Source organism: Artibeus jamaicensis, unplaced genomic scaffold (assembly GCF_021234435.1).
Source record: "Artibeus jamaicensis isolate MK-2021 breed Jamaican fruit bat unplaced genomic scaffold, CSHL_Jam_final contig_490, whole genome shotgun sequence".
Lineage (NCBI taxonomy): Eukaryota > Metazoa > Chordata > Mammalia > Chiroptera > Phyllostomidae > Artibeus > Artibeus jamaicensis.
The window spans coordinates 14,409,672-14,481,760 of NW_026521861.1; the positions used below are offsets into that span (position 1 = coordinate 14,409,672).

Genomic DNA, 72,089 nt, shown 5'->3' on the forward strand with positions numbered 1-72,089 from the left:
AATGCCAATTCATATCACAATACAATGCTTTTATAGAGAAAGTTCTGTCGTTGGCCAAAGAACAGTCTCTCCCAGAAAAAGCATTTGGGTGTATTATTAAAATACTGAAGAATCCATTTTTTAAAAATTCCAATTTTATTCCTTGCAGAAATAGTATTAAAACCACCCAGAGAGACTTTAGTTGCAGGTGTTATTTATAAGCCTGCAGCAACATTCCATCGAGAAAATAAAATTTGGCCTTCGTGGTAAAATGAAATTTTCTCTTGACACTAGAACATTCCTGGTGCAGCAAACCAAAGTCCCCAGGGCCCAGGGAGGCCCGTACACCCTTCCAGCAACTCAGTGTTTACTGGTACCATCCACTACACCTGAGTGTAGGTCATGAGCCTCGCTCAAGTCCTCCACCAAGTCCACCAACTCTGGTTGATAAGTACTTTACAAAATAAATCCTACCACCTTTACTTTTACTTCTCTGGGTAGTAATTTTACAAACACAGGACTTCTGGTAGGTAACATACTTGCTCCCAAGAGCACACTTCTAAGTCTCCCGCTCACCCGTTCCCCAAAGGAGGACAGACTGAATCGGCAGGGGCAACTGTCAGGAAAAACATGCCCATCGAAGCGCGGCAGTACCTCTTAACGTCTCCTGTTCCTGCTCCAAGTTCTCTGAGAAAACACCAGTCGGACACGGCCTAACGGACCCACAGAATGCTGGCTTTTAGATTCACACAGAATTGAGAAAAATTTTTTTCACTTACCACATCTATTTTTCTTTGCCTTTCAAGAACTAGAGTAAGCCTCAGAGTCTGAATAGGACCTAAACAGCACTGTGGGTGCAGAAAAACAGAAGGCACAGCTCTGCCACAGCTGAAGGGGGCCTGGAAAATAGCAGTGCTACTTCCCTATTGGGCTCAAAAAATAAATACACAAAAAATTTAAAGATAAAAAAATAAAAGATGCAGACTGCAGACTTAAAGTACTTCTCTTACCCATTTAAAATGAGATGGATCCAGAGCCCCGCACCACTGATCGTACTCGGATGCAACAACCCACCTGCTCCCAGAGCATCACGGGAGCCAGCTCTTCTTGTCCAATGGTTCACAAGCCTAAACGCGGCGCTTCGGGGCTGGAGTGCTGGCCGCCCCAGAACTGGCTCGATGCCGACGCTCCAGCAGCTGGTGAATCCCGTGCAGTGCGAGAGGGAATGGACACGTTCCGTGAGAATTGGTCCCCAGCATTGACACGGATACGCCATGGGGGGGGGGCAGGGGATTCCAATCCATGTGCGACAAGCTTCTGTTGCCCACTCACTCAGCATCCCGCTGCGGAGTCACACCTGACGTCTCATGGGGGGGTTAGTCCGTGACACCACAAACCTCTTCAGGACACACACGTGAGTCTGACAACACGGCCACAGAGTTGCAAAGTGCACAGAGCTCAAGGCACAGAGTAGAAAACAGTTGTGAACGAACGGGGGAAAAGGAACCGCAGAAGCAGAGTTAGCATTTTCCTTTCACGGGACTTTCTAACGCTACACAAAGACCAACTCTTTGAAACGGGTTTGTTTGGTTGTGGGTGAAAAATACTGTATAGTAATGACCTGCCTGATTTTAAAGCAAAAGGAATCTGGATGTGTGAAACCAGTACACCGAGTGCCAAGTCCCCAAGTGGATAAAACAGTGCTTAAAAACAATCTTCTGCTCTTACATTTTTGGAGAAAGCTGCCGATTTGGGCCGCCGGTTTCACTTATAAAAACATCCCTTTTCAAGATGCCTGTCTCTCCCAGAATCTACAGATGGATTAGCCCATTTCAGAATCAGCCCCAAGTCTAGCAGCAACTGACAGTTTTCTTGTTAGTTTTTTTTTTTTTTTTTAAATTACAAATCCAAGTGAGAAGTCCAACATCCTCTTCCAAGAACAGCTCTGTGACGGAGCCCCGGAGGGCAGGGCCCTGCTGTGCCCCGAGCACAGTCTCCACAGCCCCAGTGTGTCCTTGTTTCCGGAAGGGAAGTACATTCAGCACATTCACTATCTGTACCCTCTGGAACTCGCACACGCTGAGGAGCTGTCTGAAAAAAAATCACCAGAACAGGAAAAGGTATGAATAGCAGACAACATCTGATAACGGTAGAAATCTGCCTATTTAGCACAAGCTCCTCACCCCCGTCCCAATCTCCCACCCCAAAATGCTTTATTTTTTAAAGTGGTTCCGGGTGGAGTAAAAGGGGGCCAGATCATCAGGAACTCAGATGGGTCACTGGCCCATTCTAGCCAATGACAGAGTCTGGCAGCCTCTTGACAACGGTCTGAGAACCAGCACCACCCACTGGACTTTGGGCGGCCAGTTCGCAGAAGAGTCTGTCCGTGATCACACAGGGCGCCTAATGAGGCCACCATGGAGGTGGTGGACATCACTATGGACATCACTTTCCTCACTGCATGGTCACAGCCAGTGGCCATCTTACATCACAAACCCATCCGAGGCAGTACGGAGCATCGTCACTTACTGTAAGCCAACTCGTCCCCCGCTCTCTTCCGGGACTGGTCACCTCTGGGGATTAAAGAAAGAAGAGGCGTCAAAAGAACTGACTGGCTTCTTCACAGACCAAAGCAGGAGAAACCATTGACATCACTGATAACGGAAGTACAACTCTACCCCAATTCTAACCCAACAACCTATTTCAAAATAGACATTAAACCTAAACAGTAACTGAGTCATTTGTAACCTGAATATTCTTAGCTAACGGGCACCATCTTACAACTACAGAAAGCTGTTCGACGAAGGAAGGATTGTCTACAAGGGTCGTTCACACCGGTTCTCGAGACAGTTCAGACTAAAATGTCTTTGAAGATTGACCCGGGTTCTGCTATCAACACCCCCAGTGACCTTATGCAAAGGGCTTAAAGCTTTTGGAAAAATCTCAGAATCTCAAGAACGAATACAAATACCCTTCTTGCAGGCAGAAGAACATGAACCTTTACACAGATTCACCAGTTCATCTGCAAGTACCAAAGAAGGTGTTGAAAATATAAGAAAACAGATATAAGAAAACAGTTTCTGATTCGGTCCTTCGTTACCCATAAATCCTATTTTTGTCTTTTTAGTTTCTCAGACTATAATTAAGACAAAGGACTAAAATGCCAAAGAAATGAGTAACAACGACCAATTCACTAGCTTTTGACTCTGCCCAACACTGTCCTTGGCTACCTTTCTTCTCCTTGTATACCCTCCTTAGCCTAGAACAGTAACACCAGTCCTGGGACTGGAAATACCACCCACAGGCCAGTGGGTCCCAGATCGGAACCTCCAGCTCTGACATTTGCTCTGCACTTGGGACGCAGATCTAACTGCCCATCTCCACTGCCACTTGGGTGTTTCTACATATCACCGATGGACTGTGGCCAGAACGAACGCTGACTCCCCGCCACCCCCACACCTTCCCCAGCCTTCCTCACTGCAGGCACCACTATCCGCCCAATCACTCAGCCAGAGTCCCAGCTCATCCTTGATTCCTCTCTCCCCCTCACTCTGGAGCATTTTATTCCCAAACATAATCCGAAACAGACCACCCCTCACCCACTCCACAGAGACAGCCCCACTCCAAGTAACTATCATCTCTCCGCTCCACAACTGGGAGAGTCTCACTACTGGTCCAGACAAGAGCTGGAGTGATCTTAAGTAAAAGCATAAGTAAGATTATTTCATGCTTCTCATTAAAGCCCTTCAGTGGGTTTCCAACACTGATAAAATGCAATTCAAATGCACTCCCACAGCCTGGCGAGGTCTCTACCTCTCCACCCTCATCTACTTCTGTTCACTGTACTTTAGCTACTCGGGCTTTCTGCCTGTCCCCAGACGCGTTAGCACTTATTATTTCCTCTGCCTGCAATCCTCTTCCCCTTAATTAAACAAGTGAGCTATCTCCTTATCATCTGCTCCCTAGCTGGAACGCCTCCTCCTCGGGCTTGACATTACCAAGTCAGCCTGGACAGTGCCTCATCCGTGCCCCGGTCACTCATGCCCTCCCTCCCCCACTCCGTTTCATCTTCCTCACGGCACTTACTTGGAATAGTGTGTTTACGTATTTACTACTCATCTCCCTACATTCCAGTGCAAGCTCCCTGAGAACAGGAACCCACCTGCCTTGTTCACCCAGTCCCTGGAACAGTGTCTAGCACACAGCAAAAAATAAGTACTTGCTGAATTAACAAATTAGTGAGTAATTCATAAATGGCCTCAACAGATGATTAAGTGCTAGTTCAAGTAATGATTTTCTGCTTTTGAATCTTTCAGATTACCCAAATTTTGTTCCCACTTTTGTTCTCTGGTTCTGTCCAAGACTGGGAAAGAAACCCCTTGCTGGGCTGGGCCAGGAGTCAGAATGACCAGCAGCAAGACAGTACAGCTAGGGGCTCTGAAGGGTTCTCCTCTCGGCTAAGCACCCAGAGCAAGACAGGCTCATGGTCAGCACAAACTGGCCTCAGGCAGCCTAAGAACTCTCGGCAGAGGTCCTAACACCACTTTTAAACATCTCTGCTGTGACCAACGTACCCGCCACACCCGGCAAGCCCGCTGCGTGTCTCATGTCACTACTACTTCCAGTGGCACCATCGCAGCAGTGTGCACCAAGCATTCTGCAACGAGCGAGTCAGTGCTGATCAAAAAGAAAGTGCAGGATTTCCTATCTGGAACTTCAACTTCTGCAGACAACCTTCATTCCCAAGCCCCCATGCTAAATAAAAATGGAACATGCAAAAAATAAGAGAGAAAAATACAGATGTGAGAACGACAGGAGAAAGGATGGAGAACATGAGTGTGATATACATGAGAGGCTGCCAAAGATACCACCTAACGAAGCAAGCAGGGAACAGTACAAGCTGCACTCCTGGCTTATGTTCCGTGGACCCTGCTACTTCACGGAAAAGCGCTGGTCTACAGTAACCCTCCCGATTGGAAGACCAGCAATACCCTGCAAAGTCCTTTTTGGTTCCAGAAATCCAGGTCCCAACTACTCAGAAAGAACATTTTCTTTGCCCTTAAAGGCAGTTGGCACCTGCTTTGAAGAGGACCACAGGCTGCCTTCAATGGGATGCTCCATCTCAGAGCACACACGTTACAAGTTCCCAAACGAGCACACGGTCCACGTACATACACCATCTTTGACAACAGACACCAACCTGCCTTCCCTGACAACAGTCGATTCAATCACACAGGTAACAGATAAAAACAGTATGTTGATCTTAGCTTATATGTTAATTCTAGCTCTGAAATAAGTCCACACTGAATTTCCACACACCTAAAGATCTTTTGCAAAAACTTCAGCTCAAGTAAGAATCTGTCCAATAAATGCAAAGGAGGATCTATTTGACAATATTCATGCATTACTTCAAAATATTTCAGAGACTAACTCTGTGCCATCCACATCGCAGCTGCGCGCAGCCTGTGCAGGACTCCACACGTCACGTAAGTGGAACACAAACGAAAATAGCTCGCAAAGCTGAACGGGAACCGCATGGCGGATTAGGTATAAACATAAAGTGACCAGTCCTCTCCAGAACAGCCAGAAACAGAACTCCGTTAGACAGCCTGTGCTAGGTTTTCACCTTTTTTTTGGATTAATGGACACCATTTCTTCTAAAACAGTTTTAGCCAAATAACATCCAGAGAGTCATCGAAGCTGGGAGGGCAGAGCATGAAACAAGCTGGAAGCGCTGGCAGGGTCTGCCCACGGCTACGTAAATGGTGCCGCACACCCTTTCTGCCCCGGCTGGGCTGTCTCAGCAGTGAGGGACAAGTGACGCTGAGCATGCCAGCTTGGGCAGGACCTACCCTCTGCTAGGCACCCATCAGAATAATTTGTGAGGCAGACCTTAATCCTCACAGCAAGTGTGAAGAAACTACTAACTTCATTCTAGAAATGGCCCAATTCAGTTTAGAAAACATTTTAATCTTATCCTCTCCTGGACTACAACATTTAAATTTCAGGCAGATGGTATATGAAAGAATTCCACTAAGGAAAACAAAAAATCCAGTTTACACCCAAGCCTCAAGGCACTTCCTGGAATATAACCAACTTGGCCTTGGCAAAAGAGTGCCACGTTAGTCCTTCATGTTCAAGGGCAATGTGACATGAAACCATTCACAGAGTCAGGGACTCACCCCAACCAGATTTTACAGAGGAGCTACCACACATCAAGCAACCCTGCACCCTGCTGTCTTATTCCAGTCCCAAAATTAGGGTTAGGAGATGTCCCAGGGTGTGCCGGAACAGCTGCCCATGCTGCTCTGAAAGATGAATTCAAGGTGTTCAGAGACACCTACCTCCCTGACCTGCTTCACAGAAATAAAACTTTTCAGGTAGCTGTTTGTTTTCTGAAGACACCAATAGTTCATCTCTAAAATTAAAAGCAAACTTCAAATAAAAGTACAGAAGACTTCAAAATTATGGTGATTTCCCCCCTCATGTTTATTAGGGGAAAAAAAAGGTATACTCAGATAATTCTGCATTTATTTTTAAATATATAAGGAAAAATTGTAACTATAACTCAAAACACATAAGCCAGAAAAAGACAAAACCTCATATAGTTACACAAAGATAAAAAGAACTTCTACATGACTTAAAATTAAAAAGAAAAACCAACACCATAAGGAAAGTCAAAAGACAAACAAAATAAATTAACTGTCTTATCACAGGCAAAGAATCAGTACCTTTACTACAAACAGGACAGACACCTTGAAACTAAGAAAAAAGCAGACTAGTGATCAAATAGAAAAATGAGTAAAGAACATGAACAGGCAGTTTACAGAAAGAGAAACACAAACATGCAAATATGCTCAGCCTCACTCGCAATGAGAAATGCAAATTCAACCAACTGAGTAATTATGTTTCACCTGCTAGATTGGCGAAAATCTAAAAGGTTAACCACATACCCTATACATGCAAGGCCACGAAGGGCAAGCACTTTCGAACTCTGGGTGCACACACAAAATGGCGCAATCCCCTACAGAGAGCAATTCAGTAATATCAATCAAAATTACAACTGCGTTTACTCTTGCCCCAGCAATCCTACTTCCGGGATTCTGCTCTCCAGATACACCTGCAAAAGGTACAGGGTTACGCAGGCACCAGGGTATTCATTATGGCATTGTCAGTAATCGCAAAAGACTGCAAGTAATTCAAGTTGCCACCTAGTGGGGACTGGTTAAATAAGTCATAGTGCATCTACCCCACAGAATGTGTAAGAAATGAATAAAAATAAGAACATATATTGTATTTGCTTTTATCTGTTTTGTAAGAAAAACACTGGAAGGAATCATAAACTGAAATACTGATTACCTAATGGGTGGGAGTAGATGGGGAGACAGGACAGAATAAAACTTCTCAGCGTAGGCTTTTGATTCTCAGTGTGTATCATTTTGATTTTTGAATCACACAAATATATCAACTCTTCAAAAAGGAGTCAGTAAAACTACTCTGGCATTAAATGGCCATGTTCTGTGTGTGAAAATAATACTGCCACTAGAAATATTACAGGTAATGTCAGAAAGTGTGTGACCGCTGGGCCTCGGAGAGAAAACTAGCCGTTCGCACGCCTCCATTTCCCACGGGCCTCTCCTTCCCTCCCCCGCTGCAAGAAAGCTGGATGTAGAGGCCTGGGCACCTGCACAGCCTCCCCGAGCCTTTCCATGGGTGGGGTGAGTGGCCAGTGGGTTACCCAGTGAGCTCACTACCATGAACACAGATGCCACCAGGACAAACTGGGAAAAAGTGCCAACCCACAGGCTAACAAACTATCTGCTTTATTTCCTGACCTGTGCTGGAACTGCAGACTTGGTAATAGTTAACTCGGTCAAGGCCAATATTCTGAGATTTCATTTGGCCTCAGAACCTGTGAAAGTGAACGTCCATCCACAGTCCTAGTGAGCGAGGTAAGTGAGTCAAGGATCAACCGACTACTGGTGGTCACAGCTGGTGGTCACAGCTATGCCAAAGTGAGGGACCCAGGTAGCTTCCTTTCCATAACTTTCTTCCTTCAATGCCACAGAACCAAACAAGAGAAGACACATAAAAATGTAACTAAAGAGTAAGAATTATGAGAGTACAAGGCACTACGGTGACCTTCAGCGATGCGGTGACATAATGGGGTACTTCCCCACAGGGATCACAAAGTTTTTATATAATTTATTTCAGTTGAAAAGATGTGCTCTGCAAGATTTTCTGGGTCGGGGCCATGATACTGAACCGTAAATTTCAGAGAAATTAGCCAAGTGTATATATCACAACCAAGGGAGGCAAACTTTCTGGCCACATTAAAGAGATACCCTACTTTTTAAGAAGAAACAACAAGACTTTAGGGCAAAGTGAAAATATGGAAAACAGAATCTAGCCCTGGCCAGGTGGCTCAGTTGGTTAGAGTATCGTCCCACAACCAAAAAATAGTGAGTTTGATCCCCAGTCAGGGCACATGCCTAGGTTGTGGGTTCAATCCCCAGTGGGGGCATATATGGAGGCAAACGATCAACGTTTCTCACATCGATGTTTCTCTCTCTCTCCTCTGTAAAATCATTGAGCATATCCTCAGGTGAAGATTAAAATAATAATTAAAAAACAGAACCTACAACCTCTTTATACTAGCTTAGTCATAAAAGTACCTTATAACTGATCATAAAATTTCTACAATGCTTTTCCAAATGTTTGTAACTAATCTGAGAGGATCTAAGTTGGAAGAGCTCTCAGGGGCTGCCCGGCCTAACTGCCCCCAGTAAGAAATCCCCTCTCCAAAATCCACGTAAGTGAAGAGCAGCTCCCATAAAATCAAAACCCTGCCTAAACGTTCTGCAGACAGGGGCCACCTCCCTCTCCAAGGAGCAGCACCTTGACCTTGCACAGTTATGTCCCGTCTGAGAACCTTGGCACCCCTCTCCTGCCAGGCCAATCTGGCCTAAGGAAATGGACATATTTTGTCAGGAAAGAGAAAACTTGCCTCATGAACCCGTTCTGTATCAGTTCCCTCTGAAGTTTCTGATCCTGAGCAGCGTACTCAGAGAGCTCAGACTCCACCGCCGGGGGGAGGATGTTCGGGATAAATTTGGAAAACAGAGCCGGAGCCATCTGAACCCACTCTGTGAGGGAAGAAAAGCTTCATTAGGAAAATCACAGACCAATTAAATTGAATGGGAAAGTTTTATTTTGTTTGTTCAGTATGTATTAAACCAAACTTAAGTTTAATCTCATCGTGATAAATAACATACAACAGGTTCAATTTCCTTTCGAGAAAGAATTTGCAATGTAAAGAAAGCAGATGGTTTCCCGTTTGACTGATACAGCAAAATGTAGTGAAAATTTCTGTAAGAGAATTTTATTTTCATTTTTTTTACTGAAGTCACTGGGGGGTAACACTGGCTAATAAAATTACACAGGTTCCAGGTGCACAATTCTGTAACGCACCATCTGTACCGTACTGTGTGTTCACCCCCCAGGTCATGTCTCCGTCCATCTCTATTCACTGCCCCCCACACCCTCTCCTGCCTCTTACAGGGGTCTCATCAAAAATTCTAAATAGGAGGGCAAACGTGAATGAGATAACCGAAGAATTCTGAACGGGAGGCAACTGGGAGGTAAGAAGTGTGGTGGAAACACCAGCCCTATGAAGCATCAGTTAAAACAATATACTGGATGAAGAATAGAACAGGGTAGGGAGTAATAAGAAGACGTATAAAAAAGTTCTACAAAAATGGAGGGGAAATCAAACATTTAACAAGCAGGCTGGAGATAACTCTAAGTACTTTTGAAATAAAAACCTATTTGACCCATGCTAAATGACAGCAAGTGAAATATATATATATATATATATATATATATATATATATAACAGTGAAAGAATTAAAGTTATTTAATTATTAAAAAATATAAATGATCAAGAGAATAATCTAAAGAAAAACATTCAAAACTAAAATAGGCAAAGAGAAGTCTAAGAAAGATGTTTACATTAAACATGAGTTAGTATTTTTAATACAAAACATTTTTACAAATCGCTAAGACCAGATAAGCGAAAGACAGGGTTGAATGGTTTACAAGAAAAAATTCACAGAATAGGAGCTTTGTGAATAGTCACAAAAACCCGAGCTGAAATGAACACAACCCCTTCCCCTACTGCCTGGATGCTGGCTACACATGACGGGCACCTGGCACAGGGTGTGGTGAGGCAGGGCTCTCTCCGGGCCGGTGGCCCCGACCGACCACGGTGGCCCTTTGGGGTTCTTTTAATCTGGCCCTTTCAAATGTTCCCTCTTGAAAAACGTCTTAGCTATAAATGGCAAAAACCATAAAACGTCAAGGCTCTATTTATGCCAGTAGGCTCGATTTAAAAATTGTAACAACTGTAAGTATAATTCTAAAGTTGAAAAAATTATGCTAATGCTGTGCAGTGCTGGGTCATTAGTAACTTAAAAAAAATTTATTTTCAACAGAACAGCTACCTTAGTGATGGCAAATAAATAAATAAATAAATAAATAAGGCCTCCAAATGGCACAAGGGCCGATCCGCTCACCCCTTCTACACAAACAAGCTCACGGCAAAACGTCCTCGACCGTGACCCCACATCTAAGCTCAGCTCCGGAGCAGTGCTCTGGGGAACCGCGAACCAATCAGCACAAGCCGACAGGAGTCGAGCAGACCTGCCACCGTGGGGACTCCAGAAAACGAAGTGTATGTGTTCAACACAGGGCAGGACAGAATGGCTGCAACTACTTTTAAGCTCTGCTTCTAAAGATCAAATGAAAACACACCTAAAATGGTAACAGAATTCAGAATCTCCAAGGACTAGTTAAAAAACTTCCTTGGCTGGTTCAGATGCATTCATCGTTATACAAGGATCAGCATGTGAGAACCACCACAACGAAAGAAACTTTTACACTTAAAACTCAATTTTCAAAATAGTTTAACCTTCATCTGTCAGGTGAATAAAGCTGCTTTAATAAACCAGAAGCACAATAAGCAAGACATGTAAATGTCAAGATGTGCTTCATCATATCTCAGGAAATGCCTAGGGTCACAAAAAGTTAGTCTGGGATCAAGTGCAGTTTTGGAAGGACAAGTCTCAAATACAGTATCTCGCCTCACGGGCAGTGGGAATCCTATCAGAGGAGCTCGAACTTGGATAAAACAGCATTTAGAGAACAAGCGCTTCTACCCGGAGTGGTTATTTTTATTCTGCTATTTATTACTTACAACAAAAGCCAGAGCTTTTATGATAAAGCTGCCTACGTGGGAGATGGAATGTAGAAATCTGTCAAACTGCACTGGGATGCTTCCAGAATGAAATTAAATAAACCACTCACAACCCAGCACTAAAGGAAAAGCCCATGAGCTGTTTCATCGCATTTAGTAAAATGAAATTAAAAATTCCATGAAACTAGAAAAAGGAAAACATCAGCTTACTGGACACATGTAATAAAATATTTTTGCTCCCTTATATAAGTAATTATGTCATACAGGTAATTTGCTTAAAATTATGAAGACTAAAACAAGACCTGATTAAATTTAAGTAATATTAAATCTGAATACTGCACAAGTCACTAACTGTTTAAAGTGGCCTGAAAAAGAAGTTCTACCTCTAGTACCATTTGGACTTGGTTTCCATTTTTAGCAAGCTAAATTCTGACATGTCTTTTACTACATTAAGTGAACAAGCAACCAGTTAAAATAACCACCGGACCCAAGTATATAGTAATCACAGTTACTGTTAGCATGCTTATTATATTTTCAGATACTGTGTTAAACAATGTAGATCAGGTTTTATTCATTTAATCCTCAAATGACAAGACAATTCACAAAAATGTGATTAAAAGTAATCCCCCTTTAGTGAGGAAGATACATTCCAAGCCCCCCAGTGGATTCCTTTCGAGCTACATAACAGGCCTAATGAGCTGGAACAGTGAATGCAATGCCTACGCCCATTTGTAGTGTGGAGAAGTGAGGGAGAAACTCCGTAACAAAAAAGACAAAGACCAATGCTAGACACGGGAATCAATGTCACCAAAAGTGTCTCCCACAAATTATTTCCTATATTTTCTAAACGAGTTGGTTTTCACTAGAATACGGAGAATTCCAACTGAGACCGGAGCTTACATTTCACAATGAGGAGTACCTACTCCATTTTTTTGCCGTAACAAATCCAAATACCAACCGGCCTCAGAAGAGACACAGAGAAATGCTGTCCTCTGGGATGAGGCTGGGACTGCCAGAGACAGACAAAATGCAGCCGCCAAAGAAACGCCGTGCAGGTTTACCTGGTCTGAGAGTGTACAGGCCTTTCACGATATTTGCCATGGTGGACGGTGTGACCTGAAACGGTGTCGACTGGGCTTCTAAAAGTAAAGCTGTAAAAATAAGAGAAAATGGGACATAAAAATTATGTAGCACTCACCATCAAAGGTTTCTATTCCAATTACTATTTCTCCCAAAGGCAAAAGAGTAAACAAGTGCAAGAAAAGAACAGCCCAAGAAGACAAACCGAAGAATTTATACACAGATTTTTTTAAATCCAACGCAACAGAGCTCAAGCTAACAAGTAAACACGTACAGTTCTGCTGAAATACTAATGGAAATGATTCAATTCATCGAGGTTCAGGAAGTAAGTAACGCTTTCTAAAAGCGAAGGCATTCTCGGCTCTCAGCGAGCCGAAAGTGCTTCCCATTATGTTCGTGACTCGGGAGACTGGTGCTTGGGGATGAAATGTTCTCTAATTCTCTCAATCGCCGCTCTTTCCCTCACACTGCCTTCGTCGCTCAGAATCTTTCTGAAAGACACGTTGCTCGTAATTTCTCCTGTAACTGCAGAGTCAGACTGACTTTCTGAGTCAATCTGACTTTCCCCAAGCCTGCAACTGTGTGTGCTTTTTTCCTTACTAAAGGGAACAGCATGAGAGTGGCTACCGCGCTCACTGTCACGGCTCTGGGAACCACAGGACCCTGACTGAACGTGGCAAGAGGGGCAGCTTCCTTCCAGGGTATCTACTGCCAGACAAAAATGTTATTAAAACGGTTTTTAAAGATTTTATTTATTTATTTCTAGAGAGGGGGGAAGAGAGGGAGAAAGCGGGGGGAGGGAAACAATCAGTTGCCTCTCGTCCTCCCCCAAGCAGGGACCTGGCCCTTATGACCCCTGGCACATGTCCCCTGACTGGGAGTCGAACCAGCCATCTCTTGCTTTGAGGAGTGCCCAACCTGGGTCAGGGTTTATTAGAATATTTTTAAATGGACAGAAACAATTTCTCTAAATAACATCATCAACAAATACGAATAAATTCCATCATTTAGGGGCTACAACAGATACTAGTGATTCAAAAGAGTTTATTTTTAATTTATCTCTCAAAGACCTACAATTTACTAACCAAAATACTTTATAAAACTCGGCATAATTTTACTGTAGGCCAGGCTTGTAATATCGGACAAGTTGTCCTCTTCTGTCCATGCCTTTTTAAACATGAAAACGTGGCCAACACGTCTAGCCATCTTATTTGGCCATCGACTTTACAGTTTCAAACATACCGTGAGAGTTACACTTGAATTTACAGGAGGAAGGCCAAAGGTGCACCGTTCAAGTTTATCCTTCAGATTTTATCAGTAGATAGCTGCAATTCTGAAGGGCATACTCTATCTGTTAATCCACCTTCCTACTTTTTGACCAATTGTTTTGACCTTCAATAAAGTCTTGTTCCAACTGATGATTACCAGATGAAGAGGACAATTGGGGGAGAATGGGTAAAAAGGGGAAGGGATTTTGTATAAATCGGGATGTAAAGTACAGCACAGGGAAGACAGTGGGTAACATTAGCAATTACAAATGGTGTCAACCAAGTACTAGACTTACCAGGGAAACACCTGGTAAGTTATGTTGATGTCTAAACACTATGCTGTATACATGAAACTAATGTAATATTGTCATCTATAATTAAAATTTTTAAAAATATTTCTTTAAATAAGTATTATTCCCAGTAACTCTTCATGTTCAATGAACATTCATTATATGGTCAAATACTAGGTTGACCAAAAAGTTGGTATGGTTTTCCTCCATAGAATAAAAGACACACTTTTCATTTTCAGCAGTAACTTTATTGATTTGGCTATTTTGAGCATGTCAGCTATCTCCCACATGGTAAAACAATGATTGTTCTCAATGTCTCGACTTGATCACCATCAACTTTCACTGGTCCACCAGACTGCGGAGCATCGTCCAACGTGAGCGAGATCTCCAGCATGAGACTTCACAATCACTTTTGACAAGTTCAGTCAGTCGTAGCACCTTCTCTATACACTGTACAAATCTGTTTCTGCATCTCAGTTGCAAAAAACCTTTCTTGAAGTAATAAAGAATATGCCAAAAATGTTGCTTATTTTCTTTCATCTTTGATTTTGAAATGGCTACACAAAAATTCTCCAATTTTGATGAGTTTTTTTAATGCACGCTGATATGACAGCTGTCACAATACAATCTAACAAAACTGTTTTGAATGACGTTAAGGACAACTAAGCACCACTAGAGACATCTAATGGAAAAAACAAACAAACTTTTTGGCCAACCCAATAACTGTATTTGCAAACAACCCTTCCACAACTGTGTCAAAATAACCTGTGTCAAATTTGATAGCTATGAAAAAATTATGAATTCAGATTAAATTATACATAAAATGTATATGAATTTATTTAGGATGAATTAATGGAAAATAAATGCATTCAGTAACAAACAACTATTAGTGTTGAATAGGTGCAACATTTCCCTAAAATCCCCTCCATCTAAACTTTTTCTAGGAAAACACTGTTTCAAAGACTTTCTAACTGATTTCTCCTTCTAAGGAAAAAGAAAAGGAAATTTGGAGACGTGGTAGCTTGAGAAAGGAAAAAAGTATTTATCGAGTATGTAACAGGTGCCAGATGCTTACATGTGTTTAATTCTCATAATCTTTCATTTAAAATTCACTTTCTCACAGCTTCTCACCTACCTTTTTTTAACAGATAAGGAAACTGAGGCTAAAAACAAAACAGAATAAAAAACACAGAATAACTCATCGAAAATCACCAAGCTGGCAGGTTACAGAAGAGGACTTGCATCCCTCTCTGAACCCTGTATGGTTTCTGGTTACCGTGCCGCCACCGAAACGCTGGCCGTGCGGGCAAACTGGTGCTAACAGAGTGTGAGCCTTAATGACAATTTTCTTCCAAGAAGCATTCAATTTTTTAAAAAGCAAAGATCCTCCAATAATCCCACCAATTGTTGACTGTCAGTAAATAGTTTTAAACTAGAGCAAGATCTTATAAAACTTCTAGTGCTAACCTCTTTTTCACAGACTTTGACACTGAAGTCCAGAGAAGTTAAATGCCCTCCTGAAAAGTCACCTGGCTTTTTAATAGAGTGACTGGGACCAGAACCTGGGCCCTGTGCTCTCTCCATTATCCCTCAGAACTACAAGCTCACCCAGGGAGTTCTCGCTTTTATTTGAGAAGCAATTCTTAAATCAAACTAAAAATACTTAACTTCAGATTTTCTCAAACTATAAGGGTCTGAACCTAAGGAGAATACTCGAAATGTCGTTATTTAAAACCTGTGCAAACTGATGTGTAATCTTCTACTGCAACTCAAAACGTGTTTTCTCAACAAACTTTTACCATTAACTGACTCATTTGGTTGAATTTGCACAGAATTAATATAATACTAGAGATGTAAGTGATCAATGTATATCCTAGTATGTCTGTTGTTTTCAAAGTTTAATATAAAGTAAAAACTATTTTCAAAGAAAATTTTAATGCCAGCCAAAAGTGAAAGCCATTCTATTTTATAAGCATATATGCATGAAAATGGTGACCATGTAAAGGAGATAGAAAACTAGCTTTACGTGCAGTGAGAAGTCACTTTCTTCATTCATGAAATGACTACTAATACGGGCATTTGAGTATCTATTATTAGCAGATACTCGTGTAGCAGGTGTTCCTTTTGCCCTGCTGCACTGGCGTTAACATACGGCCCCCAAATTCTTCTGGCACGCCTCCCATCGAGAGGTGTGTCCACGTCCACTCCCCTAGAATCTGGGCTCTACAACCACCTGCCCATCAGAACACGGCGAAAGGGACACTGGCAAGTTCCGGGTCCAGGACTCACAAGCTGGCAGTTTCCCCTCCCTCTATCTTGGAACACTCACTCTTAGAGCAAACAAACGAGGGGAAGCCAAAGCCAGTGCAATCTGCCGGTCATGTAAGTGAGCCACCTGTAAAGTCCCCGACCCCGATGGAGTCCCTTCAGCCAGTGCTGAGCAGGGCAGACGTAAACCGCCCCGCCACGCCCTGCCGACTGCAGATGTGTGAGCAAAATGAAACAGAGTTACTGCTTTACGCCTCTATGTTCTGGGGTGGTCTGTTACACAGCGATGATAAATACGATGCTGGCATCCCCAAATGTGTCTGAAGCCACGTTAAGGAAATTACTGATCAGACAGATTTTAGAAAGTATAGAAATTGAATGTAGTTATGTGTTTTGGTAGAGAAAGGGGTGAGTACACAAAAATGTGTAACTGGAGACAAGAAACCAACCCTTAACAGCTGTGTTCTTCTGCTTTAAAGTAATTCTACCCTCTCTGAGCCTCGGTCTTCCCATCATTGAATAGAGGTTATGAGCAGACCCACCTGAGAGTTAGGAGAGGTACATACGTTAGTGTTCAGCAAGTATCTGAAACAGGCCCCACACGGCAGAGCAGTGTGTCTGGGCTGAAACTCTTTCTGGCCGCCAAGCAGGTAACATTACAGAGCCTCCTGCTGTTAACGGAGTCCGAACCAGCAAGGCCAGTGGTCACTTTTTGTGTCCCTTACTCCAGGCAAAATGCCTGGTAATTGCTTAATAAATACCTGACAAGTTCTGTTTTATCCCATTTACAAAAGCTTAAGGGCATTTTCAGTTTACTTGGGAAAAAAAGGCATATCCACCTTTAGGGGTAATTTTTATTGAAAATCATATTATATAACAAACAAAAAGAAGAAGTGATCTGTTTATGTTTTCTCCGACCAGGTCTGGACTACCACATCCTCTTTGACTGTTCTCTTTGCATACGCCCGATAAAACTGATTTCCAAATTACTGACAAATATAAAAAGATTTTTACATTGTAAATTAGCTTTTCTACCAAATGGTAGCACTTTCTAAAGAATTTTAACAGGAATGATTCCACAATGCTGTGTTTTATTTCACAATGAACACAAAGACAATGTCAACATCAGAGATAATACTTAAGTGGCTATAATTAATAGTTGGGATATCTCGTGAAGTAATGTTTAAAGATATCTGTAAACGTCTGGCCAGCCTTTTTCAAAAAAAAGAAAAAAGGAGGCCATACTCCCAAGATTCTAGATCTCTATTATGATTCTGGAAATTCTTGGGAACATAATGAAACATTTATTATCTTCATCTACAATATTGTTTGAAAATGCTTCCTTCCAAAGCAAACTGGCCTCACATTTAATATTCCTTCTCTTCGTTTACACTAAGAAATGAAAAGAGTATGTGGTCAAGCTTACAACAATCCTCTTCTAAATTCTGGTAAAAGTCGATTGTGGTAGAAGCTATGACTATTAGAAAAACAAAACGACACTGCATATCCAGAATGGGCTGAATTCTAAAACACGAGCTGATGACATACTGCAGTGTGAGCTTTTACAGAATGCGGACCCCTTAGGTGGTCAGGGGCCCCCAGACTCCATTCAGAGAGGTGGATTCTTTTGGGAAAGGCACAAGATGCCACCTGCTGTTAGGGGGCGGGGGCTTGGGAACAGAAGGAAAGGAAAAACTAACTGAACGTGACCATCTGATCTGCTTGCTCAATAACCTACATGAGCACGTTAAACATCTTACAAGTCCCAATTCACGGAAGAGGAAACACAGGACCAGAGGCTAAGTAACTGCCCGCAATACACTTGGCATGTGCCAGAGCCGGAGAGAAAGGTTTCTGCACTGAAGAGTTAAGAATCAGAGAGGGTTCCGTGCTACCACTTCAAAGATAAGTGTGTTCTCCTTCTAGAGTCACCACGAACACAGTTAGGGGTGAACCCCTTACTGGTATTTCCCCCACTGTCAGGAGGGGTAAAAAAGGCAGCAGGTTTCGGGCCAGAGATAAAGGCACCCTCCAGTGACGGGGCTAAGCAGCTCCCAGCCCACTGGGTGGCTTTAGGGTCTTATTTTCAATTCCTCACGCCTCTTTCTATTGAGCCGGGCTTCGACGCTCTGCTGTGTGCTTCAGAGGATGAGGTTTGTGTGCCAGTGCTCTCTGGCCAAGAGAACACGTGTATCACTGCCGGTGCGATCTCACCCCCACAAGCTCAGTTACTTACGCATTAGGCTGTAAATGTGCTTTTCTGCAACATGTTCCGTAAACAGCTTTATAAGGTCATCTTTTAAGTCTCTGTTAAGCTTGGTTTCAATGTAAAACTTATTCTGAAAAAGAAAATAAATTACTCCCAGTGCATTAATTAGGAGAAATGATTAGTAAACTGAAACACTAAAAAAGTTAATTATTTGAGAAAACAACTCATAAAGATATGAATTAAAACATTAAAAAAAAACAAAACAACAAAAAAAGTCATGTCTTATTCATATGTCTTTCTGGCATGGGGTTAAAAGCACATAAAGATAAAATGCTATGACCCACACGCCTCCAACACAACACAGAAAGACACCTGACATGTCCTAGACAGGGATGTACAGGCACATGGAACCACACTATGTGACAGGCACTTACTATGCCATTTAAAAATACTGTATTATCTTAAAAGCAACACTGGGAACCACTAATGAAAGGCCCCCATGTAGCAATGATCCAGGCTGAAAGCAGGTAGCAAACACGCACTGGCTGACTCCCAACTAACATTCCACTGCACTGCTTAGTCTGAGTCGTTGGCGGATGGTATTCCTTAGAGACGACCATTTCCGAACCATCTCTGGTTCAAAGGCAGACACGTGACCCCAGGTGACCCAGTAAGACCGAGAGAAACCTAGGCTTAAGTATAAAGTCCCTTACAGCCATCTTACCACCCTGAGGAGAGCAAGATGACACAGATGCTGTGTACAGCCAAGGGAAAAAAAGAACCTGCGTCCTCGGTGACACCATTAAGCCACAGATTCAGCCAACCCTGCAGACTGTCTTGTGTCTGGATTTTATTACAAGAGCTAATTCTTTCCCTTATTTACTTAAATCACTTTGAGTCAGCTTTTCTGTTTCTGGTAGCCAGAAGCATCCTGATTAGAATAGGTGGCAAGTCAAAAAAAATTGAATTTTCACTGGCTGATGTGGCTCAGTGGACTGAACACCAGCCTGCAAACCAAAGGGTCACCGGTTTGATTCCCAGTTAGGGTACAGGCCTGGGTTGTGGGCCAGGTCCCCAGTAGGGGGCGCGTGAGAGGCAACCACACATTAATGCTTCTCTCCCTCTCTATCTCCTTCCCTTTCCCCTCTCTAAAAATAAGTAAATTAAAAAATCTTAAAAAAAAAAAGACTGACTTTGTTCACGTTTAAATAATACGTCAATGTATAGGAATGGAAAACGCAAGGAATACTGTTAACAAGTTGCTGATTTTTAGTTCCTAACACACGTCTTTTTCTTCTTTAAAAAATTATACATATAACATGTGCAGGGTTAAAAGTTAAAACCATGCAGAAGGGTATACAGTGAAAAGAACTGTCCTCAGCAGACCCCCTGCCCCACCCCCCGAAGGCCTACTCTACACTGGGAAAACTTCCGTACATTCTTTCTAAAATGCAGCTTGCATATGTATGAATGCGCTTTATTCCCTAATACAGGAGAAAACACAAAAATAAAATTTGAAAAGGAAAACACCTGCTAACGGAGCAACAGTCCACAGCGCTCCCTGTGCTGCTTTTCCACCTACTGTCTCCTGGGGGGGACTGTTCTCTGAAATAACAGATGTGTCACTATTTTTACTGCACCTTTTCAACTGTAGGTATCTTCCCTAAGGTATTTAAATAACAGTCCCCTGCTGATCACAGACATTTCTCACAGTGGTTTTTTTTTCCTAGCAGTTGTTTGGTTTTTCAGTAAAGTACATCTCTGGAGAATAAATAAATCATTTTGAAGACCAGTATAAAACATACAGCCACCTCCATGCTATAGTTTATAGGGTCAGCCTACACACCCCATTCCCCAATCAATACACAAAGAGGAGTTGGGGTAACGATTTCACTGCCCTGGGACAAGTGCCGCCTAACAGGGCCACGTACAACTTTACGCCACGCACAACTTTACGTATTTAAGGGGGAGGGGCCAATCAACAAAGTCAACAGACTACAAATTCCACTCTAGGCACACTTCTCCAAATGAAAGCGATCAGCAGAATGGAAGCAAATTTTATTGTTCTTTTTTATGAAATGACTTTATTGGCATTTATCATACTTCATGTTTTTAGATATGTCTTAATTCTCTTTTCTGAGGACAAAACATCTTTCTTATACATCTTTATTTTCCATATGGCAGAAATAAAATAAATGCTAATTGGGTGATTGCTGATATTAATGCCTGTCTATACAGCAATGTTATTTATGTAATTTTAAAACGGAAAAGGATAAACAATTCTTCCGTGTCAACACTGTCAAATACTCCCCAAATAGGTTACTTTCCATTTCTACTATAATAGATAGTATTAAAAGGCAACAGAACATGCTCTCTGGGCTTCGATCAATAAACCGAGCTCTAACTTACCATATATATGAAAAGAGGCACAATGCTCTGCAACGCTCCCATATATTGTCCAAGAGCTATATTAAATCTTTCAATATAGAGATCTGGAGGGCTGGCCTGTGAGCAAGAACATACACGTGATCATTCTGGGAAACCCGGTTTAAAGACCTGTCGTCACAATCTGAAGTGCAAATGGCTCCACTTACAGGCTCAAAATTCACACAGAGAACTGCTCACTTCTAACTCAGCTTCCACTATTCCATACTTACAGGTTTGGTGTACACCAGGTGCCTGCAAACTGAGTGTTCTTTCCACTTTACGCATGAAACAATTGGGGCTCAGAACATTTAGTCACCTGACTTCGGTTTCACAGCTAATAAATCTTGGTCACTCCAAATCCTCCCGTCTATTCACTCCTCTCTCAGAACCCTAAAACCTTTAGAAAAAGCTCAAATTTCCGATGCAGGGCACACTGTGTGCCTCTCCACATCGCTGTCCCTCTCTTTCTCACATGCAGCCCAGTTGGGTCAACATGGGGAATGGCCAGCAGTTACCGACAAGCACCAGGGTGCTGTCTCAGGCTTCCCTGGCCGTACTCTCCACCGGAATGTCTTCACCACCACCCCAACCAGATTCACCTGGCTGACTTCTGTTTACCCTTCAGTATCTGTCACGTCCTCATAAACATCTGGGCTACATGGCCCTTCAGGGTCACACTTGCTCACTTCTCCCACTGGGTGGTCTCTGTCACTAAGCTCAGGTCCCTGCAGGGCAAGCCCTCAGCCTCCCCTTCCCATCTCCAGTGCTGAGGCATGTCTTCTGAGGACAGTCTTTCTTCAACGCAGACTTGGTGAAATCTAAATCTAACACAGCTTTGTTTAAATCTACATTATTTTACTATTTAACAAGGCTGTACGACATCATGCAATTCATTTAGGCCCCAGAATTTCCATTTCCACACATATAAACCAGGAAAAATACCAATGTGCTATTTCTAAGATGTGCTTAGATTCAAAGAAAATGGTAAGTGCTTTGAAAAATGTCAAATATGATACATGCATTATGCAACTAGTAAGTAAACTTTCTGAACTAACTACCCATTTGCCTAACACTTCATAAAAACCCATTAACGTTATTAAAAGCATTCCTTATCAACTAAAGAAATTGGGGGAAATGGTTCCACATTATGACCAAACTTTACAACTAATGAACAGAAACACATGTGCTATCTTTCTCTAAAGTGCTTCAAAGACTCTAGAAATGATATTTCGGTATTCAAAGAAATAAATTTTAGAAGTATCATATGAAAAAAATTTGAAGAGGTTTTGCATTAAAATAATTTTCCCTTTTCATAAAAGGACACTGTCTATCCCAAAGTTAAAAGTATGAACATTGATTAAAAGGCATACTTAGTAGCAGGCAGAATAAATAAAACTGAATTCCTTAGTTATTCTTTTCAAGAATTCATAAAACTTCAAACGTTATGGGTAATAAAAAGTACTTTTTCTACTAAATCAAGTGTCAGAACATTCAGTTTTTTATTTTCACACTTCATGCAGCACTTACTCAAAACCTTTTAAATGACAGGGCTATAAATTATAACAATCTTCTAAAATAAATCTAATCTCTTTACTAGGACCCTAAAAGAAACTATTTTTAAAAACTAATCAAATTGTTCATCCCTAAAACTTAAATTCAGTAAACTTTGGGCCCCACTCGGGAAATTGCTACCTATTTGATTTCCATCATTTCAACATGAATATATTTGGCTTGGACATTAAGGGAAATTTTTTACCCCTAAAACAAATAAGCTTCATTTTATTTTCACACAAGAAAAGGTTAAGTTGCCAGAAAATTAACTGTTACTCCAAACTTGCTCCAACTTTTCATAATAGACCTTGATTCCCTGAAATTTATTATATGGCTGGGAGGGGAATTTTTAAATTTTTAAAAAAAAAACGACTAATGCATTCACCTGGTTTAAAATCAAATTAGTTCAAAATCATTTAGAGTTTACCTTTCATTCCTTCCTCACTAAACCAATACTTAAGTCATTTATAACCTTCAAAAAAATGTTATGCATATACAAAAAATAAGTATCCCATTTATACCCTTTCTCTGTCACATAAACACTTGTGATCATTTCACATGAACGATCACATGACTGTCAATTTACAGTCACACACTGGCCTGCAACTGACCTAAAAATGTATCTTGGAAAGTGTTTTATTTTGGTGGTTCTCAGACATTTTGACCTCAGGAATCCTTTACACTCTTAAAATAATCAAAGATTCCAAAAGGTTTTTTAAAATATTTTATTTATTTAGAGAGAGGAAGGAAAGGAGAGAGAGAGAGGGAAAGAAACATTAATGTGTGGTTGGCTCTCATGCGCCCCCTGACTGGGGACCTGACCTGCAACCCAGGCATGTGCCCTGACTGAGAATCAAACCAGAGACCCTTTGGTTCGCAGCCCGAGCTCAATCCACTGAGCTACACCAGCCAGGGCAAGAAGGCATACTTTAATAGCCTTTTCAGATAATTGTGAACATTCTTTGAAACTTAACAAGTAGTAGTTTCTTACAGATTAGTTGCAATATAAAATCAGAAACTATCAATGAACTCTTTGCTCTCTAGCAATTAAAACCTACTGGTATACGACTTTGAATGGATCCTTCACACATACATTTTAAAACATCACAAATGGGTCATCTGGAAATACAAACTTACTGAATTATGCAGATCTTCCAAATGTTGACACATTTCACTATATAACATCAAACAAATTTCATTTGCTAATATCACCTATCTAATCACAAGTCTTTTTAGTTGGCACTGAGAATCAATAAAGGTCGTGGTGGTAGACTCAGGTTTTCCATAATTTTAATTTTCACTTCAAACCTCAAATGTTATCATTGGCAACAAACACTGTCAGCTGTTTTCCTTGATCTGACACTCTCGATTCATTTTTCAGAAAATGTCTGTCAAAATACCAAAGTCTAAATAACCATAGCTTATCAGTTAGTCATTCTTTTGAATAAAAAGTGTTCTATGGTGGGGGGGCAGCTAGTTTAGCTCCAAACTTGTATAACCACGCCAGGGCTTTTCTCAGACACACCCCTTGGGCTCGGGTACGCACAGGGTGTTTTAAAGTCTACTCAGAGTCTCCACTGAACACATCAGTACTTCCCGCCGCTTCGACTGGGGCACTCTTCAGTGAAGCAGGCTTCTTGCTGCTTCTGTTTCCTGCTGCAAGTGTGTGGAGTGGAGATTCCGGCAGCTTCACTCACTGTCCCCGCTGTACCATCACAGCAAATTATCAACAGAGTGAAAAGGGCAAATGACATTCTAGCAGTATTAGAAAAACAGTTCTGATCCTGGAGCCCCCCTGAAGGAATTTCAGCAACCCTCAGAGGTCCTCAAAACGTAACTGAAGAATTCTGCTCTTGCCCTGCCTGGTGTGGCTCACTTGGCTGGGCGCTGGCGCGCAAAGCGAGAGGTCGCTGGTTCGGTTCCAACCAGGGCACAGACCAGTGTTGCGGGTTGGGTCAGGGCACAAAGGAGAGCAATAGCATCGATATTTCTCTCTGCCACCAATACTTCTCCCTCCTTCTCCCTCCCTTCCCCTCTCTCTAAGAAGAAATAAACAAAACAAAATAAAATAGAAATACTGGGTTGGCCAAAAAGTCCATTTAGTTTTTTCCATAAAATAAAAGAACATTTTTCGTTTTCACCAATAACTTTATCGATGCGGGTATTCTGAATATGCCGGCTGTGTTGCAGAGGCCACGCGTGCTGCCGAACGTCCCCCGATGCACAGGACAGCCCCACCGGGAAGAACTGTTTGGCCAAAATGTCAACAATGCCAAGAAACTCTGGAAACCACTTCTGACGTGTTCGATCACTCACAGCAGCTTCTCCGTACACTGCACAGATCTCTCTTTGCACTTCGATTGCATTTTTACCTTTCTTGAAATAATAAAGCACAATATGCAAAAAATGTTGTGTATCTTCCATCTTCAATATTAAAATGGCTGCACAAAAATTCACCCATTTTGGTACGTTTTTTAAACAAATGTGTGCTGATATGACAGCTGTCACAATAGAATCTAACAAAACTGTTTTGAATGACGACTAAGGACTAGCAGAAAAACCTAAACGAACTTCTTGGCCAACCCAATACATGCTTGTAAGTTCTGTACAACACTGGAATGTTTCATCAGGATGCATTCTGATTACTTGTTGTTAATCTTTTGTTACCACAAACAATGCTGCAATGGATAACTTCCCACAGATGTCATCTTGTAGACAGTTTTAAAGTAAAATTTTAAAGTTAAAATGGTAGGACTAAATAATCTTATATATCACTAGATAAAAACAAAATAATGTTGGCACCTAGTCTGGAAGACCCAATCTGCGAAACGTCACTCAGTAAATAAACTGTGAGAAATGCCTCAAGGCAAGAGAGGAGGTGCGATCTGCTGTTTGCATGAAGGCTTTAGGGGAGGGGAGGAGAACAAAGCTTGTTATCCTCAACTTCTGAACTAGGTAAGTTTGGTCAGTTACTCTAATTACATGCATATTAATTTTAGAACAGCATGATTTGTTTAAATCATTTTACTACCCGTTAGACAAATATACCATAAGCTGGGCCAGTTCTGCCCAACAGAACTTTCTATGATGATGGAAATGGCCAATACGGTAGCCACTAGCCACGTATGTTCCTGAGCACTTGAAACGTATTTAATAAAACTAGGACCTGAATTTTTATTTCATTTTAATTTTAATAATGACATATGGCTAGAGACTATCAAACTGGACACTGCAGATGTAAAATACAAACAAGTTCCACAATTTCACATTTATATCCCTCTTCCTCTACCTACGCCTGCCCCATTTCCAGCCCACCAAAATGAAATATTAAAAATTAAGAATATGTGTTTTATGTCTACAAAAACATTCTGGTTTTCTTTAAATAATGACTTTCCCATGTGAAAATGAAATAGGAAAGAAAAAAGAGTGAGAAGAACTAATAAACATTACAAGGACATTCTCACATCTATCTTTACAGAAGGAACGCATGTTCACTGAAATTTTTAAAAATTAAAAATGCAGTTACAGAAAAATAAGCACTACCAACATTGGTAAGTAACTGGCATTAACATTTTCTTCTGTTCTTGTGTCTGTGTATTTAATAAATACGGAACTCCTCTACTTTGTATCTGTTTTTATCACTCTGCTATATAGCATCACAGGTCAAATGTATGTCTGTGACATAATAGTAACACCACTGTCCATTCCATCAGTCCCTCTTCATTACATACGGAAACTGGGCTCTCCTCTTTATATTCCCCAGGTTTGCCTGGATACTCCCAATCCAGATCAGCACTTCAGCGGTACAGTCTGTTCAGTGGCTTCAGCACCGACGCCATCTTACATTTAAACGTGAGATAACACCACTTCTTGCGGAAGCGGAAGATCAGCTTCAGGCTCTGTGGTTCTTCCCCAGCCCGGTGAACCTGAGACAATGCTGCTCCCTGAATCACCTGAAGAACTTGTGACACCGACTCCTTGGCCACACTCCAAAGTCCTGACTCAGAAGCTCTCCAGAAGGGTCTGTTTTTAATGAGAACTGCAGGAGATTCTTCAAACAGCTGCCCCAGCAGCTGTTAAGCGTTTAGAACAGTCTACCATTTAGAAACGTCCACCACAGACCACTTCAAAGGCAAGAGGGCTCAATGGGAAGAAGCTAGAGGATTCGAGAAAAAGTTGAGCAGCAATTACCATGCGACACGAGGCATGTGCTGCCTGACAAGTGACAATTCAGCTGCCAACTCTACTGAAATCGGTAGAAATATGATGCACCAACACTTTAACATTAGTATTGACTATCGGTGAACTTTCCCTTTAAATTTAGTAATTTCTTGACTGTTACTAACTTCAGTAATTGTAAAGTTATTAAAATGGAACAGTGAAGTTCCCCCTCCACTAAGAATGCAGAAATTCATGAAAGAACATCAGTCCCGCACCTATAACTTTAAAAAGTGGCTGGTTAACCTACATAATCTATTTTTTGAGCCTATCAGAGACCTGAGGTCTTGTTATTTTACATACACAATGTCCAACTAGATGAAGTGAATTCCAGAGAGTGACAAGCTCCCCCAAGGAAACAAAGGACACACGAACGGCTTCTCCTTTGGGGAGGGCACCCACAAAAGCTGGTAAGAAAACCATGTTGTAATGAATCCTTAAAGGCCGAGTATGAAGGAACAGCACAGAATTCCTGACACCTCGCCCAAGGGCAGTGCCCGCCGGTCCCTGCTCTTTTCCAGACTCCCACTGGGTCTTTGAGAGAAGAGTGACAGCAGCGAAAGGGGTGTGACAAGGTCTGAAGATGAGGCGGGAGCCCCTGAAGACCAGCGTGCTCTGTGCACTCCAGGAGGGAGAGGGTGGCGATCAGCTGCCAATGGAAGCCATGAACAAAAGCGGCCTAAACACGGGACCCTACTCAGGTACAAAGCAAAAGTCATCTGCTGAAGGTAAGAAGTAAGAGACCCACCCACACCCTGGTGACCCTTCTGTGAAGTGATACAAAACCTGCAAAACCTCTACCGCTGCTGTGAACCCTCCAGCCCACTTGTCCCCAGCAAAGGTCAGTTACTACCTGAGCGGGTAGAAAATCTGCTCACGCCCAGGTTCTGTCGCAAACCAAGAGTACACCGCTGCTGAGGGCAGTGCGGGAAGCCTGCTCACTCCCAGGCTGTTTAAGTTGGACACGAGACTGCCACAGGGTACAGGGGACAAGAGGGCAGGTGGGGGGGACAGCAGGAAACCCTCCTGGGCTCTGGATGAGGGACAACAAACACATCCTGCAGGCCAAACCTGGCCCACCACAGGTTTTCATGAATATGCATTAACTGCAACAGGCAAGCCCATCGCTTACAAATTGTCTCTGGCTGCTTTCATCTGCAACAGCTGAGCTGAAGAAGCTGCACCGGAGACCATGAGACCCCACCATGAGACCCCACGAGGATATTTACTCTCTGACTCCTGGTGAAAGTAGTTTACCAACCCCTGCTCTAGACCTTGAACTGAGGAGGAGAAGGCTATTTGCAAATGGGGTTGGGAAGTGGGGCATCGGAACGCTGACAAGGCCTCCTCCCCGGCCTCAAACTCACAGAGCATTCCTATGGCTGAGGCAGGAGAACCGAGCCAAACAGAACCACAGGATCTGCCCCCCACCTCCCACGCCTTGCACCACCTAACAAGTAGCCACCCAGCCATCATCCACTCAGGTGACGAGTGTACGGAAGGCCCCGAGGGGAAGCAGAGCCCGCTGAGAGCTGAGGAGAGAACGGGAGGAGCGGAAAACGTCCTCCTGACTCACCCCCAGAACCGGGGTCCTCGGTCCGCTACTGGGGCTGCAGTAACAAAAAACCCCGCAGTCACCGTGAAACTCAAACCCGGCTCAACCCGTACAGATGAGAGCTACTCAGCCCTTCGCACGGGCAGCCTGATGGGAGAGAGGCATAAGACCCATTTCTAGGCATAAGCATTGTTTATGCCCGTCTCCACTGCTGTGTTTATGCACAACGTTCAGCATTTAACCAAAAATTAAGAAACAATAAAAAAAATCAAGAAAACATAACCCATTGTCATGAGTTAAAGAGTCAGCCCAGGCTGGTGTGGCTCAGTGGATTGAGGCCTGCAAACTAGACATAGCAGGTTGGCTTCCCAGGCAGGACACCTGCTGGGGTTGCAACCCACCCCAGTCCCCAGCGTGGGGGTGGGGGAGGGGTGAGAGGACTGATCTGTTTCTCTCCCTCTCCTCCTCCCTCAAAAAATAAATAAGATACTTTAAAAAGAGAGTTAACAGTCCCAGATGCAAAGATGCCCACGAACAGTGACTGTCACACAGACTTTAAAATGACTACAGTTAATTCACATAAAGACCTAGTAGGGAAGGCGGATGACATGCACACAAAGATGTGGAATTTCCACAGACAAATGGGAAGTTTTTTTTAAGTCAAATGGAAATGCTAAAAATTCTCAGATTTTGATTTAAATCTTTTAATATTTATTCCTATATTACCAGGTATGATTTTGGCATTTTGGACACCATACAAATGGACCTGATGTTCTCTCAAGGATCCTTAATATTATTTTCTGAATCAAACTAGAAATTCCTTTTTAAAAAATCTGCCTCTACACAACCAACTTTAGCAAAAAGAAACAGTGTGTAATACGCTTTTAGTCTAACTAGCTTATTCCATGACCTTCCAGAGCAGTCTCCACACCGCCAGCAGCCAGCGGGGTCACGGCTCCAGGAGCAGCGTCAGTCCCACCTGAGGCTGACGAAGGGGCTCCCTGGAAAGGGAGCTCCCCAAACAGCTCTGACACTGTGCTCTCGGTCCTGCTGCAGAGGTAGTGTTTCCACTGCAGACCATCCAAAACCGGTAAGTTACACAGAAGGGAAATGAACTGCAGGAGCCTTGAGCTGTCATTAACACATTAGACGCTCCTATTATAAATCGTAACAATGAGTTTCTCATCACAAGTAGCAATAAAGTGAGTGTGAGCCCAGAAGACATTTCTCTTAGGGGTATTAACTCCCAAAGTTAACTGCTACTATTATGACTATTACTACTACAGTACAGACATTTCTTCCTCATTGATTTCTAAAATAAGACTTTCCTCAGTGTCTTAAACAGTAACCTGCATGGGAAGTCTGACCTCTGTGTTCCTGGATTCCTTCAGTTTATCCACATAACAAGATAAATCTGGGTTCTAATCCCAGGGTCTTCAACCGACTAGCCAGGTGACACGGAGCAGTCACAAGAGACCCACAGATTAGTACTTAACACAGAAAATATCCCGAGGTCAGGACTAGGATGACCTCGCACTTTCCCATGCACCTCATCTCTCAAACGCTTGGCAAAAACTACCACTTAACCCTATGTGCTTATTTTTTTTCCTTTTTTAAAAATATATTTTATTGATTATGCCATTACAGTTGTCCTATTCCCTTCATTCCCCTCCACCCGGCACACCCCTCCCCCACCATTCCCCCCTTTAGTTTATGACCATGTGTCTCAAGTTCTTTAGATTCTACATTTCCCCTACTACTCTTGCCCTCCCCCCTATTTTCTACCTACTGTCTATGCTACTTATTTTCCGTACCTTCTCCCCCCTTCTCCTTCTCCCACTCCCCTGTTGCTAACCCTCCATGTAATCTTCATTTCTATGGTTTGCTCCTGATCTAGCTGTCCTCTTAGTTTGCTTTTGTTTTAGGTGTGGTTCTTAATAACTGTGAGTTTGCTGTCCTTTCACTGTTCATATGTGCTTATTTTTTAAAGTAAACTGTTCCCTTACTTTTTCCAATGTAAGGACGTAACTGTCTCAAAACAAAGTTTATTTTAAAAGAGTGCAACTCCTAACCGTACTGTGTGCACTGTGGCAATAAACTACTGCAAATAACTGTTCTTTACTTAAGTGATTTGACTCTCCTGCTCACCACCAACTCCACCTTCTGAGTTCCGGAAGCTGTCTGAACTGAGTAAGTAAGACGGTTCTAGTAACCTCAGCTGTAAAACTAAACATCAGCGGTGGGTACTTTCTGAGAGCTCGCTCTGGGACCCGGCAGCATGGTAAGCGTGGTGGGGAGAAAACACCGTCCTGCCTTCGCGGACGACAGTGAACACGCAGGGCACCTCACTGGCAAATGCTCCAAGCCAAGAACAACTCTGCTACAGCAACTGCTTTAAATTCTAGCATGGATTAAAAAACATCTCCAAGTAACTTATTAAAGAACATTTTGGTAGAATACACATGTGGAGAGTTACTTACCAGCTGGCAATAATATTTATTTTACTTGAAATATATGTAAAAGGGGTAACAGGCAACTTATTATCTAGAATCTCCCTCACTCTAACAAGGAGTAAATACCGTATTTGGGGGAATGAAAGCTTTCTTTTTTAATACTGTGTGGTTCAACAGGTATAGATACAATAAAAACAGAAACTTCCGAACGACCAGGTAACAAGACATGGTGAGTCATGCTGCCACCCACCGGACAAAACACAAATAGCACAGCAGCCCCTGCTCTGACTTTAAACCACAAGAGAACCCGGCTCAGTCTGTTGGCAATTGAGCAGTGTCTCTGAAAAATGAGTCAAAGTTAAGTAACGTTAACCGATGATGGTTTATTTTCTATTAATTCCCATTATGACCTGGTTTTAGAGTCAAACTACATTTAACTCAAGATGTGTGCAGCTCAGAAGACATCAAAATACTTTAATAAACATCGCACCATCTTCCTTTCCCCCGTCTTTGCAGTCTTCTCTGAACCCTGAACTCAGGTGGTATCACTGGTGCTCCTCCTAACACTTCAATGTTGCTGTCCTGTCCAGGAACCAAATCTGGTCAAACACTGTTCACTGGAGGCAATACACAGTGTTAAGTTCCAAACCAATGTCAAAGGAAGTTTACTAATGGTTTCCTACTTGGTAAAAGTAAAAATATACTCTCAACCTAACAAAATGAATTAACATATACAATGAATTTATCAACACTACTTAGGGAGACAATGTCTCACAACTTCTCCAGTGAATTCCAAATTCACACATACCACAAAAATAATCAAAATGTGGAAGTGTCACTTAAGGCAGTTTTAAGAGTAAAGGACGTTAGTTATGTTCAACAAATTCATTTACCCAAAGTGGTGGGTGGTAGGGGCAAAACAAGATGGTCTAACCACCATCAATTCAAACACCTGTTGTGCTAAACTAAGGACTATAGTAGCAATACAAATAAAGTGATACAGAAGCAAAGAAGAGAAAGTGATGAACTGAGCCTATGGGGAATGATGAAGCTAAATGCTGGGCAAACCCTCACGGGCAGGTAGAACGCCCCCTCTACGGAAAGGGAAGAAAGGACAGAGCAGTGGCAAGAGAAACCAAAAGAGAGAGAACACAGGCAGATGAAAAGGCAGCACAGGTTAGGGTCTTGACTTGCTACACATTCAACCTCTATATGTCTTTTTATTGGAGCATGTGATCCATTTGCATTTAAAGCAATTGTTGATAGATATGCATTCATTACCATTTTATTATACACATTTTTTATCTTTTTTCTCTTTCTTAAAAAAAGACCCTTTCATGTTTCTTGTCACACACAGTTTTGGTGGTGATGAACTCCTTTAGCTTTTTCTTGGCTGGGAAGCTCCTTCGATTCCAAATGACAGCCTTGCTGGGTAGAGTAACCTTGGCTGCAGTCCTTGTTTTTCATCACTTTGAGTGTTTCTTGTCAGTCCCCTCTGGCCTGCAAAGTTTCTGTGAAAAAATCATCTGACAGTCTTATGGGAACTCCCTTGCATATAACTGCTTTTTCTCTTGCTGTTTTCAAGATTCTCTTTGTCTTTACTCTTGGCATTTTATTCGTGGTGTGTCTTGGTGTGGTCCTCTTTGGGTTCACCTTGGTTAGGACTCCCTGAGCTTCCCAAACGTGTTCAGAGATGGGGAAGGAGACCACACACACTCCACAACAAGGATTTCAAGGCTCTTTACACTCTGAACTGAGTGAGACAGTGTTTTGCTTTTTAAATGTATACATTTAAGAGACTCACTTCAGGTCAAAAGGTACATACAGACTGAAAGTAAATAATGGAAAAAGATATTTTATAAAAAATGGGAACAAACAAAAACCTAAGATAGCAATACCTACAGGCTAAACACAAAATAAACAAGCAGAACAGAGACTCACAGATACAGAGGACATTTTGACAACTGCCACATGTGAGGGGAGTTGGGGGTATGGGTGAAGAAGTGAGGGGATTAGAAGCACAAACTGGTAGTTGCAGGATAGTCATGGGAATGTGAAGTACAGCACCAGAAATGCAGTCAATGAGATCGTAATAACTAAGTATCATAATAATATCATAATGACTAAGTAGGTGTCAGAGGGGTACAAGATATATCAGGTGATCACTTTTAAGTTATATAATGTCTAATCACTGGGGTGTACACCTGAAACTAACATAATACTGTATGTCAACTATAATTTAAAATACAAAATTATTTAAAATTAAAAAAAGGATTAGTAAGTAAAACGCTCAGAGCCATACTGCACAGGTCTTGGGTCTCATCTACAATTTGTGCGCAACGCCTCGGCACCAAACACAGTTAAATGAGTAAAGACTGTGTCAGTGGCAAAAAGATGAAGGAAACATTTTACACTAACAAGAGGAAAAGTGTATTATTTGGCTACAATAAATAATAGTCTACTTAGTGCAGCAACAGTTCAGAGTGAGACGGACTAAGGAACCTCGGCGCGCAGTAATGAGGAACGATGTCCAAGCCCCCAACACTCCCAGCGCTCCCCAGAAACGGGCTATCTCGGAACTGCCGGGCCCGCCCCAGCTGCGGACCCTGGCGGTCTACTGCAGAGGGACTCTTCTGTTCGCTGCTGCTCCACACCAGAACTCAAACGTGACCCGGCCCTGGCGTAAAAACAGCACCTGACCTCCAAGCACTGGGAACTACACGGGGGCAGAGAGGGGCGCTGCGAGGATCGAGAGGCCACGTGTTCCCCTGAACATTTTCTCCACCTTCCCCGGGACGGTACCGCCAGGACGATGCTCACCTGCAGAGGGCTTACCAATAAAATGCCGACTCCGGTTGTCTGCATTAGCGACTTTTAGGACCTGGTACATGAACTGCTCTTCAAAGATAATTTTTTAAAAGTCCCGGGAAAAAAATGAACATATACATGCTTATATTACAAATGCCACCAAATACTAAAGTTAACAGAAAAAAATGAGGTTTTAAATAAAAGAAATATTCACACGGTAATAAATGAATCAGTTAAGGTCTGAAATATAGGCAATATGAAAATTTCCACAATTTATGTCAAAATTTTTAAATAATCTATTATAACGATGAGCTGATTCGGTCACTATCCATCTAGAAAATGTTTGTAAATTTGTATCACACTCAAATTAACAAGCTTCCGAAGATACGCCACACAGGCCAGTTTCCGAAAAGCCCAGGGAAGCGGAAGGCGCCACTCGGCTGTGTACCTGCAGCTCCTTCGAGACCCTCTCTAAGTGCTCGGTGATCTTCTTGATCAGATCGCTGTACATCTGCTCCGAGTGCTGCTGGCACACACATTTATACACGCAACTGTGGGAGGAGAACACAGAGAAACCAAGTTAGTGATGGAGCCCTTAACTCAGCCTACAGTTAAAGCATCCACAGCCACTGGTCAAATAATCCACTCGGGCCTAAAAACAGTGACCGATCACAACTTCAAGTAAAAATTTACCCCGCCCCAACCCGTGTTCCGATGAGAGAAGCGTCACCAGCAGCAACAAACAGCCCTTCTGAGTGCTCCATTGCACATTTCGTCAGCACTGAACAACCTGAGAGGCGGTGGCAACTCCTACAAAACCACCCCCTCTCTCGCTGTAACGATGTCAAAACAAGGAAGAGGGGGTGATCCCAGGGAAAGTTTCTAACTCCCCCACATACATGTGCAATGTAACCTCTCTGTGCATCTCGTGCGGAACAACTCGGGTGGCACTTCCTCCTCCTGTGACTGGGCTCCTCTCACCCCCACCCCAGGTCCCCACCAGTCTGCTGCTTCCACTTACCAGGAGCTGGGAGACCAAACCACCAGAGGCAGAACTGTGTGTCAATGAACATCAACAGATGAGTGAGGGGCCCCCCCACCGGGAGACTAAACACGCCCACTTTTGCTGACCACCGTTGATTCTGCATCACGTATGGCAGAAGGGAAGGCTGAAGCGGAAGAAGTCCAGTCCAGTGGGATTGACTCTACCCCGATTTGGACACCAATTCTGAAGCAGAAAGTGTAAGCCGAGCTTCCAGCCCACAAGTGTGTGACACATCAACAGCTCCTGTATTACACACCGCACGCCGACACGCTGCCATAATTCACACCGCCACGAACCCGACACACCCCTCAACCCCAGCAAATGGGACCCACACCCACCTGTATATCTGTTCATAGGAGATGGGGATATAGTCTCCAGGGCTCTGGGTCAATAGCTGATCTATGGCACCATCCAATTTTGGCCAGTATGTGCTCTTATAGTCTTCAATAGTTATAACATTCATCACTAAAAGTCAAAAGCAAGATAAATATTACTACTGTTACATGTAAACAAAAACTACAGCAATTCTGCACCGTCAAATTCCTTTTTGATTTCACACTGATAGTCCACCACCGAAATACAACTCAATTACTAACCCACCTCCAACTTAAAAAAGAAAAAGCAGCAACCTGGGTCAGGGGTTTTAAGCAGCCACTAATTTGATTTTAAAAGGAATTTCTATGAGTCTGTCCAGCTTTGAAAGTAACAACAAAACAAGCAAATATCACTGGCTTTCCCCTCCTGCTTTCTGCAAGCGTCCGCTGTCAGGGGAGCTTCTCGAACACGCTTGCCAACGATGTACAAAGATGGCCTCACTGAACCACGATAAGGTTCTGGGACACCTGGGGAAGATCTACCCGAGCACATGACTCTGCAAATTGAAGTCCAAAGACTGTAGCAAGCAAAGAAGTTGCTAGAGACCTGCAGAGACTCGTTGAACCACTAGTAACCCCCAGGCATTATTACTACAGCTCTGACTGCGGCTCTAGCTCTTTATCTTACACTTCGGAAAAGCCCGACAGGAGGGAGAGGGGGTGAAAAAACAAAGTTGATGAATGTTGATGAACTGCAGCCTTGCATGGCAGGAAGGCTTACCTCATTCCCACTGGCTGGCTCATTCCTGGCCTCCGGGTTTAATAAAGCATTCGTAACAGCTGCTCCTAACAACTATGAAATCCAGGGGTGACAACTATTTCACAACAATGAAATGAAGCTGATGTTAAAAAGAACTACCCAAAGCACCTAAAACACCACATGTCCTATGAACCTCCACTTCCCCACGAGAGCAGACCTAACAACTACTAGATTCAGGATTTTCCTTCACCAGACACTGCGGAACAGACGGCTGTCCCCCCTCCCCCCAAGAGTTCATGGCTAACTACTGGCAGAGGCACCAGGTAAAACATAGCCTTTACCAGGAATCTTTCTATCACACTGACGATTTCCAAATCTTAGTCACTTGGGTTCAAGATGTTTCTCATCTCTATGTACCGCCTATATCAGTTTTTGTTGAATATTTTTTTCAATCAATCTAGGGTTTTTTTTGTTTAAGTTTACTTTGAAGGACACAAGAAATTAACTAGTGATTCATACAACATGAAATAATCTTTAACGCATTCTGCCAAGTGAAAGAATCAGACCCAAAAGGCTGCATGTTGTAAGATTCTCACTTACACGAAAGGCAGAACTAACAGAGGAAGACAGGTCAGCAGTTGCCAGGGGCTGGGAGGTGGGGCGGTCTGTCTACAAAGGGGTGATATGGGGAAATTTTTAGGACAATGTACTGTTTTGTGTGGACACACCACCCCATTTGTCAAAACCAAGACTTACACCATAAATTTACTGTATGAAAATTTAAAAAAAAAATCAACCAGGATGCAGTGGTGAAGGTGAAACACAAACTGTGATGAGTCTAATCTACAAACGAGTCTCACAACCTGAACTGAAAGGAAGAACTGCTGGGTGCACACAAGGCGAAAAACAAGAAGAACTGTACCTGGGTGAGCTCACACGTGGGCGTGCACACATGCACGTGCACACGGTGGACAGAGGCCAAACTGCAGGGCCTTGCGGAACACTGTGACAACTCTGGCTTTACACTGAGTCAAGGGGAGGCTGTGAGGGGACAGAGGACCTGATCTGACTCCGGTTTTGGATGGATCATTCCAGGGGCTGAGTCAGGAGTAACTGAAGTTAGGAGGCCCTGATGTGATGGATGGGGGTGGGGCCAGACAGTGGCAGTGTAAGCTGGGAAGAGCCAATGAGATTTGCTGATGGCGTGACTGTGGGATGTGAAAGAATGGTCAAGGATGACTCCAATGTTTTTGGCCTGAGCACCAGGATGGGGTTACTGTTTATTAAAATGATGAGGATACGGGAGACGTTTAGCATGTCTGAGAGGGTTGCAGACAAGGGGGGCCCCCCCAAAACCTGGAACTGTCTTCTGGAGGGTGGCCCCATGTGGTACAGACTCCCCCACTAGGTGAGTGCTCTAGGAACCCACCTGCATCAGTGTAACCAGCTGGTGCTGTTGTAAGAGGCTGCATTCAGCTTCAGTGAATTTTTTAGGACCCTTTCAACGCATCCGCCCATTTCATCATGGGCGATTCTGAGGCACACCTGCCCACACCGCCCTGAGTGTTCAGCAGTTTTGACCATAAACTGCGTGACCCCTGGCTCCACCTTCCCTATTCACCAGTTCAACCACCAAGTGACTTTTTTTTGTTTCCCCTGGATGAAAAATATCTTCGAAGGGAAATGTTTTGCCAACGTGGAAGAGGTGAAACAAAAAATGGAGAAACACTAAAAGGCATCAAAATTGACAAGTTCATAAACTGGAGCGGTGGAAACACATTTCGAGAGGTGTACTGCACCAGATGGAGAGTACTCTGAAGTGACTGAAGTTTAAATATGTAAAGATGAATATACAATATTTATAATAAATTTGGGGTTTTTCTGGTTCCCCCCTAGACACTGTGGACACAAAGGCCACTGTCAAGGCCTCCCATTATTTGCCTGTGTTCGCTCTGGCACCAGTGTTGCTCCGCCTGAAGAACGACACCTCCAAGACCCACCTAAGTGCCGACTAATGGGAAATTCGGTGCAGGCACCCCAGCACCTCCTTTGCTGTCCGGTGGGGTGCATGAGCCACACGACTCCCTGAGTTCCTCACGGGGATTCGGCTTCCACTGCTCACAGCAGTGACTTCCTTACTGGCCTCCTCACCTTTCCCATCTTCCTCATGTCCCCACTCCCCAACAGGTGCTTCCTAGATTCGCCCCCTTGCGCTTAAAACAACTCGCACTTTAAAAAAAAAGGAAAAGAAATCTATTAAAAATGGAAAAGCGGTGTCATCTGCCACCAAAGAAGAGGCAACGCAGGAATCGACGTACAAAGCTATTAAAGTGTAGCTGTGTGCCCTGCGCAGAGGCTCGGAGCCCGAGGCCAGCATCCCTGTGAGAGGGAGCCCGGCAGGCGCTGGGAGCTCTAGACGTTAGCTCCAAAACACTAGCTTTCTGCTTTCAGAGGGCTCAAAGAAAATTAAAAAATACAAAACCTAAACGACAAAACCACTTCTCCCACTGTGTCATTCTAGGTTACCGAAGCCCCTAATTGGCGACCCCCTAAACCACACCTAACCCCTGCTCTACACTAAAAGTTGAGGCTTAAGTGACATGCTCAGCAAGAAAACTTCAAGCCCCCAAAAGACAAGAGTTAACATACCAATCCCATGGACACCTCAACTGCTTAGTTCAACAAATTACCCCTGGAGGGGGGGGGACACTTCTACTTCTCAGGCACAGGCTTCCCCCGTCAGCAAACCCCCAAACCGAAGATATAGAGGAGGAAAAAGACCCTGAAATGTAAAACCCTGCAGCCCCGAATACAGCATGGCGCCCCACGACAGAGACAGTGACCACTGGTGCCTCTCAGGTGTCTTTCACTCGCCACTTTTCCGACACTCTGGTTTTCGTGGCAAAGTTCTTCTCCAAACCCCTTCTCCCCACCAGAAAGCTACCTTCCTTCCGAACTGACTCCTGAAGAACAGTGTAACGGCATTACGAAACAAATGGCAGAGCCACGTTCAGCAGGCTAAATCCTGTCTTCTGCACAATGGCTCTTTAGATTAAATATAATTAACGACAACTAGGTAACGGGACGGAAGACACAGCCCTGGCTGTTCTCTTCACTGTGGCTGGCCAATGGGATGTAAGAGAAAAACTGTGACGTCTGCAGCCACAGTGCGCCCACCTACCAGCAGCAACCTCGTGTGCCTGGGCGGCAGAAACATGCCTGCCTGGCAGAACGTTCTGCTTCCTCACACACGAGGGGATGACTGGAATCTTCCCAGGAGCAGATAGAGAGAAGCCGAGGACCGAACACAGAGCCAACACAAGGGCATTTTTTTAAAAAGCCTGCCTTTGGGATAAAGAAAAGGACTGGTCGGAGTGGAAGGGGAGGATCAGAATCAGAACAAGGTATGTGAGTGTAAGAAGTAAATGAGATTTTTTTAATCTTTACTTAGAAAGCAAAAAAGAAAATCCCAGTTATTTATTTTTCTCAAAAGTAAAATAACTTGATACTAGCAAAGGAGATAGTATTACTTACTTGCTCCTAAAAGAACTGCCCATATTTTTTTAAAGCAAAAGTCAAATGTTTATTCAAATACTATATCCTATTCCTTACTAGGAGACAAAAAAATAAACAAAAAGTAAGAAAACATCCTGTATCACCTACTCGGGTATATTCTGATTTTCCATTAGAAGAGAGTACCAGTGTTAATCCTAATGAAGCTCATCTGCTTCACAAGTAGGCGAAAACCTTTTAAAAAGTTGCACGCTTCAGGTGTCTCTTTTACTGCTTAGAAATCCACACATCTCCCAATTTGAGAAAATGTGATAGAATAGTAGAACTTTCATTCACCACCACTATCTCAAAAAACGGAAATCTAACTGCGGTGGCCTACCTGCAACAGTGCAACTCACATTCTTTAGAACAGTTAATGTACAACTGTTACAATCACGATGTCACACCTCAGCCTGAGAATAGTTTCTAAGAGTACGATGTTATGACAGCGCGTATATGAAAAGGTCAATGGCTATCGAGATGTCCATTAGGGCTCCAACTCCGACTACTCCAAAACTGCACAACATTTAAATAAAAAGTATCTGTTCAATCGAGATTACATAGGTGTAAGCCACGCTAACTGCAGGTCTGCCATAGTTTTAAAATTCTGTAATTTCCTGCAAAGTATAAAAACACATTAGTCTTTCCGCGGCACGAAGACCAGGGAAGTCTGGACCAGCAGCCTAAGGCAGTGTGCCAAGGTGGAAACACCGGTAGGGGCGCTACTCTGGGTGCCCTGCGGGCCTCTGAGAAATTCAGGAGTTGAGGACAGGACATAGGAATGTGGGCTAGAGGCCAGGGCGGGCGGGGGTGGGCGGGGGGGGGGGGGTGAGAGGTGAGGACTGGATGGAAGACTAAACAGCAAAAATGAGAAGCGTTATTCTGCCCAAAGACTGAAAGACAAAAGCTTAGGACTCTAAGACAGCTTCACGGTAGGTGGAGGTGGGTGGGTGGGTGTGTGTGTGGGTGTGTGTGTGTAGCACAGGGCTCATGTGTTTTAAGTAAAAGTCAACAGTCACTATCAGAAATGCTCAAATATCTAATCCTGCTCTTCTCTTTAATTCTCGAATGCCATCAGCCATGAGACATGTACTTTTTTCCCCGCTCCACCTACCCACTCCTATCATTCTCCCTTCAACTGGAAGACCCCTCCCGGTGAAACTGCGGTCCCAGAGAAAAGACATCCCCACACTAATACTCAGCACCTCCTCTGCAAAACAGCAGCTCTGCCTCCGACGAGCCTGAGAAGAGCCTCCACTTCCACCTGGAAAGGCCCCTGCACACACAGAACTGCCAACCGGCCCTTTTCACTTTCAAGTATGAAGAGAGAGCTCAAGATCAGCAAGACTGCGGAGCCTCAGACTGAGAGATCAAAACAGACAAAAACTGATAACATAAAGACAGAGACAATTAAGAAAAGAAAAGAAAACTTTTTAAAAACCCTGTTGTTACTATATCCTCAGAGAGGTATGAGAAAATTTTAAATTAATTAAAATTAAAAAATTGCCCTGTTAAAAGCAGTCCAAATGCTCTTAAGATTAAAACTAACTAGTCATTTGTAAAAATCCAACAGAAGGAAGATTAAAAAAAAAAAACCTCCCCCAGAACAGGGTAAAAACTAGTTAACAGGCTTGGAGAATCAAAACAGAAAATTCAACATTTGACTAACAACAATTCCAGAGAAAAGGGAAAATTGAGAAAATGTAGTAAAAGGAGAAAGATATCGACACACATTAAAAATCCCAAAAATGTTCAAGGAAAAAAAGTCACATACAAAAGAACAGAAGTCAAAACGGCACCTGAATTCTCCATCCTAATACTGCTCACTTAAAGTGGATAAAGCAACACTTCAAAAAGTCCAGGAAGACAAGTTTTCAGTGACGATTTTTATACCCCAACTGTCAATTAAGTGTGAAAGCAGCATTTTTATGTATGCAAACTATTATCCACACACATTTCCTCAGGAGGCTCCTAGAAGGCATGTTCTAAACACACACACACACACACACACACACACACACACACACGGAACACACCCACAAAAAGGAAGACATGGGTGAGTGCCTGGGACGGCCCTGCGTGGCAGCTGTGCAGAGAGACCCTAAGGGATCAATAGGGGCAGGAAGACGAACGGCTTCGTGAGCAGACAAAAAGCAAATGCTGGTTGGCCAAGCACTGTAAAAACACCAGTGACAGGTACACAGTGAAGCTGCCGCAAACTTTTTAAGTTTAACAAAAATGATGCAAGAATAAACATAACAAAGTTCTTCCCATGTAAAAGAAAATGTAAGCTGAGTATACTCCTGGCCCTTGAGCAAATATGTGCATAGCCATAATGTAAACATGGTTTATTGAATGAAGCAGAAACTGTGGTTTAAGAGAACTGAAGAGATCAGGTGTGTAGAGGGAGAAGAAAACTAAATTCTCACCTTAGTGGGAAGTCGACAGGCAACATAAAAGTGAAAAATTAAGCAATAACAATATTAACAGATTGAAATACATGGATAAATTTCAAAAGAAACAGCTAAATGCAGTAAAAGTATTGACTCTGGGTAACAGCCCAGCAATGGGAAAGGGGAGGGAACCACTGATTTTAGTTGTATGTCTTTTCACAGTTTGGGTTCCTAAATTACGAAATCTGTATTTTAGTAAGAGTAAAGTTTTAGTTTAAAGCCAGAGTTTGCTGAACCTTAAATCCTCAGAAATGAAGATATAAATTTAGTGAAATTAAATTTTCATCGCAGTATTTCCAACATTCTAAGGCACCGGAATGAGAAAGCTTCAAATGACCGATTACCTACGAGACCCCTCGCCCTGAACAGTCCGCAGACACCTTTTAAAAGAGACGCGCACATATACCTGTACCCCTCCCAAATCCAGGTCAAAGGCCAAGGCAGCTCCCAGTCACCCAAACCAGCAGTCCTGGGACCTTCATCCTCCCCACTTGACCCCCAAATTTTTTAGAATCCAGTCCCCAAAAGTTCCAAAATCAGAAACAACCTCTCTTGCAATGCTGTATTTTGCTCAAGCCTTCATCTCTCGTTGAGACTATAATTACCACCCCATAACCAGTCCTCAGCCCTCCATTATCTTTCCTTTCTCCTCTGCACTGACACAGTAACACAAATTTCCCCAAGCTGACTCCCTGCACACCCCTCAGTGGCTCCTGCCGAAGAAAACCCCACCTCTAACGAGGAGCGAGCTCACGCTGCTCTCTAGATGCTTCCCCCTCCTCCTCGGGGTGAACCGCACCACTCCCCTGCGCCTCACACCCTATGTTCCAGCATTAACTCCAAGGCTACATCTTCAGCACAGCCTGCCTCTGCAAGAAGTCTCGAGTCACCTTCGATTCTCCTGACAAGCGTCTACTCGCTTGTGAAAGGCTGTTTCCTCCTCACTACCCGGAACGTACATAACTTGACCACTTAATCTTAATTATCTGTCCATCACCTCGCACCCTACTAAACTGTGTTTCATTCATCACCAGAGGCTAAGTTTATTACCTTGACATACAGAGTAAGTATTTGCCGAATAAAACACCATTCAGATGTCTAGTCAGCACACCTGCAACTGCAAAGCACAGGTCTCTGCAGCTCCATCCACATAGGTTAATAACCGAATGTCCACAAAAGAAGAAAACTGAAAGGCCAGCTTGCCTGCCAACACATATAACAATAATTTTTGCCCTGGCTGGGTGGCTCATTTGATTGGAGCGTCATCCTACACACCAAAAGGCTACAGGTTCGATTCCTGGTCAGAGCACATACCTAGGCTGTGGGTTCAATCCCTGGTTAGGTTGCATATGGGAGGCAACCAATAGATCTTTCTCTCCCTCTCTCTAAAATCAATAAACATATCCTTGGGTGAGGATTAAAAAAAGTCAGGAAGCTGGTTTTGGTCACCCCATCATGCTGGTGTTCAAGGTAATAATAATACCGCTACCATGAGACAACACAACACTAAGAGTATACAGCAGCCAAGTGTCATTTACATGATCACTCATGGGCACCTGAAATCAAGTTCTTCTTGAAGAAAAAAATCTGGTAGGCTGCTTTGGCTGTTATGATGGAAATGAGAAATACAAGGACCACAGAGTGGGCTGTCTGATTCGGACAACAGATGAAAGCTTTGAGCTTTAATTGTTAGCTTAATGACCAAAAAGCATCCATGACTACCATAAAATAACCTCTTCATTTTTAGAGGCACAGGGTTGAGAAAGCCAATAGCACATGTAAAAAGGAAATACAAACAAACAAACAAACAAACAAAAACAATCCCACAGTGAGATACAAACTATTCAGCCTCTAGAAAGGCTAAAATTTTTGTGTACAAGTGTCAGGAAGATGAGGGGCAACTCAAACTCTCATACATTGTTTATGGGAATGTAAACTGTTCGATAACTTTGGAAAACAGCCTAGCAGTTTCTCTGAAGTTAAACGTATAGTTAAGATATGACCAAGCTATTCCACTTGTATGCATTTATATGAAAACCGATGTCCAAACAAAACCTACACAATTATCCACAGCAGCTTCACTAGTAATAACCCAAAACAGAGACAACCCAAGTGACTACCAACGCATGAGTACACAAACAATTTGTGGTGTATCCTCCAAAAAATAGTCACCACCCATAAAAAGTAGTAACTTGCAAGAACAAGAACAAATCTCAGAGTCAGAGTGAAGGACAGAAACCAAGCACAAAATAACACAGACCGTATCAGTCCTCTAGGTGGAAACCCAGCAACAGAAATCAGTGGGCACCTGTGCCAGGGGGCGGGGTGCCGACCACAAAGAAGCTGAGGAAATGTTTCAGTGATGGACAGGTTTCAGCTCCTGACTGTCGTGGTGGTTACATTTGGAGACAGTCCTCCTCCGGCCTCTCACACTCCTACATGTCTTGTTGAGTGTGCCAGGTCTGCAAGGCCCAGACCAAGTCTGCAAGGCTCTTGAACCTGGGCTACAGCTGGTAACCTTCAAAGATGAGGTAATGTCTTGTCCTGGACAAAGAGCAGTCTTGCTTACCGCTTTCTATAAAGGCAATGGACCCCCAAGTTCAACATTCTTCAGCTGCAACACAAAACACTGAGACAGCACCCATCTTGGCCACACTGTCACCCCTGGTAGACTTGGGAGGACGGGGGACCTCAGCAAATATGCTGATTTCTCATCCGATTCCTAGGCCCAGCTTCTGCCAGCACCCAGTAGCAACGGCAACGGGGCTGGCTTTTAACCGCCTGCCCAAATCCTAGGTCAAAATTCATCAAACGACATGCCCGAAATAAGTACACTTTAATGAATACAAATGAAGGAGGGAGAAGAGAAAAGATGTAGGAGAAAGATGAAAATGGACAAGGAGGAAGAGAAGGAGGCAGGGCCGGAGAATGAGGAAGAATGAGAGGGAGAAAGTCGGGGCGCTAGAAATTCTTTAGTAGAGCAATGAGCCAAGACTGACGATGGCAGAAGGAATGCTGGTGTTACCGTACCCAGCCCACGCACACACTGTCTAAGAAGGAACTGAAAACCACAGCGGTGAAGGTACACTAACATCCTTGGGAAAAAATGTGCAGCTGTCCTTTGTAGTTCTGGGTCAAAGGTGGGCACTGCTGCCAGTAAAGGGGCTCCCTGATTTCAATGGGATAATGAGACTCCCAGAGTGATAAAGGGTAAGTAGAAATACTTACTCCTCAGATATAAAAGGGGTTGTAATTGTGGTAATAGGCGGCAGGACCAGACTGGTAATCAGAATGGCTTAGATGTCTGGTGACGGCAAGCCATGGTGTCCTTAGGAAAGAGATGGACACTACACACTAAGGAACTATTTGATGTGTGCAATAGGTAGGAAAAAAGAAAAAAAACTCTAGGTATATCTAACAGAGGCCTAACTTAAGTGACCACAATGGAGAATTATGGCACCTCGCTTAATACCCAGACTGTGCCTGTTTACAGGCAGAGTCCCCGGAGTACAGGAGAGGGTGGGTGAGCTCCAGGAGCAAAGACCCTAACAAATCACATCAAGAGCATGTGATTTAAAGTCTTCCTCCGAGCCTCCTCCAACAGAACACGCAGCCATGTATCAAGGAGACAGCACATTCAGGGAACAGACTCACTTGGTCTCTCCAGGGGTTACTCAACACTGGCTCTAACAGCAGGAACCCTCAGGGACCAGAATGTCATTGTGGAAAAGCAGTCAGATCAGCGGGGGCCGTCACACTGATGAACGGTGCTTTGGCCCCCATCCATCTCACTGTGGGCCCAGTGGATGCACGGACCTGCCCTGTAATTCCTGAGTTCCTGAATGCACAGTGCGGGGTAGGAAGGGCCAAGTAAATCCCCTAGCTGTGCCCCTTCCTGCCAAATTAATAAACCCAAAGCACATGCCTGTGGACTCTGCAAAGGAAGCATCTTTCAAAGGCTTGTGGATTCAGGGAAGGTGACTGCTACGATGCTTTGATTCCACTAGCCTATCTGGCCAGTACAGAGAAGACAGGTCTTGAAGAACGTAGCTTATAGTAAATCAAATCAAGCGGCGACTACACCTGTAGTTGCTGTTCCAGATATGGTCTCTTTGCAGGGACAAACCAACACAGTATCTAGCACCTAAAATGCATCCATCAAGTTAAAAAAAAAAAAAAGTCTTTTCCCCCCAATCTATTCCAAAACAGACCAGCAGAAGCTGTTTTCATCTCAGAGTCCCGAAATACCCTCTCAACGTCACAGCTCCCGGCTGCAGCAGCACGCACGCCAGCTCCTTCATTAGCTAGTCCGCTGTGACTGTGGCCATCTCAACACCTCCAGGCCACTGCCCTGGCAGTCCTGCCGCCAATTCCTCTGTCCCCACATCCCTACCCACACTTGGTACTTATTATGCTGCATTCTCATGTTTGCCAAACCTAACAGGTGAAAAAAGATGTGCATGAATGTAATTTGTAATACCTAGTTATTTAATAATTTCACATATCTCTATGGTTATTAGGATGTCCTATTCTGTAATCTACTTATTAATATCCTTTGACTATTTTTCCACAGGGGGCAAGCCCCTCTTTTTATCAACTCCCTTGTTAAATTTTAGGCACTGCTGATATGTTCTTTCCTTCTTCCACATGTCTTTTGCAGAATAAAAAAATCCTTAATTAAAAAAAATTTAAGTCTTTATTTCTTTTTAGAGAGAGGGCAAGGGAGGGGGAAAGAGAAGAGATACAACAATACAGGCAAGCCCCAACTGGGGACCTGGCCCTTGTCTCTTTCGTAAGTTTGTGACAGCCCAAGAAGTCCTGTCCTTAGTAAAGACCTCCTGCAACACCATCTTCCATTCATTTTACAGTTTTTCCTTTCCCATTTGGATCTTTCATTTATTCAGAGTCCATCCTGTTTGGGGCATCAGATTGGTTTGCTCTCCATGTAGTGAGCCACTCTCCCGTTAAAACCTGACTCCTTCCCACCATGATTTATGGTGCCACCTCGAAGTTCTGAATGTGTACCGCTAAGTCTGTGCTCTCTAATTTGTCCCCCAGTCTATATTTTTGGTTCTTGCACTTACATTAATTGTTACTGCTACAGCCTTGAAACATTTTAAGTTCTGATAAGGCAAGCCCAGTCAAAGCAAATCTTTAAGATTGATCCAGCAATTTACAAGCTTTATCCTGCTTGCCATATAAATTTTAGATTAGGTGATCGAGTTTGTTGACAAACCAACTGGAATTTTGACAGCATTTTAATTTATAGATTAAAATAAGAGAAAACTGACATTCTTATAAGTAATTTTATCCCAAGAACATGAAAAGTTTTTCCTTCCATTTACTTAGGTCCTCTTCTTCATTAAAGTTTTCAAGTTTTATGTATTCTCGAGTTACTTCCTACAGACTTCAGTTTTGTTGCTATTATTTTATACAAATCTACCTTTGATTACCTTTATTAGTTGATTATTGCTAGCATAGTAAGTGCTATTAACTTTTGTATGTTGATCTTTAATCCAGCAACCCTGCTAAACTCTCACTAGTCCTAAGTTTCTCTTTTGATTCTAATGGTTCTTCTAAAGTAAGTGATATTATCTGCAAATAATGAGTTTGTTTCCCTATCCTTACACTTATTTTTTTTCCTTTTATACTGTTAACTGAGACCTTTCTTATCATGTTAAACAGCAATAGTAATGGGGGCATCCTTATCTTATTGCCCATCTTAAAGTGAATGTGTCTAAAATTTCTCCCTTAGTATTATTTGATGTAGGTTTTTAGTAATAACCTTTATATAGTTATCTTGTATTTTGAGCTGGATTTTAAGTAATTTTATGGTATCAAGATAATCATCATTTTTCTCCTTACCCCATGAACGAGATAAATTACATTAATAGATAACTAAATGTTAAACCATCCTTTCATTCCGAAAACAAACAGTGTGGATCATAATTCTTTTACTATATCATTGGATCTGATGAGCTAGCATACTGTACAAGATTTTCATATCTTTGCTAATAAGAAAAACATCTGTAATTTCACTAACCTCATGAAATGACTGCGGTATCTCTCTTTTTTTCCTGTTTGCCAAGACAATATATAAAAAGAATTAAGTGTTATCTAAAAGTTCAGTGCAACTACTGGTGTGGCTGTTGGTTGTGCATCATCTGGCAAAGTGAAGGGCCACTGGGTTCAATTCCTGCTCCAGCACAGGCTTGGGTTGCAGGCCGGTTCCCAGCTGGGGAGAGGGCGTTGAGGCAACCAATCAATGTTTCTCTCACGCATGAATGTTTCTCTTCCTCTCTTTCTTCCTTCCTTCCCTGCTCTAAAAATAATAAAATCTTAAAAAATACAAACTAAATACAAGTAAATGTAATTTGCTTAAAGACTACCTGGATCTAGAGTTTTTTAAAGGGAAGGCCTTTAACTACCCTTTCAATTTGTTAAAGATTTATTAGGTAATTCAAGCTGTTTCTTCTGATACCAACCACCAACTTTTAGTTTACAATTTTCTAAAAATCTATACATTTCATCTGTGCTATTAAATTTATTGACCTATTCATAAATTCATAAAATTACTTTTTAAATCTCATGCTTGTAGTTATTTACAATTTTTCATATATTTTATTTTCATCTTCTTTTCTGTCTTCTTAAGCATAGGTCTGTCTAGCTTATTTACCTCCAAAGAACAATCTTTTTGTTTGGCAAATCTTTTGTTCCTTAATTTCACTGATTTCTGCTTTTTTAGGTTTTTTTTTTTTTAACTCCTCAAACAAATTCTGTTTAAGCTCTACATCAAGGTTCCTTCAGCATTCAGATAAATCACCCTGTTACTGTGTCCCAGGTCTGGTTTCCCCACAGAGACTTCAACACACAAAGTATACAATATAAATATTATTCCCATGTATGCATAACATAGGAAAAATAAAATACAAATTTTACCAACCATACCTACATATGAATGCCTGATTAAAGCAGTATCTTGAAGGCAAATAAGTAAGATTATGTGCTGTTCTCACAAAAAAAAGTATAAGTCTGTGATTATATATCTGAATTATGGGAAACATTTTTCTGGAATGCTAATTGGACAATTACTGGTGCAGTCTGGTAGAATTAGTAACTAGAAATGAAATCTCCAGTTGCTTTACCAGACGCCATTCAAAACTTGCAGGAGAGAAATTATTAAGAGAGAAAAACTTTCCTGCGACGGTCAATTTCCCTCCTCCACAACCCAAGAAAATCCACTGAAAGCAAAAGCAGATTTTCCCCCCCTAGCTATGGAAGCATACATCCTGGTTGGGGGCAGTTTCGGATTACAAAACAGACTTTGGTCTTCAACTTTTCTGCCTGCAACTGAGCGTTAAGGCAAATCACTAAAATAAAGTCCAACAGGCCAACAGAATTTTGGATTTGGACACATGCTGGGTGGCTTATTTATATCAGTGTAGGCTGCTTTGAAAATAATTTTATGGGTTACTATCTTCCAAACAGATATCGCAGCTCCCACTGCATTGGTTTACCCAACAAGCAACTCAGATATTTTCCTGTTGGGACGCTGGAGGACGACACTGGAGAAGAGAAAGAACCAATGTAGATATAGGTCAACTTTGTAATTCCTAACGTGTTTAATGTAGACTAGCTACAAGCACAAGAATGGAAGGTCCCAGATTTTTCTCTCTCTCGCTGCAAAAAAAGGCTGAAGGGCCCTCCCTATGGAAACTCAACCCGCCTTCTTTTCCTCTTACATTTGAGGGTGAAACTTTAAGAAGGAGGTAGGGAGAAGAGCGTCCTAATGTTGAGTGACAGCTGGCTGCGATAAGGATCGCGTCTGCAGAACTTGGGGCTAGGCGCGCACCAGGTGCTTCTCTAGGCCAGGTAACACAAGAAGACAGGGCCGCTCTGGCGCTGGCCGAAGGCAACAAACGGGGGGAGGAGGCGGGGAGGGAAGAGGAGGGAAGGAGACCAGGGCCTGAAACAAAGGAAGCGGGGCTGCTCCGAAAGGGGTAGATGCGGCGTCTGGGTGGGGGAGGAGGAAAGCCAAGGCTGCAGGAGAAAGGCTGGACTCACAAAACTTGGAGGTGGAGGTGTTGATGTTGATGGTGGAGCTGGGGGTGGGGGCGGGGACCGCCTTGGCCACCGTGGCCGCCGAGTCGCAGCTCTTCAACATCATGATCACCCCGTTGGGCTCTGGCGGTGGCGGCCCCAACGGGAGCCCCTCCTTGGGGCCTTTCCTGTCCACTGAGACCGCTGGCGCCGTCAGGAGCTGCCCCCGCGGAGGCTCTCGGACAGGGGCTGGGATCGACGAAGGGGGTGGTGGGGGCTGCCGGAAGCCATCCACGGCGGTGTCCCAGTTGTTGTGGTTCTGGTCATCCATCATCGCCTCGTAGCTGCCCCCCTCCTCCTCTTCCATGCTTTCCTCCATCCTGCTGGCCCCCAGCACCCGCCCGCCTTGCAGGCACCTGCCGCCCCTGTCAACCCCGGGCCAGGGGGCACGACAGCCTCCTCGAGGTCACATCGCCGGTGTCCAGAAGGGAGCGACAGGGAAGACACTGGTACGCCGGGCCTCGCACTCTGTGCCGGACTGACTCCAGGAGTCGCGGCTTACGGCGGCTTACGGCGGTGAGCGCTCCCGGGCTCTGGTCTGGGAGAGGCAACCGTAAAGCGGCAACGCCCCTCACGACATTTCACAGCGGCTTCCAACAGGCAGCTGGGGGAGCGGCCAGGAAAGCACGTGGTACGAGGAACCCGCTGCAAGAGAGCAAAGCAAAAAGGGGCGGGAGCTGTGAGTCACGGTAACGCAATAGGTCCGCGGTTCGCCCCACCTCCACTAGCCTTGGAGATCCCAGGGGCCAGGGGCCTGGGCGAGCTTTCCAAGCCCCAACCTGCGCCCTGGCCTCACGTAATAAGGGCCCTGGGCTGCGCATGCGCGTTTGCAGTCTGGTTACCCGGACAACCAGGAATCTGGAAGGCTCCAAAAGCGGGGTACAATCCTTGGCCAATGGTCTTCCACCGAATCAAGGGTATTCTTCTTGTGCTCAGCCAGTTTACCGGGCATTCGCACCAAAGAGGCCTAGCAGCCCGGCCTTGGCTTGGCTTGAGGGCGGATCTAGGGAGCTACATCAGCATCCCTACCCCCCTCCTTCCCCCGTAGTGCCTTGAAACTTGAAAACGTGTGGACCAGCCTGGACAGCCCTTTATGGGACTGCTCTAGGGCTTTATCTCACACCGCCCAGGCCCTGAAAACCACGAGGAAAAAGTGAAACTTAGTAGGGTGGCTAGTAATAATAATAACCACAACAACAATAATAATGTGTTTGAAATATTCATGGGTTTTTTTAAGTCCCTAACTCCATACAACTTAGGCCAGAAATTTTAAACGTAAAATACCAATCTTCGTGATCTTCGTGCACCATTTCACTAATCTGACTACAAGTTTAAGATTGTGTAAATCTTAAGGGGCAAAGAAGAAAGATTATGTAATTTACCAGTTTCATTCCTCAGCATTCTCAAATAATAGCAATATAAGTAATAGCAGAATCTAGGCTATAATTATTGTAGAGCTTGCTCTAGCTACTGGTGCTAAGGAGTGTCTAGAGAAACCTTTATTACATTTAGCAGATAATGAATCTTTACTTCAAAAAATATGTAATTAGTATGAAATGAAGAATCACTTCAGCCACTAGGAAATAGATGTACTTCGACGTCCACATTTGTTTCAGCTTCTTTACATATTTTTTCCCAATATATTCCGCACTATGCCTAATGGAACGATTTTGCCAATAACTTAGAATGATTTAATTTCAGACACGGCTCCCTTATATTAATTAAAGACATTTTTTAAATCAGCCCATGTTTTTTAATTCTCTGGGAGTGTTTTGTTTTGGGAATACAAAATTGGGGGGGGAGACAATTGCATGAAATGGTAAGGGGGGGGAATTCACAATTCTCTGCCCAATGACAACAACGGAAAAGGATGGAAGAAGGAAGAATAAGTCTTTTCAGACTAACAGCTGAGTTTGTTATTGATAGACTTTCTAGGTAGGTGGATGGGTGTGTGTGACTGGAGGTAGAGAGAGGTTTAAAAGAAAATAAAAGTCGTAAATGTGTCTCTAATAACATTGTTAGAAATACAAAACACAAAGAGTTGGCAAGTACAAGAAGAAAGAAATCTACCACCAGAGTCTGCAGATGATTTTCACACATCTCTTTAACAGACTGCAGTGGGTTATTAGTAACCTTCCCCCCGCCCCTGCCCCCCCCCCCGTGGAGATGTGTTCATGTCCTAATCCCTGGATCCTGTGAATGTTACTCTAAAACAGGGTCTTTGCAGATTTAATTAAAGATCTTGAGACAATCATTCTGGATTATTCAGGTGGGTCATAAATCCAATGACAAGTGTCCTCATAAAAGAAAAGTAGAGGGAGATTTGAGGTAGAAGAAGAGATAAGAAGAGGTGGTGACAATGTGACCACAAAGGCAGAGACTGGAGTGGTGTAGGCACATACCCAAACAAATGCTGACAGCCACTAAAAGCTGGGAGAAACAAAGAATGGATTCTTCCCTAGAAACTCCAGAAAGAATACAAGTCTCCTAATACCTTGATTTCAGACTTGTACCTTCCAGAATTGTGACAGAATACATTCTGTTGTTCAAATGTCACAGGTGGGCACAGGTAACCAGGTTCTTGGTGATTGCAAACAAAGAATTGAACCAAACACACAGAGAGTTTATAGGAGAAAGAAAGAGAGCAGATTTATTAAGCAGTAGTACATTCCACAGAACATGGGAGTGGGTCAACTACAAGTAGAGATTGACGTCGGGGGCTATGGGATTCTATTCTTACAAGGCAGCTATTTTCTGGCTAGTTTTGGCAGGCTTTAATTGTGCACCTGCAAGTAGTGACAACGCTTTAGAGCTACTGTGCACGTGGTCTCCCATGATTTTTCTTGATTGGCCACTGGGGAAGGGGTCCCACAATGTTAATTCATTATAATGCTATTATAATGAAGCAGGGGTCATGTAGCATCTTCTGCACAGGTGCATTCATGATTCAGCACTTTTCCAAAAAGCAGGAACAACGAGTCTTAGAACAAGGTCTCTGTCCTGAATTGATGTCCTTTGTCTTAGCCCTGGGGCACCCCCAGAGTTTTCTCCCTCCTAACTATCTCCAGTCTCACAAAGATACCCTTTTGTGGTAATGTGTTACAGCAGCCACAGAAAACGAATACATACATCAAGGTGACCAAAAAGTCTTTAAGGGACTGAGAAGATTTGAATAACAACACAATTACCAAGCTTGATTTGACTAATACATGTAGAACATTACACTCAATAATTTCAGTATATATATAGTCCTTTCAAGAATAATATGTGAAATGTTTATAAAAATTGAACATACTGGGTTATAAAGCAAGTCTCTATTTGTCTAAGAATTGGTATCATAGCAAGCACATTTGCTGACCACTGTGTAGTTAAGTTAGATGTCAACAACCAAAAGTCAGCCAGGACACTCCCAAATTTCTACTCTTCCAATCAACACATGGGTCAGAAAATCATAACGGAAATTAGAAAACATTTAAAACTGAAGAAATTGGTACTATCACAGACAGGGAATTTTGCCCAGCATACTGGTGAATGCTGAACCTTTCACATGTGTACAGCTAAAATGATCAACATTAGAGATTCATTTTTGTCTAATTGGTTAAATACACCTTACAGTGTTAGGGTTCAGAATGAGTCACCCTAAAATCTGCCTTTGGTGTATGCAGATTGTTTTGAGCTAAATCAACTGAGATACAGGAGACTCAAGAGAAGCTTCTGTCCCCACCTTAAACACCTAGAAGAATTTATAAATTCTTGCCCATAATAAGAGTTATTAATCAGAAATAACCAAATATCTGCTGTTATCATTCTGCATATGACCTTCCTCCCCTCTATAGCCACAAGACATCTTACTTCATCCTTAGCTCAGAATGCCCCGTGCTCCCTGAACCTCTCGTGTGTGTGTGTGGTGTCTGACTCTCTTATGCATACATGTGCAATTAAATTTGGTTATTTTCTTTTCTTAATCTGTCTTATGTATACTTCATTATTAGACCTGCCAAAAGAACATTGAATGACAGAGGAAAGTTTCTTCCTCCCCCACAAAGGAAAAATCATGATTGGGTGAAAGCCATCACTAGCAGGGCATACTTGCCATAAATATGAAAAAACACCACCTACCGAAGGGAAACCAAATGGACACCAAATGGACACATTGATAACTGGTTGATTTTACCGACATTGTGAGACTTTGTGATATTACACATAAAAGCATACTATATTTTAATAGTTACTATTTAAAATCTTTGATGATTTGTTCTGGTATGTGGAGATGGGGAATAACATCACCATTAATCATTGCCTCAGCAACACTGGACAGTTATAACTCAGGTTAATAATTACTCCAACTGTCCCTACTCATTGATATGAATCTGTTTGGCTTTCTGGTTTGTTCCCTGTTTCCCACTAGGCTGTAAGTTTCTCTAAAGCAGGATAAATATATGTATAATATATATGTAAGTTTGTATATGTAAAGAGAAGACTAATTCAAAACATCAATAGCATGTTTCTAAGGGGTAATAGGATTTTAGGAGGATTTAATGGTTCTTGGTAATTTTCAAGATTTTCTATGTTCTCTACAATGAGCATTATTAGTTTTATAATCAGAAAATGATTCCATACCTTATACTTTAAAAAATAAACACAACCAACATTAAGGAAGTATAAATTGGAATTCTATATGTTAAAATGTTTGTTTTGGCTTCCAGAAAGCAGAAATCTCAAGTAAAAATGGCTTTGAATCAAAGCTATTCATTGGCTCATTAATAAGGTCTAGGAAGGACAAAGGGGAGGGGAAGTTCAGTCAGGAAGTTGTCTGCCAGCTTCTTTGTCCTGATGCCTCTTTGGCAGGGATTACCCTCCGGATCCCAGCCCAGGGCCTCAGATACATAGACAACATGTCAAGGGGAAGAGGGCCCATGACTTCCGGTAGCTCTCTATTATGAGCCTACAGGTTCTTTCCCAAAAGCTCTCAAGTAAATTTCCTCTCAATATCTCACTGGCCTGTTCCTGAACCAATACTTCAGCCTCTGCTCCAGAGCCATTTACAGGGAAGAGTTTGCATTTATTCCAGTAAGTCCTACCCCTGGAATTCAGAGTAGGATCAGCTTCTCCTTTAAGTACATTGGCTGAGAAGGGAAGATACAAGAACAAAAACTGGGGTCAAGTTGGGAGGTTTAAATGAGTGCTGGGTAGGCAACAACACCCACTAGAAGCTTGAATAGCTCATTTGTTGCAGCCTATTCATGAACACAACCTCACCCCAAACTCTCCACCCCTCTCCTTTATAGCTACCCCCTAATCAATGCATCTGTTCAAAACTATGTACTCACTGATTACAATCAAGAAAGACATAATTTGTGTTTATTTAATTATAAAATATATATGTGGTTAATTGTCTAAAAATAGTTAAAGCAGGCATAGAGACTTTGTCACTAAGAATTAGTCTTCGTATGGCTTTAAATACCTTAATGTCACCTTTCCTGCAGAATATTTCATTGCAGTTGTTTCATATGTTTAAAGGAATAAATGCATGGCTAACTTAAATCTAGTTTAAGTCTTAGTCCACATCAACAGTTCTTTATTCTTTCATCAACTCTTAAACCATAACCTGTACTACAAAACACATTTTCCTTAAGAAAAAGCAAAGGTTAATCTTGCCATTTTTACACCTTTTTATCTCTCCTACCATATCCCACATAATTTGTTTCATCTCTCCAATTCCATCTCACAGAATTCTCAGTAAAGTGAAATTGCTGAGACCAAGAAGAGAAGAAAAATTCTATGAAAAAAATCCAAGAACTGTACATGCCTCTTCTAAGTAGTCAAGGACTAATTGAATCAGAGGAGACTCTGATAGACAACAATCAAACATAGAAATAATTGATTTTAATTGCTATTCCACTTTAAATGTCCTACTTCATGATGGCATTAACATGGAACACATAAAAATGTAGATTTGATGGAGCTAAGCTATATTAGAATAAAGAAGAATGAACACTTTTGCATCCCTAGGAGATTATGATGGTACCAATAGAGCATTTGCCAAAGAAATGACTTGTAAATGCATAACACCATTGAAAGTCTAAAAGCAAAGCTGCTGGAATGATCTTGATTAGAAGGTAAGAGGATTAGAAGCAGTAAATAACTCAAGTCTCAGTAGTTGAATGCTGAGATTACTGCTTACAGGGAAGGAGTGAGTATTCTCCCTTCATTTCTTTCCCTGTTGGATTTTGTTCCTTCTCTTTATATTCTAGCATCCAAATCCTAAATTCCATTCTAGCTGGGGAACAGAGATGATGATGCAGATTTTCTCCATAAATCTGGTGACTTTAGGAGCCGAAGGCAATGACCTTAGGCTGAAGGAGGCTGCAGAACAAATGCTTTTCTCACCAGCACCCTGTTGCCTCTCAGTCATTCACAAATACGTCCGGGTGTAGGCACTGTGGGGGTAACAGGAGCAAGCAGACGATAAGGGCTTCTGCCCTTGTGGAGTTTCCATTGCTCCAAGGTGCCGAGTATTAACTGGTTAACCACATTAGCCAAACCAGAGCAAGCACCATGAAGGAAATTCCTTAGTGCTCTAAGAGGGCATAACAGAGAAAATTATTTCACTTTGGGCAATCAAGGACAAACTTTCTGAAAAAGTGTATTTCTGCTCAGATGAAAGGATGGGTGTGAGATTGTCAGTCAGCAAGTTAGAGAATTTTCCAGGCAGGAGAATGATGACGGGAGGCATTTGGCGTCATCCAGGAACGCAAGGGAAGGTAACAAGACCGGAGTGGAATGCAGGAGCGGGAAAGGGATGTGGCATATGAAGGGAAGGCAGGAAACGGCCAGGTTACGCATGTCCCTGCAAGCCCGTTTGAGGATTTTGTGTTTCTATTTAAAAACAAAAGAAGTAAGGAAAATGTGACTTACAATTTATAAGGGCAACTAGCTGCCCTAAGGAAAGGGAGCTGTAGGAAAGAAGAGTAAAAAGAGAGACCAATTTGAGAGTTACGGCAACACTGCAGGCAAGAGACGGTGGTGGTGTGGACTAGTGGGATGGTAGTGAGGAGAGAAGTAGACAGCAAATTTATTTTGAAGTTAGGAGGTACAGGACTTGATGCCCTAAATATTGAAGGTGAGGGAAAGAAAGGTTTAAAGGATGACTCAGCCGTCCTGATACAAACCTGGATAGAAGATCGTGTTCATACAAGGCTGGCATTTCATCAGATAGTGCAATAGAAGGAGAGGTGGATGAGTGATGGAAACAATGAATCAGCCACGAACTCTAAGCTGGATGAGAAAAGAAAGGAGGAGGGGCCCGACAGCTAAAGAAAAGGTGGAGTTGTGTATGAGTGAGAAGCCTCCGTGGGGTTGAAGAGCGGGTGCAAGGATGGCTGTCCTGAATCAGGAAACCACAGGACGGGTCATTACCAAGAGGTGCAAGGTTTGCATTAGCACCCCAGGTCCTCAGACCACAAGGGAATGCTTCTAGAGGCCTGCAAGGTTTCTGGGTGGTATCCACCACCCACACACAAGACAGTGGCATATCAAAGTGCAGGGAGGATTCAGGTGACAGAGGCACTTCGCTGAAGGAGAAGACACATTAATTCACTTCTGAAACCCTTTCCACTTGGCATTAATGCACTAGATGCTTGCATAACAAAGTCTCATTTCCCAGCTGTTGCCAAGTGTCCATTTGCATGTTCTAATTCATGGTCTTGGAGCTACTCTGTGTTAAAGGAATTTGACTGAATTTAAACAAGAAAGATGAAATGTACTTGAGGAGCGAAGGGAAACATTAGAAGATCCTCAGATAGTGAAGTGTAGTCATTGGTGGAAAGTGGAATTACTTTTATGTTTGCACTGTCCACCGCTGTTTGGTGTGAACTGTTGCTCTAAAATAAAACCATAGAGTTAAGTTTTTCTATTTCACTTTTCAAAGCATTTTTAATAGTTAAAGAAAAGTTTAAAGGAAACAAAAATGTATGGATGACTATGAAAAAGACTCATACAAAATTTCTCAAAACTAATTTCTATAGAGACCATTTTTGGCCAGCATACATAAAAATATAACCTGGAAAAGATGTAATAAATGAAAAGCATGTTGCAGTTGTCAATTTTAAAATTATACCCCAGCATTGAAGGATTTAAAAGAAAATGCTTTAAAATACTGCATGGATCTTAATATTGCTTTTAAGAGATAGTTATGATTTCTTGCTGAGACTTCCACCAAGATGGAGGTTTAAGGTGGATGTGCCTGCCTCCTCACACAACCAAGTTTAGGGACAACTAAATATTAGCATCAGAAAACACAACCAGAACACGGAAAACTGAACTTTTCGGAAGTCCGCTAACAACAAATTCTTCGGCCCGACCGGTAAGGGGCGAAACCAGCGTCGGGTGAGGAGTTACAAAGGAGGGCTCCATCGACCCGGGCGCGGAATCCAGACGCGCGAATCCAGTTGCACGGGTTCCAAACCCAGGATTGGACCTAGTGAGCGACCGAGCGGCCCACCGGGTGAGCGACTACGGAGGAGTCAGTGGGGAGGCGGTGGCAGCGAGTTGACTGTGGTTGCCCAATTGCGCGCGGGTGAGGGAGTGAGCGGTCGGACCGGCGGCGGCCATTTCCCCGCTCTGACCACGCCCCCACATACAGCGTCACAACCCAGCGACCTGGGACTCCAAGGCGCCGCTTCTCTCACTTAAAGGGCCAGAACAGACCAAAAATGTCGCAGGGGGACCTCAAAGCCCCGGAGATAAATCTAAGTGACGAAGAAATAGCAAATCTCTCAGACGCACAGTTTAAAACACTGGTCATCAGCTTCCTCACAGATCTGGTGGACTATAGCCACAAATTAGAGAAACATATGAAGGCTAAATTAAAGGAAATGAATGGAATTCCACAGGAAACCCATAGAGATGAAAAAAAAACTGGGACTCAAATCAATGGAGTGAACCAGAAGGAAGAAAAAAATGATCAATCAGAAAGGAATGAAGATATAAGAATTCAGAAAAATGAGGAGAAGCTTAGGAACCTCCAGGACATCTATAAACGCTCCAATATCCGAATTATAGGGGTACCAGAAGGGGGAAAGACACAACCACCAGTGGAAAAACTATTTGAACAAATAATAAAAGAAAATTTCCCCAATCTGGCAAAGGAAACAGACTTCCAAGAAATCCAAGAAGCCCAGAGAGTACCAAAAAAGTTGGACTCAAGAAGAAACACACCAAGGCATATCATAATTACATTAGCCAAAATTAAAACGAAGGAGAGAATCCTGGAAGCAGCAAGAGCTAAGGGGACAATCACCTACAAAGGAGTCCCCATCAGGCTGTCAGCAGATTTCTCAAAAGAGACCTTACAGGCAAGAAGGGGCTGGAAAGAAATATTCCAAGTCATGAAATCTAAAGACCTACAACCAAGATTGCTCTACCCAGCAAAACTTTCCTTTAGAACGGAAGGACAGATAAGGTGCTTCTCAGATAAGACCAAATTCAAGGAGTTCATCATCACCAAGCCCTTATTATATGAAATGTTAAAGGGACTTATCTAAGAAAAAGAAGTTAAAGAAACATGAACAGTGAAAGAACAACAAGCTCACAGTTATTAACAACCACACCTAAAACGAAAGCAAACTAAAAGGACAGCTAGATCAGGAGTGGAAACATAGAAATGAAGATCTCAAGGAGGGTTAGCAACAGGGGAGTGGGAGGAGGGAGACGGGGAGAGAAGGTACAGAAAACAAGTAGCATAGAAAGTAGATAGAAAATAGATGGGGGGGGGGCAAGAATAGTATGGGAAATATAGAACCTAAAGGACTTGAGACACATGGACATAAGCTAAAGGGGGGTAATGGTGGGGTTGGGGGGGCAGGGTGGAGGGGAATGAAAGGGGGAATAGAACAATTGTAACAGCATAAACAATTCAAAAAAAATAAATAAATTTATTTTAAAAAAAAAAAAAAGAGAGTTATATTGGTGATAGCAAATCATATAATGAAATTAAAATATTCTATGCTATTGTCTGTGACAATAACTGATCATATACAATCTAAGCCTATCTAAATGTTACATATTAAACATAACATATTAAACTCATATCATGATCATATATGAGTTTATGATATGAACATGATATGTTAAATTCACAGTTCAAATCTAAGTATTGCTTTAGGAATTTAATTGGCAGTCTCAGTTGCTTCAACCTCAACCAAACACAATTTCTCCATTTTTAAATTAAGAAAAACCACCCTAAGAACTACAATGTCCCCAGAAGTTTCTCTAATTAGTCATTACTCTCAAAAGAACACAAATTATGTGAAAATCTTGATTCTATCAACATAATTAGTAATTTACTTCAATGAATCTTTTAAAATGAACTTTTTAGCACACATATAATTTATGAATTATGTATGACTTTATTTTGTTACCTATCGCAATAATAAGCCCATGGAAAGAGCAACCAGACACACACACACACAGTTAAATCCAGTCATCTCTGATGTTACCCTAACTTTACATATTTTCTGTCATCATATAAAGGCATGTTTACCAAGAAAGTGGAAGAGTACATGTATTATTTAATAGTTCTTAGCTGCAACTATTTAATAATTGTATAGCATTGAAATACTTGCACATACAGATGAACCTTCCTTTGTATCTTGCTAGAAATATGAGAATTGGGTCAGGTGAGGAGGCAGACACCCAGAGTTCGGAGCCCTGAAGGGCCATCGAAGAAGTTTTTCTTGTGGGAATGATGCCAGGAGTTGACGTAAAGATAAAGGTTACCCAAAAAGGAAAGTAAGAAGGCAGTAACAACCTGGAGGTGGTCACTGTGAGAAGGGAGGCTGGAAAAACCCAATGGCGTGAGCCCCAGAGGAGTTTCCACGGGGAAAGGAAGGAACAGAATGGAGCAAGAAGGCAAGACCACCTCCCTGTTGCAGGAAGACAGGGTATGAGACATAAGTGTCACGTCAAGAGGTCACAGGGAAGCTGTGCTCTGGGGGGGACAGCCAAGTTTGGGTTTAAGGCAAAGAGTTGAGGAAATATCTGAAGTAACAATAGAAATAAGAGTGTGCTGATCAAAGAGTAAGTGTTCTAGAAGGTACTGCAGAAGGGATTGTAAAGGAAGGAAGAGGCGAAGGATTGTGCCAGGGGAAACTGCAGAGAAGTTTGGAGATGAGAATTTAGTTTATTAAAAGTAACGGTTTGCATTTTGGGTGATAAAACAGCATTGGACCAGCCAGTGCATCCAGTCCCAATGGAGCCGTAGGGCAAAGGAACACCTGGGCCTAACGCGGCTGAGAGCGAAGCCCTTCCTGAGATTTAAACTCAGGCTGTCTGCCATCAGCTAGCACTGCCAGGCGCTGCAGGCATGTCCGCAGTTGGCAGCAGCGAGCACGAAACACCTGGTTCTTCATGGCCAATCAATCCAGGAAATTCTCACTGACGTGCCAGGTGGTTGGATCACGATGCTTCATGAGCTTGAGGCCAACGCTCTCAATAAATTAGCCCTGGGCAGAGGCCAGAGCCTTTTAAAAGCCACACCAATCATCTGGGAGGAGTTGCTATCTATCTTGTCATATTTAAGAAGGGGCAGAAACACACTCCATGTTTCACACACAACTGGCATTTTCATACATTATACACAGACCTGCCTTTCATACTCTCAACCCAAACATTTTCAGCTTTGGCACAAGGATGCTTCTCTCCAGCCAACAGGCCGATTTTGGCAGGTCCCTTTCACTACCTGGACACAGTATATGTTTATGAAAATTGCACATTTTTGCCTTATTGTTTTGTAGAAAATGAAAAACCGGATGAACTGATACCAGTGATTTTAAAAAGCTGTCAAGTTAATCCCATTAGACCCAGGTGGAAACCATTAAGAATACTGCACACAAAGAGTCTAACCTCTATCAGCCATTCACTGGACGTTAGTCAATTACTGCAAAACAAAAGAAAAAATATTAAGTTCAAAAGGCAACAAAATATTATCAAGGACTGTCAAAAAGAACAACTGTGATTGAGAATTTTACAGTATTTTCAGCTTTAGGGAACGGAACGGCCTTTTGTAACTATGCAGACCCATCGTTCAACTTCTACGCACTCAGCTGGGCGGGCGTGTTGAGGGATGTGTTTTTAAGGAAGCAGAGGCTGCCTGTGCAGAGATTCAAAGTGGAGCCCTCTTTGGAGGGAAAGTGGAGAGGGAAAACGGGAAGGCCCGTGAGCGGGTTGATCACGTTAGCAGCCATACGCTCAATTGCGCGCCAGGCCCGCTCCGGAAGCATCTCGTCTGGCGCGTGGGGCGTTTCCTCCCGTCTCAGAACCACCCATCAAACGAGTCGTGAGGAGGAGTCCAGGGCTTGTGAAGCCACAGCCTGAGCCTGCATTTCTGCATGGCCAAGAACACCATGAGTAATAATAATATTAGCAATAATAAGGTTATCAATAGTAGTGATAAAAATAGAAAATATTCATTGCCTGTTAACTACGTGCTAGACACATTGCTAAGCATTTTCTAAGGATTAATTTATTTAATCCGTACAAGAACCCTATGAGTTCGAGTTTTACAGATGAGGAAGCTGAGGCTTAAAGAAATTCCCAAGGCCTGAAGCGAGGAGCCCTGGACTGTGGCCCACATGGGCACCACACACCATGGTCTGGAAGTGGGTCTCACATGGTAGCAGAGGGGGCAGGAGATCACTTCAGGAGGCAGCCTCGCACCACAGAGCAGTAGAGTTTGGGCCAGATAACACCCATTTCAGAGGGCTGTTGGGAGCAGTCCGGAGATGCTGAGGGCCCGTCCCCTTCCCTCTTCATTTCCATGGTGATCTCTCAATACTCTCCAGAGATGACGGGCAGCTCGACCTCCCCCACAGCCAAATGCGCTTCTCTCTCATCTTCCAGTCAGCTTGCCTTCTTCATCATATTCTGAAAGGTCCTCTCTTTTCCATTCCTTTCCCCTGCTCGCCTGTGCCTTATCCTGCCAATAGGACAATCCTACCATTGTCTTATCCTACAGACAATGCGAAACCTTAACCCCCAGGAACACAACGATGGAAGACATCTGATGGGGAGTCGAGAATTGATCGTGTGCCGCTGGATTCCTTTGGTCATGATACTGCAGACCGGCTGTGCTCGACCAGATCCACCTGGGCCGTGTCCACACGGGCTCCAGACACGGACCGTTGGCAGCCTAACCGAGAGCCACCCCTTGTCCCCACGGCCTCTGCTCATTTGCTGGCAAGCACCAGGCAGCCATGCGCTCTGGGAAAGGCTCTACAGGATGAATCATGATTTTCCCAAGCCAACGGAGATTCCTCAGGAGCCTTGGTTGACTTGGGAATGGGTCTGTGCTGGAAGCCCAGCTAAGGAGTCCTAAGAAGTCCACGGGAGGCTCCAAGGGTGCAAGGAGGAATGTCTCCTTCTGGGGACATGGGAAACTTGGGGCTGCAGCAACCGTCCTGCATCCACTCAGTCAGAAGCCCGAGGTCAGAAGCCAGTGTGCTGAGACTGGTAGAGCAGGGAGATGAAATGAGTCTGGGTCCTCAAGGAAGTTTTGAAAGTCAAGTTAACCAAACCCGGAACTGCCTTGTCTCCAAGTTTCCGATTGTGTAGGACTTGAAGTCCCTTTGAAGTTCCAACCTCTTTCAATGGTACCCTCTATTACGGGCAGCTGAGGGCACCCTGCTACAGCCTCCCAGCAGCATCTGGTGGCTCTGACCACCAACAGGATGTGTATGATAAGGTCCCCATCTGCACCAGACGGGGGTTACCCTGAGAACTTCAGTTACTAACACCCCAGACCTGTGGTCAAAATGCAAGTGAATAAGCGAAAAGTTTTATAATAAATTTTCCTTGAAGCCAGAAAAAGTGTCAAAGCACTCTACAATCAAACCGAATTGAACACAACAGCTCTTTAATCTAAATTTACAATATAATCAGCCTTCTGGTTACTTAATTATAATCGAATTAAATTGGCAGTGTACTTCATATATGCTCATTAAAAGCACCAAAAGAAAAAAGCTGCGTTTGGAAATTGCTGTGTCTGTTCATTCCCCATGAGAGCCAAGTATGAAAGGCTGCTCCCTGGGCCCTAAATTTGGAGAGCTGGACATTGGTCCTGCCTCTGCTCGAACTGGCTGTGTGACCTCAGGCAAGTCACTTAGCCCCTCTGAGTCTCCATCTTCTTGTCCGTAGCAACGGAATCAACAGTGTCGTCCTGGATTCATTTAGCCTGTTCTCGAATATCATATAATTTAAAGCATACACAATGCATTTTTTTGTGTGTGTGCCTACTACAATTTTAGGGCATCCTACTGCCAATGACATGACGAGCCCTAACTAGCAAAGATTTTCACTGATTAAGCACTAAACAGCCCTTGGGGCCCCAAGATTGCACAGGCAGGAAGTCAGCTTGTGCAAGATTGTACAGCCTGCAAGGAGGGCACATTTCCCAACATTTGCTTTAGATGCAGCCCAGGTGGTGTTGGTCAGGGAGAGATCTCCCAGAGGGTGGAGTCAGAACCACAGAGAACAATGCACAGGGGGGCGTCCTCCAGAACCACCCAGGGCTTCACCTCCTCGCTGCCCACCAAACAGGAGTTCACAATCGCCGAGTGCCAGAGACTCTTCTGCCTCTCCTCCTCCCCCTTTCTGAATACAAGTATGTATGGGGTTCAGGCTGTTTCTGCTTGTCCTCTGGGTGTTGAGTTCGGAGGTGGGGGGATTTAGATAACTTGTCCTTTTACTGATATGTCACCAAAGCAGGAGAAGACTGCACTCAGGGGAAGCTTTGAGCTGGGTCCGAGGGCCAGAGAGGTCTCTGGACTGTCCCCCTGGCAGAGGAGATGCATGTGTTCTGTGGGAGGGAGGAGAGGTACACACAGATATTTTGCTTGTCGCCAAGGATTTATGACCCCCTGCGGGAGTGTGTAGTCATCACTAAGGAGCAACAGCTGGGACCACCCTTTCCCGGGCCACTCACATTTTTTTTTTTGATTGAGATGAAATGCACGCAACATAAAATGAATACTTTAAAGTGTATCACTCAGTGGCATTTAGTACATTTACCATGTTGTACAACCATTCCTATATCAAGTTCCAACACATTTTTATTATTCGAAAGAAAATTCTGTACATTTCGGTGACTGAAACTCGTTCTCACCAAGGCAAGTGAGTGGAAGAAACCTTGGTCAAGTCTGGGCAGGAGTGACCCCTTGTGGGTCACTGACCCCTGGTGGCTGGGCATGAGGGACCCCAGGGCTGTAGGGGAGGGAGGAGGGCATCCCTGCCAGATGCAGGGAGCTGGGTCCCTGGTTGAAGGCTGCCTGACCAGGAACCCCCACACACCATGGTGTAAATAAGAAATGAACTTCTATTGTGTTAAACCACTAAGGTTTCAGGGTTTATCTTTCACAACATTTGGCATAATCTCAGCCATCACCTCCAGCAAGTCCCATCTTTTAACTTCCAGCTTCCTGATAGGTAGAGTTCAACCTGCACAGTGCACCCCTACCTCTCAGCTGGCCTGTATCAGAAACCAGATTCATCATTTCCATTCTAGACAGAGATAGGCTGACTGCAGGAATCGGAATCCACTCACACTAGCTGAAGCACAAGAAGGCTATTATAAGGCGTTTATTATAAGGCTACTGAGAGCTCATGGACTCCGGAGACAAAACAGTATATTGAAGCTCATGCAAAAGATCAGAGGCACAGCAAAAGGGGGACGCAGGGTGGGAGAAAGAGGGAACCTAGGTCCCTGGGGCATCACACAGATGCGGAAGAGGACTTTTTCTATTTCAGTATTGCACTGAGTTACTATTTTTAAGCGTGTCATACACGAGATCTCTAGTCTTGCTGGGTCTGGTATTTGTTTCCAGGTAGACTCCCACCCCCAGGCTCCGCTGATGCCCCTCTGTGCTAGGAAGAGGGGCCAGATCACCACAGGAGCCCCAGCAAGTCCTTCCACCGCCTCCCACCCAGGGCCCCTGTGGCCTCAGTCTCTGCTTCTCTGTGGACCACTGGGCCACACTGTACACCACAGGCCCCGTCTTCGGCTTGCTCCTCCTCTCCCAGGCTTGGCTCCCCGCTGGACACGGTCCGGCCCTTACTGCTGAGTATCCAGACCTCCCTGGCATCTTTATCGCCTCTGAAATCTATGGTTGCCTGTGCTCCACCCACATCTGCCACCTGGATTTGTTGCCTTTCATGGCTGGTTCCCTTTTTAGGAAGCATTGATCTCATCTCTGCAGGGAGAAAGCAGGGCCAGGGTTTCATACCCGGGACAGAACGCGGCTCCCCCGTGTGTCATTCTGTGGCCTCAAGCAAGTGATTTAATATCTGTGAGCATCAGTTTCCTCATCTGCAAAATGGGTAGAATGAGAGTGCCTATCTCCATATTCTCACAAATATCATATATATATATATATATTTTAAATAATGCAAGCAGAGTACGTACATACATAGTAGGGTTCCAGCTACATAGTGAGAACTCTTGATTCTTCTGAATCTAACTCCCTGCTTGGCCCACTCTGCCTGGGGAACAGCAGATGTGATCGGTGAGTCTGGTCCTCAGACCTTCAGACGGTGGGGAGCAGATGAGGAGCTTTGGGAAAGGTCCCGGCCCCTCCCCCTTTGCAACTGGATCAGAATCCCCGGGTTGGGCTTGGGAACCTGAGATTCTAATAATCAGCTGGATCTGAGCCCCCTCAGGGAAAGCCTCCCGCCTGGCGAGGCCACCTTCAGGAAGAAATAGGGAGAAAATGCCCAGCTCAGCCTAACAGTCACTCCCCTTCAGTCAAAGAGTCCCTCCCTCTGCAGTTTAAGCCCTTATTCAAGGTCCCTTCCACCGGTGTCTCCCTCCACCTGCTTCCTGGTCTCTCATAACACCTTTCACTACCCGCCTCTGGAGTGTGCGTGCCGTCCACCTTCTCTGTCCCCGCCCCACCCCCCCAGCAGTGCCCAGCGCAGAGTAGGTGGTAAGTACATGCGGGGAATGAAAGAATGAAGCAGCCTCTGTTCAGTCTCCCTTCCCATCCCTTAAGCAGGTCCTGGGAAGGTTCCAGAGCTCTTGGATCCCTTTTCTTATTAAAACTCAGCCCAGTCTGATGTAGAGCTCTAATCTCTCATCTGACTTCAAGGTCGCTCCTTCCCCATCGCAATCAGCCCCAGCCATAGCCTGGGGCTCTGGGGACCTGAGTGAGGATAGGCAGTCTACTTCCCACCTCCTCCCTCCTCCTGCACCTGGGAGCGAAGGGGTGCTTGGTCTGCCTTTAAGAGCATCCTTCCCTTCTCCAGTTTGTCAGGAGTTGAGGGCTGGGAGCCAGCACATCCGGGAAAAGGGCAGAGGTCTCCCAGGCCACCGGCACCTGGCGGTCCTCTCTAGGTTGGTAGGTGCTGCTGGTCTGGCTGATCCTTCTAGGGAGGCTTCTAGAGCCTAGCTCCTCACGGGTGCAGGCCTGAGGTCCCTGGATCCAAGGGGCCACTGTAGTAGACCGCTCTGCCTGATTTTAGGAATTGTATCTCTACCCCTTGTGGCTAAGGGCGAGAGATGACCTTTGGAATGCCAGCCGCAGGAGACAAAGCCTGTCTCTGGTAGCAAACGCTGCCTCAGTTCCTCTCCCTGCCCCCAGAGCTTGGTCGGAAGTCAATGACAGGTAAGACCCCTCACAGCGGGGGCAACCTAAGCCAGACTCGATCACCTGGGAGGCCTTCATGGAAGGACTCAGGGGGCTGCAACAGAGAGCAATGGACTCTCGCCCCCCAGCTTTGACAAAGCCCAAGTCCCCATATCTCCTGGGAGAAGTGCTTCCTGGTTCTAATCCCTTTAAGCCCGAATACCTAATGGGGAGAGGTGCAGTTCCTTGCCTGGCCAGAGCGTACCCTGGGGAAAAATCTGGCACCACAAAGACTTGCTGATAAACCTTAGAAATCTGCTCTGCTAAGAGTGCTTTCATTCATATGGTAAGGGTCCGAGAGGAAATGAGTATGTCTCCCAAAGTTTCTGCAACTCTCTTCCTGACAGACACTCACTCAGACTGAAACCCTCAGACCTCTTTGAAATGTTATCTACTGTTTGATCCTTGCCGCCCTGTATTCCTGTGTATTACAACCCAATAAAAGGCTATGGAGAAAGGCGCTCAGGGCCTTTTTCTCCTCGGAGAAACTGGCCGCTGCTGGCCTTTGTCTCCCCTGAGAAACTGGCCACAGCCCACTCCTCCATCCCCAAACAGATCTCATCTTGTCTTGGCCATATTTACTCACTCACGTGTGTCCATGGCACTGGGGGGACCTCAAGAAAGTGGTCGCCTCCACAGGCCACAATGTGGTTCCATTCCACCGCACACCTACACTGGCCCCTGGCAGTTACTCCCACAGGTCCTTTTGCCAGGAGGCAGCCACCTCCCACCAAGTGCCCTGGAGGCCTGAGAAAGCTACACACCTGGGTGTTCAGGGCCCACGTGTATATACAGGTGCCTGCCGTGTGCCACGTCCCTCCAGCCCCCTTCTCCCCGGCTCGCTGGGGCTCATCTGGCGATCAGCACGTCCAGGCTGAGCGTCTTCTGATCAGGTTCCCCAGCTCCCCTCCTGTGGGCCCCAAGTCCCTCCCTACAAGGGCTTCTTTGGCAATATTTCCTTGTCACCGGGCTCAGTGGCACAACGAGGCAAGCAGCGCAGAGCAGCAGCCCCTCCCTCTCACATACACACCTCGGGAAAGAAGAGAAATTGCTCCTCACAGCCTCCCACACTCAGTACAGGGGGACCTCACGTCCTCATCAGCCTCGGGCCAGAGGGCAAGTCCCAGCCCCCAGCCTGTCCCACAGCCAAGCACTTGGTGGTCCTCTGATCAAAGCTTCCAGGCTGGAAGGCTCTGCCAAGGGCAATGAGCCCAGGCTTCTAACAGAGCAATAAAAATAAAGTCACTAGTTCCTCCACCCCCACCTTCCTTCTCTTACTTCTCCAGTGGCTGAAGGAATAGAAACCGACTTCTAAGGAAGTGGCCCTTAAAGGGGCAGGATGGTCCCTTCTGATGGCTAGAAAGTGGACACGGCGGACTTGACCACTGAAGCTGCAGCAGCTGCCTTGGGCTGTGAACTAGACTCTACATGATGTAGGTGCCTGAGCAACAAATCAGAAGGAGCCTGGGCTCCCAATAGTCACAGAACTGCCTTTCCAACCCTGGGGTATTTGCCTCTGGTTCATTACATGAGAGATGCGCCTGACCGGGTTCAGCCAATGTCGCCAAGCTTTCTGCCTGTCACAACCAAACCTCACGCTAGCAGTTCAACGCTGAGCTTGAGGGCCTGCTTTTCTTTGGAAACGTTATTTTCTTGAGATAGTCAGGATTGAAAGATGAGTGGAGAGGAAATGACTTTTGCATTATGATTTTATATGCTTTACCAGTGTCTGTGCACTCCTAAATGGTCTCTCCTGCCCCAGGGGGTATCTGCCTCACGCTGAGGGAGACCACAGTGATTTTGAAGTCAGTCGAACCTAAGTAAAAATTTGGTTTCTAAGATTCACTAGCTGTGTAGCCTTGAGCGAGTTACCCAGCATTTCTGAACTTCAGTTTCCTGCTTGGTTAAGTGAGAAAAGTAATGTCAGCTAGCAAATTTTTATTGTCTAACTGCCATTCGCATGACATTATGCTAGAGATATCATGTAGAAAAAGACAGAAAGGCCTTGACCTTCATTGGCTTGAAGTCCAGAGGTGGAGAGGTGATAAGAGAAGCAAGTAGTCTACGGCCATACCACCCTGAACGCGCCTGATTTCGTCTGATCTCGGAAGCTAAGCAGGGTCGGGCCTGGTTAGTACTTGGATGAGAGAAAAGCAAGTAAATCAGCAAACAAAATAATCACAGTAAATTGTTTACAGTAATGGGGCCTAACAGTGTGGGCGCCCTGGGCACTGGGGGATCATCCTCTGCAAACACGAAAAGCATAACCTGTGTAAACCTCAGAGCACACGCCTCTCCCGGAGGCTGCCAGACCTGCTCTGTCATGGGGGAGCCTGACATTAACAAAAGCTGAGTACCCCCCTCCCCGCGCCCCGCGCCCTGCGCCCCGCGCCCCTCACCCCTGGCAGACTGTGTGCAGCACCTACCTGGGCGATCCAGTCTGTGCTCTTTCTGTCCATCTGGGGAGGGGGGGAGGGAGAGAGGAGAGAGGAGCAGAGAGCCTCACACAGACTGCCAGCAGGGAAAGCTACGGGCTGCAGACCCTGCCTGGCACAGACCCTCCCCTGAGTTGGCATTGTCTCTTTGGGGACAATAATGGGCACCACCTGGGTCCCAGAGAAGGCAATTGAAGTCAATTAGTTCTCAATGAGCCCAAGCTGGAGTGGCACCCGGACTCCCCTCCCAAGTAGTAGGGTTGGGAGCTGTGTAGCTTTCCCCGCTAACGACCTCCGCTGGTGACCTCTTCTCAATCTGGCAGGGCCTAGCAGGCCCACAGCTGCCGCCATCGTGAGAAACTGGTTCTCAGAGCTAAGTGATCAGACCCCATCCATCACTGTGTGCCTGGAGGGGCCAGGTGTGCGCACTGTGGACCAGGTAAGCCACAGAGGGCCCCCGCCAATTCCGTTTCCAGGTTTCAGCCTTAGAATTGCATTCAGTACAGAAAAAGACACAGCCTAGAATGGCTGTGCAGCACCGCGCCTAAGTGGGTGCCGCGGAACCAGACGTGTGGGAGACATCCTCGTGGCTGTTTCCAACTGCCTGGCGTTGGGCGAGTCCCTTAACCTCCCTGAGGCTTAGTTACCTAAAGCTTTCACGGACTTGGTAATCATAGTGCCTGCCTCAAATGTTGGGGAGAGAGTAAGTAAAAAAATCCACGTGAACACATTCAGGAAATGTTCAATGTGTGTGTTTATGGAGATCCAACGTCTTCACTCAACAGAAGTCACTGAGCATCTAACACGAGTGAGGACACATTCTCAGCTCTAGAAGTACAAAGACGTACACAAAGCAGGAAGGACTGTCGAAAGTCATCTCATCTGGACAGCACCCAGTGTTTCGGCTGCAACGTATCTAAACTGGGTGAAAGACCCTATGATCTCCCCACCCTGCTGTAGTACTTGGCTTGTGCCAACCAACCAACCACCTCAAAACTAGTGATTTCCAGCGATAAAATGTCTCGACTTTCTCATGACTCTGGGTTATCTGGGCAGCTCTGATTTTCGGAGCTGGGCAGGCCAGGACGGCATCACGCACAGGGATCGGACTTCCACTGGGACGCCTGTAGCTACTTTCCCCATGGTCTCTCAAACCCGGGAGCTAGGGTGGGCTGGTTCACTAGGTACCAGAACGTCTCACAGTAAGAGCAGATAAACTCCAACCCACAAGCACTTTCCAAGCCTCTGCCTATGACGCATTAGCTATCGGCTAACGCAGGTCACGAGGCCAAGGCCAGAATCTGTGCAGGATCCACACCCAAGGGCATGGAACAAGGGACACAAGAATAACAGGGGACCATCGCTGCCACAGGCAACCATGCTGAGCCAGTTCTACTTTCCAGAGGAAAAATAATGTGATGATGAAGAATCAGAGAAAGAACATACGGGAACCTCACAGTCTGCCCTTCAGGGGCCCCCAAATGTTGTCAATCACATCTCTGTGCTGGTGGGCTCAAGCTGCCCTAACGGACACCACAGACCGGGGACTTAAACAACAGAAGCAGGTATCTTGTGGTTCCGGAGGCTGAGAGTCTGCGATCAGCGGGGCGGGGTGGTCAGGTTCCGGTGGCAGCGCCCTTCCTGGCTCGCAGGAGGCTACCGTCCCCACGCGGGCCCACGCAGCCTTTCATTTGTGATCGGGCAGTCACTCTTCTTCGAAGGTCACCGATCCTACTGGATTAGGACCTCACTTACCCCTCATTACCCCCTAAAAGCCCTCGTTCCAAATATAGTCACATCGGTGTTTGAGGCTTCAACATAGGAATTTGCCTGGGGGCGGGGCAGGGGAGGGCACAATTCAGTCCATAGCAATTCCTTATTTTTTTAAAATTTTGCACCTCTGATATATGTATACATATGTATACATTATACATGTTCCATTAAATAGAAATTTCAAGTGGATGAGTTAAGGTGAAAAGTAATAGTTTACATGTTCATTTTGATGACCCTTTACTACTAATAACTAATATTCTGAGGCAAAGTATACCCATAGAGCAAGCTTTGTTGTTAATGACAGTGGATGCAAATCCATCTTTGAAGGGGTCTTTATAATAATTTTCATCTGAGGGAACGAGGGAACAGACTTCTTGTCAGGTTTCATTTTTACCTCGTAACATGCTAATATAAAGCTCGTACTAGCCACATCGGCTCTACTAGCTTCTTGCAGGGTTTTTTTTAATCCTCACCTAAGGATATGTTCTTATTGAATTTAAAGGAGAAAGGGGAAGAGAGACGAAAACATCAGTGGGAGAAACATCGATCTGCTGTCTCCTGGACCTGCTCCAACTGGGGATCAGACCTCCAACCTACAAATGTGCCCTGATGGGGGACTGAA

General features: G+C 44.0%; 1 protein-coding gene across 1 annotated transcript; it reads right to left on the reverse strand.

Annotated features, from left to right (window-relative positions):
- Positions 1-1,809: 1,809 nt before the first annotated feature.
- On the reverse strand, positions 1,810-50,160 carry CACUL1 (CDK2 associated cullin domain 1). The gene is made up of 9 exons (XM_053668448.1): positions 49,549-50,160; positions 34,744-34,870; positions 33,809-33,911; positions 20,758-20,853; positions 18,376-18,478; positions 12,295-12,384; positions 8,987-9,125; positions 2,509-2,552; positions 1,810-2,070 (listed from the first exon to the last, which is right to left on the reverse strand). The coding sequence occupies exons 1-9, from the start codon at positions 49,901-49,903 to the stop codon at positions 2,030-2,032; spliced, it is 1,098 nt and encodes a 365-aa protein (XP_053524423.1). The 5' UTR covers positions 49,904-50,160; the 3' UTR covers positions 1,810-2,029.
- Positions 50,161-72,089: the final 21,929 nt, after the last annotated feature.

Excerpts from the sequence above, each read along its gene's own strand:
- CACUL1 (XM_053668448.1), bottom strand. The coding sequence starts at position 49,903 with ATGGAGGAAAGCATGGAAGAGGAGGAGGGGGGCAGCTACGAGGCGATG. Across the intron at positions 18,479-20,757 it reads TGCCTCTTTTCATATATATG|AATAAGTTTTACATTGAAAC; the intron begins GTAAGTTAGAGC and ends TTTCTTTTTCAG. Across the intron at positions 12,385-18,375 it reads GCACATTTACAGCCTAATGC|CTTTACTTTTAGAAGCCCAG; the intron begins GTAAGTAACTGA and ends TTATTTTTACAG.